This window comes from Mauremys mutica, chromosome 1 (assembly GCF_020497125.1).
Source record: "Mauremys mutica isolate MM-2020 ecotype Southern chromosome 1, ASM2049712v1, whole genome shotgun sequence".
Classification (NCBI taxonomy): domain Eukaryota; kingdom Metazoa; phylum Chordata; order Testudines; family Geoemydidae; genus Mauremys; species Mauremys mutica.
The window spans coordinates 224100744-224172832 of NC_059072.1; the positions used below are offsets into that span (position 1 = coordinate 224100744).

The 72089-nt window shown below is 43.1% G+C and overlaps 1 long non-coding RNA gene across 2 annotated transcripts; it reads right to left on the reverse strand.

The window, feature by feature from the left end:
* Positions 1-17216: 17216 nt before the first annotated feature.
* LOC123349815 lies at positions 17217-42422 on the reverse strand. Of its 2 annotated transcripts, none has more exons than XR_006573658.1 (3): positions 42383-42422; positions 24361-24483; positions 17217-19896 (listed from the first exon to the last, which is right to left on the reverse strand). It is a non-coding gene; the product is annotated as an uncharacterized LOC123349815 (long non-coding RNA). The 2 variants fall into 2 exon arrangements; XR_006573657.1 differs by lacking the exon at positions 42383-42422 and adding an exon at positions 26408-26474.
* Between the last annotated feature and the right edge of the window lie 29667 nt (positions 42423-72089).

Genomic DNA, 72089 nt, shown 5'->3' on the forward strand with positions numbered 1-72089 from the left:
GATAACTGTGATGTCAGCACATAAGTCAATTTTAAAGTCAATAGTCTTTCCATGAACATTCAATTTCACTCTCCGGGCAGGCTCTGTGTCATCACACAATAGATCCCAGAAACAATGGCTCTTGATTGTCTATAACATGTTAACTCCCTGACTGCTTTCATGCAGCAAATAGCTGCCCAATGTCTAAATTTTGTGCTTCGATTAAGCTTGTGCCTTTGGCAAAATATATATCTTTTGGGCTATGACTTTTTTTCCACACCATGTGCATGTAGAAGCAGCAAAGAATCCTGTGGCACCTTATAGACTAACAGACGTTTTGCAGCATGAGCTTTCGTGGGTGAATACCCACTTCTTCGGATGCAAGTCCGAAGAAGTGGGTATTCACCCACGAAAGCTCATGCTGCAAAACGTCTGTTAGTCTATAAGGTGCCACAGGATTCTTTGCTGCTTCTACAGAACCAGACTAACACGGCTACCCCTCTGATACTTGACATGTGCATGTAGGTTGATTTTGCCTGGAGTTTGCCCCTCTTAGACTCAGAGGTCTTACGATAATTACTTTTAGCCTTCATGCTGTTTACAGCTTCTAAGCTAGTTTCAGGTTTAAGTTGTTTCTACCTTTTGTTCTGCAGTCTAACTAGCTCAGACTTCTTTGCTATCTGTATAGCTGTGTGTAGGGTTAAATCTGTTTTGAATTGTAGTTGCTGTGAAATATTTTTATCTATTAATCCAATAAGCAGCCTGTCTCTGAAATGTTCATGTTTTTCGGTTATCAAATCACAGTTTTCAACTAATGCATGCATAGCTCTTATAAAACATTCAACATTTTCCCTTTCTTCTTGAAAACATGCTCCTTCATAAACCATACTTCTCTGAGTTATAAAGTATGCATCAAAAATAACCAGAACACTTTCATAGTCATCTTTGTGACTGTCTTCAGTAAAGTCAAAGGATTTAAAGATATTATGTGTCTGCTTCCCCATACGCTAAAGTAATATACCTGAATATCTCCAGTTTGCTGGTGGAGCTTTGTTGCTATTCAAAATTTTGCAAAATACTGCTTCCAATCTATCCATCATGTTTGTCAAAGCTGAAGTTCCCTGGGACACTGAAGAGTGTCATGTTGATGAGATCCTGCAGTCTTTGTCTCTGTACCTCCTGTTTGCAACCTTTGTTGCTGTTTTCCTTCTGTTTTTGTACTTCTCTGGTACTAGTTTACTTCTGACACCATGTAAAAACATAAGAACAGCCATACTGGGTCAGATCAATGGTCCATCTAGCCCAGTATCCTGTCTGCCGACAGTGGCCAATACCAAGGGCTTCAGACGCAATGAACAGAACAGGTAATCATCCAATGATCCATCCCCTGTCACCCATTCCCAGCTTCTGGCAAACCGAGGCTAAGGACACCATCCCTGCCCATCCTGGTTAATAGCCATTGATGGACCTATCCCCCATGAACTTATCTAGTTCTTTTTTGAACACTGTTAAATTCTTGGTCTTCACAACATCCTCAAGCAAAGAGTTCCATGGGTTGACTGTGCATTGTGTGAAGAAATACTTCCTTTTGTTTGTTTTAAACCTGCTATCTATTAATTTCATTTGGTGACCCCTAGTTCTTGTGTTTTGAGAAGGAATAAATAACACTTTCTTATTCACTTTCTCCACATCATTCATAATTTTATTGACCTCTATCATATCCCCCCTTAGTCATCTCTTTTCCAAGCTGAAAAGTCCTAGTCTTATTAATCTCTCCTCATATAGAAGCTGTTCCATACTCCTGATCATTTTTGTTCCCTTTTTCTGTACCTTTTCTAATTCCAATATATCTTTTTTGAAATGGGGCAACAGCTCGGCATGCCGAATTTAAGATATGGGCATACCATGGATTTATATAGAGGCAATATGATATTTTCTGTCTTATTATCTATCCCTTTCCTAATGATTCCCAACATTCTCTTAGCTTTTTTGAGTGCCTCTGCACATTGAATGGATGTATTCAGAAAACTATCCACAATGACTTGAGATTATGTTTTCCAATGCGCATTACTTTGCATTTATCAACATTGAATTTCATCTGCCATTTTGTTGCCCAGTTATCTAGTTTTGTGAGACTCTTTTGTAACTCTTTGCAGTCAGCATTGGACTTAACTATCTTGAGTAGTTTTGTATCATCTGCAAATTTTGTCACCTCACTGTTTACCCCTTTTTCCAGATCTTTGATGGATATGTTGAACAGTACTGGTCCCAATACAGACCCTTGGGGAACACCACTATTTACATCTCTCTATTCTGAAAACTGACCCTTTATTCCTACGCTTTGTTTCCTATCTTTTAACCACTTACTGATCCATGAGAGGACTTTCCCTCTTATCCCATGATAGCTTACTTCAGAGGTCAGCAACCTTTCAGAAGTGGTGTGCCGAGTCTTCATTTATTCACTCTAATTTAAGGTTTTGCGTGCCAGAATACATTTTAAGGGTTTTAGAAGGTCTCTTTCTATAAGTCTATAATATATAACTAAACTATTGTTGTATGTAAAGCAAATAAGGTTTTTAAAATGTTTAAGAAGCTTCATTTAAAATTAAATTAAAATGCAGAGCCCCCCGGATCAGTGGCCAGGACCCTGGCAGTGTGAGTGCCACTGAAAATCAGCTTGTGTGCCACCTTCGGTACGCGTGCCATAGGTTGCCTACCCCTGGTACTTTGTTTAAAAGCCTTTGATGAGGGACCTTGTCAAAGGCTTTCTGAAAATATAAGTACACTAAATCCACTGAATCCCCCTTGTCCACATGCTTGTTGACCCCCTCACAGAATTCTAGTAGATTCGTGAGGCATGATTTCCCTTTACAAAAGCCATGTTGACTCTTCTCCCCAACAAATTATGTTCATCTATGTGTCTGAAAATTCTGTTCTTTACTATAGTTTCAACTAATTTGCCTGGTACTGAAGTTAGGCTTACCAACCTGTAATTGCCAGGATTGCCTCTGGAGCCTTTTTTAAAAAATGGCATCACATTAGCTATCCTCCAGTCATCTGGTACAGAAGCTGATTTAAATGATAGGTTACATATTACAGTTAGTAGTTCTGCAATTTCACATTTGAGCTACTTCAGAACTTTTGGTTGAATGCCATCTGGTCCTGGTGACTTATTACTCTTTAGTTTACCAATTTGTTCCAAAACCTCCCATAATGGCACCTCAATCTGGGACAGTTCCTCAGATTTTCATGTAAAAAGAATGGCTCTGGGAATCTCCCTCACATCCTCAGCCATGAAGATTGATACAAAGAATTCATTTAGTTTCTCCTCAATGGCCTTATCATCCTTGAGTGCTCCTTTAGCACCTCAATGGTCCAGTGGTCCCACTGGTTGTTTAGCAGGCTTCCTGATTCTGATGTTCTTAAAAAACAATTTGCTGTTACTTTTTGAGTCTTTGGCTAGCTGTTCTTCAATTCTTTTTTGGCTTTCTTAATTATATTTTTACACTTCACTTGCCAGAGTTTATGCGCCTTTTTATTTTCCTCAATAGGATTTAACTTCCACTTTTTAAAGGATACCTTATTCCCCACGTTTTTTCTGCTTCTTTAACATTTTTGTTTAGCCATGGTGGCACTTTTTTGGTCCTCTTACTATGTTTTTTTTAATTTGGGGTATACATTTAAATTGAGCCTCTATTATGATGTCTTTAAAAAGTTTCCATGCAGCTTGTAGGGATTTCACTTTTGGCACTGTATGGTTTAATTTATATTTAATTAACATGTCATGCTCCTGTACCAAATATGGACTGGCTACAGAGCTTCCTTCTGAGCTAGATAACACACCTGAGGTAGTCAGTCTAAGATCCTTTAATGCTCTTCCCCTATGGCTGAGGTTATCTTAAATATAGTATGTTACACACAGCACCACCTAGTGGCTGAATAGTATAATACAGTTTCGTATTCCATTACACATCATCTTTACTTCTGGTGCAAACATTCTTCCCTGAATAACTGCAGGTGGGGGAGACTTACACCCTATGACAGGGCAGAGTGGCCCCGCACTGGTACCTCTGGGGTTAACCCTTCCTTTCTAGCAGAGGAAGCCATGCCCCGAAAGCGCTGCTTGGCATGCTCCAACTGGAGAACAGGTATAAAAGCTTGCAGAGCTGCTCAGTCTGGGCTGACCACCAGAGGGGAAGGAGGCATGCCGCCAGCTCCCGAGAAGGGATTGGGACAGCTATCTCAGCTGTCTCCACATGGACACTGTGCAGGAATTGCTCGTGGATTCGGATGCTCCTCAACCTAACCACCTCCTCCTGTAGCTCCCCCACCTGCTGCCTGAGAGATTTCACCAGCAGGCAACTTTCACATTGGATGGTCCCCCCAGCCTGGATGTCAGTAAGTGGGAATTGCAAGTTACAGCCCCTGCAAAACCACACCAGGATCTGGGTAAAAGCATTCATGCTCAGGCGCTCTGTCTAACTACAGGCGCAGGTGGAGGAGACAGAAGCCATGCTGGCACAGGTGTTGCGGGTCTTCCTAACCACTGTAGGCCACCCTCTGTCGAACTCCCTCTCAAACTCCCCTGTCTCCAGCCCTCTGGTTGCGCTGCCTCTGGCTTTTAAAGCCTGCTTGCCTAGGTCAGTCCCACCCCCTTTGTGTCACACTGGAGAAGGCCAATCAAAGGCGATCAAGGGAACATGGTCAGGCACTCAGTCCCAACTGCCACAGCAGCTGTAACTGAAACTGAAGTAACCTGAAATCAGAATCAAAATTAAAATACAAACAGTCAAGCAAACTCACTCACACCAACAGCTAGTACTCTCACTCTCACCTGGTAGCCTGTTCAGCGGCGGGATCTCTTGGTTTCCCCCCCATGTCTCAACAAGAAGTTACTGATGTCTGGACAAAGAGTTAACTGGACACTGTATACTAATCTGAAATATATTCATGCATTGTTTTTCATTAACTGTAAACATTTAAATATACTAAAGGATAGGTGGGTATTGATTGGACCTGACATGTGGCAGAACAGCTCTGACTGTAGAAGGCTGAAATCTCCCCCAATCCAATCAGTTTCAGTTTTCCCATTCTGAGGTAATTAGCCATCTCCCATATGCCTGACAGAGCTGACTTTCAGACCCCAGGCTGAGGTGGAATGCACCCACACTATTGTATCCCATGGGAGGTACAGCTGGAAAAAAGGAGGGTCTTCAAGACCCCTTAAAAGAAGCGTTCTCCACTTTACATGTGAAGTTAGATGTTCCATTAAAATCTGTATCCTTAATGGAGGAAAATGTTGAGTGTGTCAGGAAAATTGTCAGTTCTCAACTCAAGTGGCTGATGCTGAACAGCACCCAAACCACACAGACCAGGAGATTAAAAATAAAAAAGAAAGAGCAGGAGAAACATCTAAACTTACAAAATTCTAAATTAAAAATCATTCTTAAATGACAAAATTACTGGAAAACTAGGTAATCTGCTGACAATGGGTTTCTGCCTCAGGACAAAGCTTCAAAGGGCTGGGTCCAGAGGTAAGACATTGCCTTCTGCAGCTCCTGAGTATTTTCCAATAATTCCACTTAACTTTGTTTGTCTAGCGCATTGTTTCAAAGAGTCCTTTGAAGCGCATAACACTTCCCAAGGTTTACATTAGTTATGCCTCCTAAAGGAGATACATACAAACCCACAATAATGCATACACATTTGCATTTTGAATACAATGAGCTCCTAAAACACAAACTTAAGTCAATAAGATTTGTCCAGGATATTGCTGGAAATTGCCCTGTCCATCACAAGACCCATCCCAGAGTAGGCTGTAATAGCCAAGGACTACCAAAATGCAGCATGTTACAACCAAGCCCCATCCTGCTCCTAAGCCAATGGCATCTTTGACAGGGTCAGTTTACCTCATCCTAGGACCCAAACCTGTCAAGCCAATAAGAGACCACCTCTATCAAACAGAAAGCAAACAAAGTGGTTCTTCTGCTCTCCAAAGCTAAGCAGTTCCTTCCCATTTGATTAAAGGGACTTTCACCACTATCTCTCAGTGGCATCTGAGGAAAGGCTAGGTCCTCCTATTCCAGGCTGCAGCCCAAGGACACTAACCATGCAGTGGCAAGACACTATGCTCAATCCACTGCCTCACTTCTCCCTGGGACAATTCCTACACAGGCCTTCTCCCTGGCTCTCTCAGGCTCGTTTCAGATATTCCATTCTATGTGCCTTCTCCAGATTTCCCCTGGCCACTCCATTACCCTTATCCCAGCCCCTTTTAAGACTTTGTCCCCAAAACACCATGAATTTATTCCCTGAATCTCCCACTGTACTGAGCAATAGGCAGCTCTTTCATAGTCTGTTCCTTTTCTCCAGCAGGCTTTATTGTAGGTTGTAGTCACATGATCCTTCTGGTGAACTAAAAGTCTCAGAATGCCATTCCTTAAAGGATCGTAACTTGGATCAGGGAAAGGCTGGACCCAGGTCTGTCCTTAAAGGCACACCTGTCCATTTTCAGCTGTTCATATAGGCAATCTTTAAGATGCTTTTATGCTGCTAGAGTAGTGCAATGAGGCCTGACTGTAGGCCAAGACTTGGCCCAGTCAATATTCAGAACAGGGTGAAGATACCTGTTTACAAATGGTATGACATTTTATATAGCCATTCACTGCTTCCTACATTATTCCAGCTACAGAATACACTGCTGCCACCACCTTTGCTCTCACAAGAGTTTGCCAGGGGTTCACTTCATTCTGAGGGCTTTCCCTGCTCTCTAAATTATCTTCCCATTTTTATTGCATCATTGTATGTATTCCTTATAAAGAACAAGTTTTGTCTGGATAGTTATACCTCAGCTTCATGTCCTCATTCCCCACCCTCTCCATCTCATCCCCCTCATTGGTTTACGTGGTAATCAATACTCACACATGACAGGGATTCACTCATAGCTGTCAGACTGCTCTCTTCTTGAATTAATGATAAAAGCTCCATTTCAGAAAACACCATGTTTGCACAACAGTCCATCAGAGTAGCTAATATAATCTTGAGACACTAGGAAGTAAGTTACCTAACAGATCTGTTTTACACCCGATAATATAGGGGGAAATCACTGTTTTCAAGAAACTCAAAGTTCTTCTGCAGTCTAAATTGTTGCACAAGGGTGCAAATGTCTGGGGAGTAACATGTTCTGCACATCTTCCTGCAGAGTTAATGTGATCCAGTTAATAACCTTGAGCAATCGGAATTCTCAACCAAAAAAAATTATAAAAAGTTTTTTTTCTTTCCTTTGTTTTCAGAATAGTATCCTACCCCTAGCTTATGTCATTTGATGGATAAGGTCAGAGATTACCTACACAAGGATTTGGTACATGGCCCAGACCCCGTTAACCAATTATTTACATGTGGTGCCACTCCTAGAAATGAAAAAGAACTTTTGGCTTCCCTTGGTAGAAAAGAATGGCCTTGGAGAGGTGATAGGGGCTTGAGTCTGGACCCTCTCCAATTAAAACGTCTGTTTTTTTCATTTACACATGTCTTGTCATATGTTTTTAAACCTCTACATCAGCTTTTTCATGCATGTGGCGCTGTTTCTTTATTATTTGTAGCTGTGGTACTACTTACCAGTTGTTGCTTTAGAGATTCTGGGCCAATCGAATTGGTTTCCCTGTACAGGTGAGGAGGGTCTTGGGGAGGTAAAATGTGCTTTGTTAGGCCTCTCTCTAATTATTCATGTGGGAAAACACATTGGGACGTTTTAATTAACACTTAGATTTACAAACATCCCTTTCTTCCTCCTTTGCTCATAATTTTAAAATCTCTTTCTTGTGATATTTTAGCTTTTTTCATTATTTTAGCTGCAGTTCTTTTTCATTCCTAGTGGTGGTGCTACATACAAATAATTGGTTTAGTGTTGTAGGCCACATAGTAAATCCTATTGGCTTTCTTCTCTAGAGCTAGTAGGATATTGGTCAGGCCCCCCTGCAGTTAAAACACATTGGGTTGTGTAACAATGCCCCTCTTTCATCATATCAGGGCTCAGCATTTCTCCCTCTGGCATTGAGAGGGCTGTGGTAAATCAGTCCCACTCTGAAGGTTTAATACTTCACATTGGTTTCTTTGCAGGGTAGGCTTTAGTGGTGGCCAGAGGGCTTCTTTAAACAAAAACAAAAAAAAATTCCTAATGCCGACAGGAGTAGTGCTTCTTCTTAGCTGGCTACCAATCACCAGCTACCCTCTCTAACCTACTGATGGGAACCAAGACCCCCCTCTCCAATCACAAATAAACACAAGATTTACCCTTGTAGGGAAAAACTGCTCTTTACCTATGGGAAGCCTTTCCCCTTCCCTGCACACAGGGCCGGCTCTATCATTTTTGCTGTCCCAAGCAAAAAAAGAGAAAAAAAAAGCTGCCCGGACTGTGCCGCCCCAAGAATGGACGGAATGCCGCCCCTTAGCATGTGCCACCCCAGGCACGTGCTTCCTCCGCTGTTCACATATCTGGGCAGAGCTCCTCTGGGCGGCATCCGCTGGTTCCCTTGACACTTTCGAGGAGCAGTGGGTGCTGTCCGGGATTCTCTGCTTGGTGTCCCCTTCAGGCTCTCTCTTTTTGACCCTATGACCTTCACACCCGCCCTTGTTTTCTTTTTTGTTGCCCCCCTTAATCAGTTGAGTTCCCGGGCTCAGTGGATCCTCCCCAAAGGCTTGGGGAGGGTCGTTTAGCCGTGGGCAGGCTAATGCCCAGACACTTTCCCTGGAATTTTCAATAGGACCAGCCTTCCTGTTCGCAGAGCAATGGGTGCTGTCTGGAGTTCTCTGTTTGGTGTCTCTTTCCACTTCCCTACTTCTGACCCTTTGACCTTCACACCTTGCCTTATTATTTTTTCTGTTGTAGCCTGTAATTATTTGAGTCCCAGGCTCAGTGGATCCTCCCCATAGGCTGGGGGAGGGTCCTTTAGCTGTGGGTGGGCTTGCGCCCACCCACCTCCTCAAAACCCATTTGGACCATCATTTCCAATGACATTACTGCTGCTGCTGTCATCCTCCTTCTCTTATCTCTCCATCAATCTCTTATCTCATCTACCATCTTATCTCATCTATTTTTGACATGATACTACTCTGAACTATTCTTCAGTTCAGGCAGTTGAAACAAACTGGTGCTGAATAGGGCTATATATTTGAAGCATTCTCCATGATTGAACTCTTCGTTTTGTTTTGTACGTGCTACGAGCTTTCTTTAGTAAAGACCAGGTCAAAGAAGTGTGCGCTTCACTTACAGTGCAAAGCAGTGAGGTTTCAGGTAGTTCTTAGTATGTAAAGGAGTTTGTTCCATAATTTTAGATCTGCCCCTGAGGATGCTCAGCCCCACGCACAACCAAGCTTCACCCTTGCAGGGAATCATTCACTTGTGCCACAGAAATGGAGTTAATGACCACAATCTTCATCCAAATGTGTGAGGTTTGTTTGAGATCCTGGATTAAAAGTATTAAGGGCCTTGAAGATAAAGACTGAAATTTTTGACCTTTATGCAATATTTCTTGGAGAGTCAATAGAGTGATGACAGGATGGGTTTATTGTAGGGCTGTCAAGCGATTAAAAAAAATTAATCATGATTAATCGTGGGATTAAAAAAAATAAGCATGATTAAGCTATTAAACAATAATAGAATACTATTCATATAAATATTTTTGGATATTTTCCACATTTTCAAATATATTGATTTCAATTACAACACAGAATACAAAGTGTACAGTGCTCAGTTTATATTTACTTTTGATCATAAATATTTGCACTGTAAAAATAAAATAAATAGTATTTTTCAATTCACTTAATACAAGTACTGTAGTGAAATCTCTTTATTACGAAAGTTAAACTAACAAATGTAGAATTATGTACAAAAAATAACTGCATTCAAAAATAAAACAATGTAAAACTTTAGAGCCTACAAGTCCATTTAGTCCTACTTCTTGTTCAGCCAATCGCTAAGACAAACAAGTTTGTTTACATTTGCAGAAGATAATGCTGCCCGCTTCTTGTTCACAATGTCACCTGAAAGTGAGAACAGGTGTTTGCATGGCACTGTTGTAGCCAGCATTGTAAGATATTTACATGCCAGGTGCGCTAAAGATTCATATGTCCCTTCATGCTTCAACCACCATTCCAGAGGACATGCATTCATGCTGATGATGGGTCCTGCTCGATAATGATCCAAAGCAGTGCAGACCAATGCATGTTCATTTTCATCATCTGAGTCAGTTGCCACCAGCAGAAGATTGATTTTCTTTTTTGGTGGTTCGGGTTCTGTAGTTTCCGCATTGCAGTGTTGCGCTTTTAAGACTTCTGAAAGCATGCTCCACACCCAGTCCATCTCAGATTTTGGAAGGCACTTCAGATTCTTAAATCTTGTGTCATGTGCTGTAGCTATCATTAGAAATTTCACATTGGTACCTTATTTGCATTTTGTCAAATCTGCAGTGAAAGTGTTCTTAAAATGAACAACATGCTGGGTCATCATCCAAGACTGCTATAACATGAAATATATGGCAGAATGTGGGTAAAACACAGAGCAGGAGACACACATTTCTCCCCAAAGGAGTCCAGTCACAAATTTAATTAACACATTTTTTTAACAAGCATCATCAGCATAGAAGCATGTCCTCTGAAATGGTGGCCAAATCATGAACGGGGATATGTATGTTTAGCATATCTGGCACGCAAATACCTTGCAATGCCAACTATAAAAGTGCCATGTGAACATCTGTTCTCACTTTCATGTGACATTGTAAATAAGAAGCAAGCAGAATTATCTCCTGTAAATGTAAACAAACTTCTTAGAGCGATTGGTGGAACAAGAAGTAGGACTGAGTGGACTTGTAAGCTCCAAAGTCTTAGGTTGTTTTGTTTTTGAGTGCAGTAATGTAACAAAAAAATCTACATTTGTAAGTTGCGCTTTCATGATAAAGAGATTGCACTACGGTACTTGTATGAAGTGAATTGAAAATACTAGTTCTTTTGTTTATAATTTTTACAGTGCAAATATTTGTAATAAAAATAATATAAGCTGAGTACTGTATACTTTGTATTCTGTGTTGTAATTTAAATCAATATATTTGAAAATGTAGAAAAACTTCCAAAATATTTAATAAATTGGTATTCTATTGTTTAACAGTGTGATTAATCACAATTAATTTTTTGAGTTAACTGTGATTAATCAACAGCCCTAGTTTATTGTAACCTGTGTTGCTGAGTGATTTGTCCAATGTTACAGAGGAATTCAGTGACAGATGCAGGAATAAAACTCAGGTATCCTGACTTGTACTTTGGTGCCCAGTTCAACATGCAGTCTCCTTGATTTACAAAAAGGTGCTTATCCATACACTCCAGGCACACTTGATATAAATTTTAAAATGCAACATAATTAGAACTGAGGAAAAAACTGATTTTTTGGTTTGGTGGCCAAACCAAAAAATCCAGCAAAAGAGTTGGTTTATTTCAGGGATTGGCAACCTATGGCACGTGTGCCAAAGACGGCACACGAGCTGATTTTTAATGGCACGCTGCTGCCTGCCGGGGTCCCGCTCACCCCACTGCCGAACCCTGGCAGCAGGCTGAGCTGGACCCCAGCAGGCAGCAGCATGCCATTAAAAATGCTGCCAGACCCAGCCCGCTCTTCTCCGCCCCCCGCCTACCGCTCTCTCTGGTGGGGGCAGGGGGCAGACGCAAACTTGGTCCTGCCGGCTGCGGCTGTAGGGCAGGCTCTGCCAGCAGCCAAGCTTCCCCCTCCCCCGCCTCTTCCCCCAACGTGCTGCGTCGAGCCCCGCCTCCTCTCCCTCCCTGCCGCCAATGGCCCTTGCGAGGGAGGGGAGAAGAGCAGCCCCAGCGCCCTTGCTGCTCAGACCGCTAAGGAGGCGGGGAAGGGAGGCAGGAGCGGAGCCTTGGGGAAGGGAGGCAGGAGTGGGGTGTAGCCCTCCAGCCCCCTGCCATGAGCCACTCAGGGCAGGGGGCTGGGAGCAACCCCTGATCCCAACCCACCCACCTCCCAGCCCTCTGCCCTGACCCCTGCACCCCCTTGCACCCTAGCCCCCTGCATCCCCCCCACAACCCCATCCCTGATTCCTGCACCCTCCACACATACCCAGCCCCCTCACACCCCATGCCCTGTCTCCTGCACCCCCCTCACATGCCACCAGCCCTCTGCCCTGACCCCTGCACCCCTCTTGTACCCCAGCTCCCTGCATCCCCCTCACGACCCCATCCCTGACTCCTGCACCCTCCACACATACCCAGCCCCCCCACACCCTCTGCCCTGACTTCTGCACCCTCCACATATACCCAGCCCCCCCACCCTCTGCCCTGATTCCTGCACCCTTCACACATACCCAGCCCCCCCACACACTCCCTGCCCTGACTCCTGCACTCCCCACACATACCCAGCACCCCCACACTCATGCCCTGACTCTTGCACCCCCCCACCCTGAGCACCAAATGGGAGCTCCTCCACCCCCCTCCCACATTCCCACCTGCACCCCTTGCACCAAATGGGAGCTGCCCAGGTAAGCGCTCCACATCCAAACCTCCTTCCCCAACCCTGAGCCCCCTCCCTCATTCTAGCTCCTGGCCAGACCCTGCACCCCAGCCTGCTCCTTCACCTCCAGCTCTGTGCTCAGTGCAGCCCCACCCACAGCTCAGTGCAGCGAGAGGAAGAGAATGGGCCAGAACCAGGGAGAAGGTAGATACTGACTCTATGTGGGCAGGGCCGGGACCCCAGACTGGCAGTAGGCTGAGCGGGGCCGGCAGCTGGGACCCTGGCTGGCAGGAGCCAGCGGACAGAACCCCAGACTGGCAGTGGGCTGAGCAGCTCGACCTGCTGCTGGTCTGGAGTGCCAGCCCCGCTCAGCCCACCACCGGTCTGAGGTTCTGGCTGCCGGTCCCTTGCCAGTTGGGGTCCCAGCCGCCCTGCTCAGCCTGCTGCCAACCTGGGGTTCCGGTCACAGGCCCCGCTCAGCCTGCTGCCGGCCTAGGTGAACAGAACCTCAGGCCGGGAGCAGGCTGAGTGGGCCGGCGGCTTAAGATCAGCATTTTAATTTAATTTTAAATGAAGTTTCTTAAACATTTTGAAAACTTTGTTTACTTTACCTACAACAGTAGTTTAGTTATATTATATATAGACTTATAGAGAGAAACCTAAAAAAACATTAAAATGTATTACCGGCACACAAAACCTTAAATTAAAGAGAATAAATGAAGGCTTGGCACACCACTTCTGAAAGGTTGCCAACCCCGGTTTATTTTGAACTTAAACTGATTTTTTGTTTTTTTCATGTCAAAATGAAAAGCTAAAGATCAAACAAAACATTTCAAACCAACTTTTGTTTTTTTTGAAAATGTCATTTTGAATTGACATTTTGTTTGGAATATGTGGATTTGAAAGAAAATGTCCAAATGAACTGTTTCAATGTTTTCCAAAAGAAAATTTCAAGGAGTGGGGGGAGAGAGTTGGCCAAAATTATCCACCAAATGTGACCTGAATTTCCTAGAAATAACCCGAAATACCGTATTGTTCCGAGTATAGTCCGCTCCTGATTATAAGCCGCACCCTTAAAGTTTGGTGCTATTTTAAAAAAATTAAATTTTTAACTTTTTTTAACTTAAAGAAAATATACACATTAGTAGAACAGTAAAACAGTATTTTATTTAATGAATAGGAAGACATGTACCAGTATTTTTAACACTTTTAACACTTTTGGTAGTCCTGCTTTTGACGGCATATGTTATATACTCAGAAATATTGAAAACTATTTTGTAGTTATACTGTAAATAAAGAAGGGAAAAGGAATGGACAACGAGGAGACTGATGGGAACAGTTCTCACCCTCTCCCCCGCACAACAATCAAAACATTAGCAAATGTTCTTAGGGTTAGGAATCATGGCCCCCCCCCGAACTCCTGCCCCATCCAACCCCCCGCGTTCCTTGACACCTCCCCCCACCCCAGGGACCCCTGCCCCATCCAACCACCCCTTCTCTCTGTCCCCTGACAGCCCCTGGAACCCTTGCCCCTGACTGCCTCCCACCGACCCATCCATCCCCTGATCCTTTCTAACTGCCCCACCAGGACCCTTGCCCCTATTCAATCCCCCTGTTCCCTGCCCTCTGACCCCCCCAACTCCTATCCACCCCCCACCCCGAACTCCCCTGCCCTCTCTCCAACACCCCCTCCCTGCCCCGTTACTGCGCTGCCTGGATGTGGCTGGCGGCACTACAGTCCGGCCGTGGCTGGAGCCAGGAGCCCCGGGATGCGGGGCCGGAGCCGGGCGGCGGGGGACGCGGGGATGGGGACGGGCGGCGGGGGACGCGCGGCCGGGGGACGCGCGGCCAGGCAGGGCCGCCCAGAGAATTCCAGGGGCCCGGGGTCTTCGGCGGGGGGGGCCCCTTCCATTCTGGGACCTGCCGCCGAAGTGTCCCGAAGACCCGCCGCGGGGCGCCCCCACCGCTGAATTACCGCCAAAGCGGGACCCGCCGCTGAAGTGCAGCCCGGTCTTCGGTGGTAATTCGGTGGCGGGAGGCCCCGCCACGAGTCTTCGGGGCACTTCGGCGGCGGGTCCTGGAACAGAAGGGCCCCCCGCCGCCGAACTACCGCTGAAGACCGGGCTGCACTTCGGCAGCGGGTCCCGCTTGGGCGGTAACTTGGGCGGGCAGCCCAGAGCACTCTGATTCCCGGCCGCGGCTGGGATTTAAAGCTCTCTGGGCTCCCCGCCGCGGCGGGCAGCCCAGAGCGCTCTGATTCCCGGCCGCGGCTGGGATTTGAAGTATTTTTATTGTTGGTTTTTTTCAAGATCCCGATTATAGGCCGCACCCCTAATTTAAAGACTTAAATTAGGGGGAAAAAGTGCGGCCTATACTCGGGACAATACGGTAACTTCATCCATCTTTATAAGTAATGCCCTAAATAAAGCAGTACCATTTAATATAACCCACCACTTCCAGTAATCCACACAATTTAAAAACTCAAATTTCCCTCCCCTTCCAAAATCCCACCCCCCTTTTATAGGTCTCAACTCCCCTTCCCCATTTTCAAATGCCTGGGGGGAAAGATTAACTTTTCAACTTTCTCCTTTATTTTGTTTCATGGACTTTTAGAGATTTTGGGGCTTTTCTTTTAATTTTGCCACAGTAAATAATAATAATTGTTAGCATTTATATACTGCTTTTTGTCCATAGATCACAACGTGTTTTACAAAGGTGAGTACATATATATTGCAATCTCAATTGTACAGACAGGTAAATTAAGGCTGCTAAATTTATGTTCCTTAATTTTTTAGAGCTAAGCTTTAGACAAAAGAGTAAAATCCTGGCTCCATTGAAGTCAATGACAAAACTCCCATTGCTTCATTGGGGCCAGTATTTCACCCCTAGGGCCTGATTTTCAGAGGTGCTGAGACTCTCAACTTCAAATGAAATCAATGGGACCCTATGTGCTCAGCATATCTGAAAATCAGGATCCATCTGTAGGTGTCCCAAGTTGGGTGCCCAAAATCCGAGGCACCTAATTTAGGTGTGAAATAAAAGCCAGAAGTTTCAGTCTCATCACTTTAACTGTGCACAACTGCACAACTGTACTATTCAGTGCTGCATTGCTGGATACAGCTTTATCCTCCTCAGGCCACTGGAGGGAGAGAAGGAGATGTGACAGGGATCAATAAAGTTGTTTGGACAAGACGGGGAAGGCAGGAGTCTGTCTGCTCTGATAGCTCACTTTAGTTTACCAACAAATATAATGAGCTTTGACATTTTGCCAACTTTGCCATCTAGTCTGATTTGGCCGTTTATATTTATTTACTTAAATAGATAGGCTGGACACTGAGCAAACTTGGAAAGAATGAGGCAGAGGAGGCACTGCACTACCTTTCCACCTGTCCTTGCCCTGGGGACCACCAGAAGCTGTTCAGCTCCCAGTACAAATGAGAACATTCACAGAGCTACTCTAATTCATGCTGACTGGAATAGACCTGGAATGTCAGAGCGTGGTGTGCTCCACCCACAGCCCTCCTGTCCTTGACTGTTCACCTACACCTAAGGCAGGGGAAGTAGATGGCATGGAAATGGCTATGTCAGCAATGCCACAGGGTGATTCCTCTATGACAGGAAAATGCCATCGGCCCCTTTAGAGAAGCTTTAAATCCTATCTTTGCACCATCCTTAGCCTGGGATGTGGGACTGGCCCATAATGTTTAGCTTGCAGGCTAAATCAGAATCCATTCAAACTTGAATCTAATTCAAGACCCAAAAGGCATTGCATGATTCTATGGCATCCCTCCATGTAACCTCTCTTTTGAGGTAGTACTTCCTTAAATGGTCAGAGGTAGGTTATATAATAGTCAAAATATTCAATCTCTTTGGAGCCTGCCAATACTAGCCTATAATCAGAGGTCCCCAAAGACTAGAAATAAAGTGCAAAGTTTTAAGTGAGAGTAATTACTCACTGGAACAACTTACCTAGGGATGTGGTGGATTTTCCATCACTTGAAGTCTTTAAATCAAGACTGGATATCTTTCTAAACAATACGTTTTACTTCAAACAGAAATTAAGGGCTTGATGCACAGATTACTGGCTGAGGATCTATGGCCAGTGTTATGCAGGAGGTCAGAATAGATTATCATAATGGTCCTTTGGCCTTAACAAAATCTATTAATCGCGTGGACAATCCTGGTCACTAAAGTCCTCTGTTTATCCAAAGATGTGGCACAGTATGGGCAGCATGTGTGCAACATTCCTTGTACTGCCCCGTTAATGTTACTTACTCCTAATCTGAACTCCTTTTCGGAGTCAGATTGCATTTCAGCCACCCCACCATTTAATTCATGGTTCCTCAGAGGTATTTGTTAACTAGAAACAATACTACCAAATTCATTTCACACATGCTGCTGCACAGCCATTAGAGTCTATAAATTTTATTCATTACTGACACAACCCAGATTTGAACTGGTGATCTAGAGGGGAAAGGCTCTGTGAGGCATGACCAGCCCTGTGGCATCCAGTAAACCTAGTTGTGTTCTTACGGTTATTTTAACTTTTACTTTTGATAGTATACTTCCCCAAATACACATCCATTTCCCCCTCAGAGATAATCCTAAAGCTGTGCAACCTCTGCAGTGCCATATCCTGTCCCTTTTTGATAAGTCATGTGTTTCACTTAATAGAACACTGGCTGTTGATAGGCACTAGTGGGGATGAAAATGTCCATGCTTCTTCTTTCACTTGACATCAGCAGAAACAAGCGAGAAGCATCTCAGTAAGTGGAGACTGCAGGCAATGGTCACTCTCTATGCCTCATCTTTTATCTGATTTCCTGACTTTCCATCACCAGCATAGGTGGTTAAATGTTGCTGTGCTTGCTTTTGAAGGGAGAGACTCAGCAGCGAACTGAAGAAGGAAGACCACCCAGGGATGTCTTCTCTGGCCATGAAGCTTTTAGAGCAAAGATTCCGCTGTCTAGTAACGCTGCATGCTTCATACATTGCTACCTTCCTGAGTGAACAGGAATCAAAAAGACACCATTTTTGAATGGATTGCAATGAAAACACCATTTCATCCACAGAAGAAGGAACAAAGAGATAAAAGTGCTAGTAATGGATCAAGAATTCCCTCTCTTCCTTACACTGAACAAACTTCAGAGCCTGCCTTCTACAGAAGAGGTGGTGGTTGGGATAGCCAGAAGGATGAGCCTGGATGAGGTGGGGGCATGGATGATACAACCAGAGAGATGTTAAGAGACACAGATGATGTGTTTGAGGTACAAGAAGAAGAGAGTTTTTCATTGTGCCAGGTTAGTTTGACAACCACAGGCTATATGTGAGGGAGATTGAAAAGTAGGAAGGAATGGACAGGACAGAATTCAGTAAGAAATCAGAAGGGAAGGAAAAGGCTAGATAAGGAGACAGGTTTACTCAAAAATGTAAATATGAGAGATTAGGAAGCCGCCTGGCTGTTGAGAAGATGGGGCATAGCTGCTAGATTCAGTGTCTTTATACACAAGAGAGAACTTCCCTTATGTGGTTAGAAATTCACGTGTGTTTGTAGCTTCCTGGTTTTGATGGATCTGGGCCTTGTTTTCCTGTAATCTACCCCTCCAGCAGGGGTGGGAATTGATGATGGAGTAGGAGCCGCAACAGGAGAGAGGCCGCTGCTGCACTGGCATTCCCTCTCCTCTCTGTGTCCCAAGTGATTCTTGCATTTCCTCTGAACATTTGGAAGCCTGACTTTGTGTCTTCTACTGTGTTATACAAGTCGCGCATTTGGAAAATGTCCTGTCATCCAGACAAGGAAGCAATACCAGTTACTACTTAGCAATTTAAATACATTTGAAAAAAAAAGTAACTCAGATACTTTGGCTGGGAAATATTGACTGGTTTGATATTTTTTACATATGCTTCCACCTCCATTTCTTTGAAGAGAGCTATTGAATATTTATACTCTCCTCTATTCTTACACCTTTACAATTACTTAAAATGCATCCCTCTTTTTACCTCTGTTTTTCATTGTGTTTCCTCTTTTGGTGCAAAAACAATTACTCTTCTGGATTCAAGATTTTTTCCCCCTGAGTGTCCTTTTTTAATAACGAGGTCCTGTTAGCAAATATGTATAAATAAATATTTACTGTATTGATATGCACAACTAAATTGGATTATTGCAATGTACTTGGCACAACCCTTGGTGAGCACTTGGAAGTTATGGCTGCAGATTGCAGATGACTGCCAATTATATAGCATTAGCAGCAGGAAACATACTATGCCAGTTCCCTAGGATTTCAAAAGGCTTCTTTTGGCTTTGGGGCACATTTCAAGAAGTTACTGATCTACAGAGACCTCACTTAGGGCCTGGCTACTTGGGAGACCACTTCTATATTTACTGTCGCTGCATATTAGGCCCAGTGAGGCACTCCAACTAAGAGAATTTATTTTGTGTGTTGACAGCTGATGTCAAAGCACTCTCAGTGGAAGCCTTCCCCCAACTCTGGAATTCAGTTCCCTGCTTGGTACAACAAAGCACTGTTCAAAGTCTGATGACCTTTCAGCCACTGTGCATGGCCCATCTCTTTTCTCAAGTGTTTCTTTGAAAGTATGTGTAGGTGGGTTGAATCATTGTTTGTTTGTAGGGCAATATCCCTTTTTTCTGCTCCTTGTAATAGCAGCAAAAATATACAATACTATATTTTCAATTCTGCTATACTCTGTGAGATAATTCTGATAGGGAGCATTTAAAGTACAACATATTTAGTCAGACATTTAGTTCAAGGACTTTTTTCCAGGGAACAAAGGAAAAAAATCACATAACACAACACCTTATATCCCTGTATATTTAGCAAGACTCCTGTAATTGGAGAGCCACAGCTAAATTTGTCCCTGCTGTAGCTCTGTGAACTTCAGTGGTGCATGCCAAAGGCGAATATGAGTGAGTAAGTACATGGAGAGTACACATTCACCGCAGGTGAGATTCTTGACTTGGATGTCTTTAGCCTAGCTAATGAGTCTCCCACCATTACAGTGTTTTTCTTCTATTGCCTGTACAGTGTTTGAGGTAGGTGTACATGTCTGCCCATATAAACTCAAATCAGCTTATTTATTTGAGCTCAGGCATGTTTGCTTGCCACTACCTTCCCTATTTATGACTACCCACTTACATTTTTTCTTCTTTTTCTGTAAAGTATATAACCTTACAGAGGCAGCTTGTCTGTTCTGACAGCCAGCGTTAGCTGAGAAACGTTGCAGTCCTGCTGAATTCTTCTGCGTCTCCCCACTCCACACACACTCATTTATCATTTTGCTACCAGTTCTGCAGCAGCAGCAGCAGCAGCAGCAGCAAGGTGAGGCCGTGATCTCTGGTTTTGCATACTGGCTTACAGCTGCTTTCAGTGAAGTGTAACAGCCTAGAAGAGAGAGGAGACAGTGCTCTTGTCAGTGCAGGAACAGTAATTTTGATTTGTTTCCCACTGAAAAGTGAGCTTTGATAAAATTATGCTGTTTTGATGCTTTGATGATCCAGAACAACCTGTCTATTTTCTGTTCAACTGTTTCCTGAGTTTCAGCCAGGCACAGACATAGTACAATGGGACAGTTATTCAGAGCATTGTGAGATAATGAAACATGTAAATATTCAAAGAGTATTTGTAGCATTCATATAGGGCATTGATGTTTTTTAACAGAAGCAGGGTCTGTTTCTCATTAACACTAACTCCCTTTTTAAGTCACTCTAGCAGGGTAAGGGGTCATTAAAGTGTATGATTATTACTATGTATTCATAATACTGGTACACCTAGGAGCCATGTAAAGGTAATTAAACTGACTTGTACAGCACGTCAAAAATTTCCAAACTTTCCACTTCCTTTCTCCCATTATATTTTAAAACCAGCTAATGTAAGGTTAATTAGCAGTACTAATATCAAGTCACTCCTTCAGCAGTAGCCGGTTTCAAGGAAAAACAGCAGATACCAAATTCAAAAGGTTAAAGCAAACCTACTGGGACTGAAAGTCTGCTTGCGAAGAGATAATGTAACAAAGACAACCATAACATAAATTTATATATGATGTGAGGAGTGGTTTTTTTATGGGCCAGGATCTAAAAGGTTCTCAAGAAATATACTTGGACTGCACACTTCTTTGGAGTGTATAAGCAATACACAGTAAGGGCTACATTTTCCAAAGGGCATCCCAAATGTGTGCCCAGAAAGGTTACAGGCACCCCCTTTTTCAATGCATAAAACCCACGTGTGTTCTTGCAAATCAGGCAACTGCAACTATAATTATATATGCCCCTTTTGTATCAAAAAGAGCATTGTCCATATATCCATTTGAGCATTATATAAGTGCTAACTATCGACAACTGAATTTTTATTTAAAGTAATCATTATATAATAGCATTTCACATGCAGTAGTAGTTTCAGACACCGCAGCTACTCACTGCACTTATTTTGCACACTAGAAAATCCACAGAACAATGGAGGATAACAGTGTAAGTACAAAATCTTTGATAATTTAATACTTTGCATATGCCATAGTCACAAAGTGTCCTACAAAGATGTGATATAGCGAGGTCTGTGTTGGAATTGTAAGCTATCGCTTTACGAGAGGGAGGTATTTCCTAGTCTTGCTTAGAGGCTAGGGGGCCTTGTAGCAAAGCATGTGAAGGGAAGCATACCAAAAAGAGCTAGGCTTGTGCAAGGAGGGGTGAGTTGTTCCTCACTGCTTTAGGGAGCAGCCTGTTTTCTCTTTGTCTGTTATTGAGGTCTTGTGTGAATTATCATTCTGAATTCTAAGAAATAAAATAGTTTTACATGGAAGCCTTGCAACAAAAGCATTTATGTTTTTAATCTAACTTCTCTGTGTGTATCCTGAGAATGTAACAAATGATGGGCCAGATATTATCCTTATTTTACAGAGGAAAAACTGAAACAGAAGCTATGTCTACACGATAAGCTAGGGGAGTGAGTCTCCTGCTCATGTTCACATACTTGTTCTATCTCTCATCACACTAGCATGAGTATAAATAGGAGTGCAGCCACGGTAGCACCAGTAGCAGCAGCAGAGGCACAGCTGAACCATGCCCAGTACAAATCTGCCTGAAACCAGTGGGTACATACCGGTTAGAGCTAGTGCAAGTGTGTGTACACAAACAGGAGACTGATACCCCTAGCTCATAGTGTAGACCAGGGATCGGCAACCTTTGGCACGCGGCTCGGCAGGGTAAGCCCCCTGGCAGGCCGGGCCAGTTTATTTACCTGCCGCCTCCACAGGTTTGTCCAATTGCGGCTCCCACTGACCGCGGTTCGCCATCCCAGGCCAATGGGGGCGGTGGGAAGCCATGGCCAGCGCATCCCTCGGCCCACACCGCTTCCCGCCGCCCCTTTTGGCCTGGGATGGCGAACCACGGCCAGTGGGGGCCACGATCGGCCATACCTGCAGAAGCGGCAGGTAAACAAACTGGCCTGGCCTGGCCTGCCAGGGGGCTTACTCTGGCAAGTTGCATGCCAAAGGTTGCTGATCACTGGTGTAGACATAACCAGAGTTTAACTGATTTAACCAAGGGCACAGAGAGATGACTCAGAATTAGGCCTAAAATAGAGGGCTGGGTCCCATTCTGAATGTCCAAAACACTTTACCACGTTGGTACTTTATCTATGAAAGATCTGGATCAAAATTAAGACACAAAAATGGAACATACACACTGAAGGTAAGAGAGGTGAAATGTTTTAAGCTAGAAAATCTAATTTGTGACTTTATTACAGTTGGGCAGATTGAGACTATAGCACCTAGTGCAGCTGACACAGAGAGATCCCCATCTTCAGTTCTTTGAGATTTACTTATTTATTTATTTTGCAATTCTGCTATGCTAAGCAATTTCAGAGATTACACCAACCATTCATAAGTGAATTTTTGGAATGCTGACCTCTCCCCTGATTTAATTCATTGTTTTTTGGAGATGGTAAAGAGTAGTACCCCAACAAAATAAAATGGTATGAGAAACTAGTCATGATCTCCTTGAGACAGCTATCGCTAGCACTGAATGAGTGCACCTATTCTACCCTGATGATGCAGCCACTTCCACAGCTGCAGTTGGAGAGGTCTGAGCAACAGGATCAACCGAAAGCACCTTTCTATGCCTGTTGCTTGATGTGTTGAACTGCAATGTGTCCGGGGATTGCTGTGACACACCTTTCAAGTCTGTGCATTTCAGCAGGAATGTTGTGGTCTCCCACATGCAATTTTGACACTAATTGAGTAAGGGGAGGCTTAGCTGAATGCCCTGGCAAGCTATGGGGAGAAGAGGGCTCATGTGCTGCAACTGCTCCTCTGAGAGTCAGTCTCACTGTTCTGATCAGAGCAGCTGCATGTTTACAGAGCAGCATTGATCTCAGCCACAAGCCAGTCAAAAAAAGCCTTTTGGTTTTGATAGGCAACAGCATGATCCAGTGGATCCTTGAACAAGAGTCAGGAGAATTCAGTTCTGTCCCAGACTACTGAGCTACCACCAAGCTACTGTCTGAGATTATGCATGTCACTTCATCTCTTCAGGTCGCAGTGTCCCCATCTGTAGAACAGGGATAATGGTATTTATTTCCCTTTGTAAAGTGCTTTGAAATGTATGGATTAATAGTGTACAAAGGTGAAATATTGCCAAGTGTTAGGAGTTTTTTAAATAAAAGAAGAGATGGATGAAGGTGATCCCTGCCTTCCAAAGAGAGTCTGAATACTGGGGATGCATTAAATTAATCGTATTTATTGGACTTCTTCAGCCGTGGCACAAACTTGCCTTTTAATTAAGAATGTCGTCATGAGGAGGAGCATTTGAATTTCAGTGGCATTGTGACATCACAGTTTACATGTATTGAATCCATAATCTTACAACATGGCCTGTTAACTGAGCACTGGGGCAACAAGAATATGTGAATGCATTTTGGGTAGAATATTTGAATCATGTGATGGACCCCTAAAAAACTATATTGCTTGAATATATATGTTATCTGCTGCAAAATACCCTCAGAAGATACTCTGCTTATGGCAGCAAAGAGAATCATTGCAGAGCTTCAAATGAGATTATCCCAATTAAAAAAAAAGTATATACCGGTGTATATATATATATATCCCTCTCATAGGTGCTGGAATTAGTGGTGCTGGGGGTGATACCACACCCCCTGGCTTGAAGTGGTTTTCATCAAGTACAGGATTTACAGTTTGGTTCAGTAGCTTTTAATAACCCCACTATACAAATTGGTCCAGCACCCCTGCTCCCTCCTTTCAGCACATAAATCCTAAAGACCTACTTTTATTTAACCTTTTATGTTAAACGTCAGAGACAAAGAGATGGAAAATGACTATGCGTGTGTTTTTGATTTAACGGTTGATGTTACTAAGTGGTAATGTACCACTTAACTCTACCCAAGCATATTTTTCAATGATCTATAGCTTCTTATAAGACAAATATACACCACAATATATTATTAAACAAAGTATATTGCCATGAAAACATTTCCCTGCCTCATAATGCAATTGCTGCAAGGGTCAGCTTTTGTAAATCATTATACATTGACATGGATTTAACTGAAAAGAAAACTTTCAGATCATTTTCTGGGCCGTGAACCACTGACTTCTATAATTTCACATATGTCCCATTAAAAAAAAACTATAGTTCCTATTAATGATGTAATAGTGTAACTGTTTGTTTTTAACAGCTATTGAAAATCAGTCTATTAAATGTTGGAGGGTTGTTCACAATGTTACCCCGATCCTCTTAAAAACAGTGAATTTGTCAGTGGCCTGTTCCATATAAAATTTTTTCCTTCAAACCAAAGAGTATCAGGACATTGGAGCTAATGTAACAGGAGTCTTGTACTTACACTTCTGGCCTGTGCAGTTACTCAAACGCTGTCGTTGTTGAGCAACAATCATTAATTAGGACTCTGTGGGAATAGCTCCAAGTCTATTGTGCACTGAAGGATCCCAAGGCACCACTGCTGTACCTACAAACACATTGCTTAACTTTTATTAACCATTAAAACAAAAATTCAAAAAGCCGAAGATAAAGTTCCGTTCTTACCTAATAAGAAGTCAGCTCCCTTCTTATTAAGAGTTCTGCAATTGCTTGTCTGACTCCAGAGATTGATTTTTCTTGAAGGTGCAGGGCAGAACATTAGTTGCAGTGCTAGATATACCTTTCTATTCCTAGAAACCCCAAAATATAGTAGAACCTCAGAGTTACGAACACCTTGGGAATGGAGGTTGTTCATAATTCTGAAATGTTTTTAGCTCTGAACAAAATGTTATGGCTGGTCTTTCCAAATTTTACAACTGAACAGTGACTTAATACAGCTTTGAAATTTTACTTTGCAGAAGAAAAATGCTATTTTTCCATTCATTTTTTAGTAGTTTACATTTAACACAGTATTGTACTTATTTGGGTTTTTTGTTTGTTTTTTGTCTCCTACTGCGCGATGGTGTACTTCCAGTTCCAAATGAGGTGTGTGGTTTACTGGTCAGTTCGTAACTCTGATGTTCATAACTCAGAGGTTCTACTGTACACATGCGGGGAGCAACTGCCCTGTACTTGGTGTAGTCATTTATACCAGTGCAGAGGGAGCACAAAAATGGATGTAGAATGCTAAATCACAATGTGAACTAGGTCCTATGACTCCATCTTAGCCTATAACCATACACTGATATGACATGTACCAGATAAACCTGGTATAAAAAGCATATCTAACTATATATCATATACTCCTGTTTATCCAAAACCCTATTATCCAAACCGCCGCATTATCTGAATCTCTTTCCTATCCCCCAGCATGAGATACATGAGATCCATGCTGCAGAGGGATTCAGATAATGCAAAGGTTTGAATAATAAAGCAGAATCCCCCAGTCAGGACTGTGAAGAAGAGGAGGACCACAAGTCCCTAGCCACAGGGGAGGCCACCCTACTGCTGAATGGCTCCTCCTTCTTGCTTATCTGAATTCCTAATTATCCAAATAAAATCCATGTCCTCCATTCTATTCGAGTAATTGGGATTGTACTGTATTAGTGAGAATTTATTGTAATTTAGACATGTTTTTTCCCCAAGATGAATTAACAGTAAGGACATGAAATTCCAGAGTGAGAATTGCAAGAAATCTGACACAAAACAAAGTCAAGTATTTATGTTCAGTTCAATTGACCAAGAGACCTGTAACCTCTATTCTTTTTTACTAAGGCCTTATCTACACTAAAGGGAAAAGTCGATCTAAACTCAAATCGATGTAGTTTAGATCTACTTACCACAGGGTCCACACTAAGCGACGTCGATGGGGGACTCTCCTTACTTTTCTCGATCAAGTGAAATACAGGAGTCGATGAGAGAGCAATTGGCAGTTGATTTAGCGGGTCTTCACTAGACCCGCTAAATCAACCACTGATGCACTGATTGCTGCAGTGTCGTTCCTCCGGTAAGTGGAGACAAGTCCTAACAGTGGCTATAGACTTCTCTCCAGCAGCTTGTGATCATTATGACATTGCAGTCCTCAGGGCACCATCTGTCGCTTACTCATGTCAAAGTTCCTTTGTTCAAGAGTTCCTGCCTGAAGATCTGAGCTTGCAAGCAGAGCTCCTGAACTTAGTTAAACTTGTTTACACATTTCTCCAGAGTGGGGGGGCCAGAGACAATCTCCCAACGTTGCTCAAATCCACTGAATTAGAAGCATTGCTGGACTCCTGGAGAGACCTCTAGCTGGAATTAACCCTTAAGGTTTCATACAGCCACCCACACCACAATACCCACCACATCCACATAAACATATATATAACATTCATAAAATTAATACATATACAGAGCTCTATCATATTCTTCATAGCTATTCATTATGTAGTGATAATATTACACTGAAGCTATTATAATACAGTGTCAGTACATACGGTCATTTGAGGAGTAATAGACTGAGCCACAAAATAATCATGGCAATCTCCTCTTCATGGCAGGTTGAGTATTACTGGTCTGTATTCTACAGTAGAACTATGTACAGTTCTATGTACAGTATGTACAGTAACTGCTAAAAATATGTGCCTGCTCTGTGACATACAGTACTAGATGCAGCTACAGCCTAAGCAAACTCATTAGTGAGGCCCCACCAAATTCATGGTCTATTTTGATCAATTTCATGATTGTAGGATTTTTTTAAATCATCAATTTCATATTTATATCTGAAATTTCAGGGTGTTATAACCATGGGGGCCCTAACCCAAAAGAGGGTTGTGGGGGGATCATAAGGTTATTATAGAGGAGGAGTCATAGAATCATAGAATATCAGGGTTGGAAGGGACCTCAGAAGGTCATCTAGTCCAACCCCCTGCTCAAAGCAGGACCAATCCCCAGCTAAATCATCCCAGCCAGGATGTATCCTATCCCTACCCTCCAGCATATCTACCACTCCTCCCAGTTTAGTGTCATTTGCAAACTTGCTGAGAGTGCAGTCCACCCCGTCCTCCAGATCATTAATAAAGATATTGAACAAAACCGGCCCCAGGACCAACCCTCGGGGCACTCCGCTTGATACCGGCTGCCAACTAGACATGGAGCTATTAATCACTACCCGTTGAGCCCGACGATCTAGCCAGCTTTCTATCCACCTTATAGTCCATTCATCCAGCCCGAACTTCTTTAACTTGCCATGGTATTGACCCCCTTAATTCTGTGCTACTGATGACAGAGGTGCTGCCTTCAGAGCTGGGCAGCCAGAGAGCGGTAGGCAGTGCAGAAGTAAGGGTTGCATGGTGGGGGGGAGGTGTTCCTCACTTTTGTTGGGGGCAGGACTGGCCTTATGAGTGGGTGATAGCCCAGGACCCTGTGGTCAGGGGGGTGCTGTGGTCCCCCCCCCCCCCCACACACACACACACAGCCAGCCCAAGGCCCCTTTAACTCCCAAGTGCAGGGCCTGGAGCTGGGGAGGGGCAGGGCTGGGGGCAAGAGCACCAGAACCATTGTAGAAGTGGGGGCACCACCAGCACCAGAACCAGGGGGGCACGAGCCATGCCCCCCACTTTTTAGCATAGACATAGTTTGAGAGATGGGGGCAGCATTGCCCCCCCAAACTGCAAGCTTCAGGCCAGCGCAGCTGCTCCCTGTACAGTGACTCCTCCTCCTGCAGCTGGGTAGCGATGGGGAAAGGAAGCAAGGTGGGTGTTCAGAGCTTCCTGCAATCGGTGGAGGTTCCCAGAGGTGGGTCTGACCTGGTTCCAGGAGCAGACCCTGCAAGAGAAAAGGAAGTCTTGGCCCCCTCCAGTGCCGCCAGGACTAGCAGCTGGAGCCCGGCACATGATAGGAGTCCCCAAGCAGGGGCACTCCCAGCCCTACTCCTCGCCAGCAGATTTCACAGGAGAGATCAGATTTCACGCTCTGTGATGCGTTTTTCATGGCAGTGAATTTGGTAGGGCCCTACTCATTAGTTATGGTAGCGCTCTGCTGTGATTTTTTCGCACAAAACTTGTGGAAAAGACTGGTAAGTAAGTGGGGGAAAGCCAAAAACAGAGAGTTTGTTTCTAGTTTCTAAATTATGCAAGTTTTCTTGAGAATCTTGATAAAATTTTGCTCACTAAGAATTTGGGGACTCTGAACTAGAGTTATCTTCAGACAGGGACAGATTACAGGGAGAGAATGACTGAAAATGTTTTCAGCAGAGTGAATGGCAATTTAGCAACTCAGCTCACTGTGGCATTTAGATATGCACCAGAATACCCAGCCCCTCCTAGCTAACTTTATCAGATCTTGGCTAAAAAGGCTGGTCTCTTATTCCATTTTTTTCAGTTCTGATGTCAGTGTGAGGGAGGAATTACTCCTATGACTGTGGAAGGAAGGTCCCAATGACCAGTGGCTAGATAAATGGAAGGAGGCAGGAAGTAAATGTAAGGGGACTGTTGACCCCTTACTAAAAGCCAGTAGGGGTGTTTTGGTTGGCTAGCTCCCAGTACCAAAAGAAAGGCAAAGAGTTGATGGGAAATCAGGACCCCGAGACTGACAGTCCCCAGGAACAATGGGGAGAGGCCGATGCTCCAGGTCAGCCTGATTGACAGGGCAGGCAGACTAATCAGGGAGTCAGAAAGCCAGGGGGGTCCCATCTTCCATGTGATCTGGAATTGCCTGCGTCAGACAGAGTGGGGCAAGCTAAGGAGAAAGCAGGGGCCCAAGCTGAGCTGGGGAGCGGAGCCGTGCCAGATCCAGAGGGGCCAGAAAAGTATCCAGGAAGCAGGTCAGTGCTGGGAGCAGAGCCACAGAAGCAGCCCAGAGAGCAGACCTGTGCTGGGGGGAGAAATGTAGCAACCAGAGCCAGAGTGGCCAGAGAAGCAGCCCAAGGAGCTGGACGCAGAGCAGCAGCTGCGCTGAGGCAGGGTGGAGCTGGAGCTGGGGCTGGAGCAGTCTGGAGCTGAGTGCGGTGAGCAGCTGGGGAGAGTGAGGGGGACCCTGGGCAGCGGACCCAGCGCAGGGAGATGTCCCTGGCCAAGAGGCCATGCAGGCCAGACTTGGAGGGGGATTGTAACCCTGACAGGGCGGGGGCAATGCTGAGAAGAAGGGTTCTGCCCCCTAGAGCCTGAGGGCATGTGGCCACCTCCAGAGCAAGTGTCCAACCTGCAGCATCCCTGCAGCCAGCCAGGGCCTGGGCAGGAGGCCTGGGATGTGTGAGGGACAGACTGTGAACTTCCCTGACATTCCAGAAACACTGGTTGTGACATCCCCGTGCCACAGAGCAGGGTGATGTGCTTTCCTTTAACTTTTCCCATTTTTTCCTTTTTTTTTTTAATTGACTGCTGTTTAATAAATTGTATTTGCTTTGAACTATATGTAATGATCAGTAAGTCGGGGAAGCATCCAGTGACCACCACAAGGTTGGGGGTTGAGCCTGCCAGGAATCCTGGGCTCAGCCTTGTTGGGTTTACAAGGACTCTGCCACACAGGAGAGTGGAAGGGGAGCCCTTGAGGTCAGGCAGGCCTCTGGGTAAAGGAAGTGGGAGATCCTTCAGATCCTTTCGCCAGCCCATTTCACCACGGTAGTGTATAAGCCAGGAAAGTTCCCCACAATAGCAGGACCATTCCCCCACTAACATAAAGGTGCTAACAAAACAACATGAAAGTACTAAAGGATGCGTGGGCATTACTCATGAAGGTCTGAATAACACATTTTGATGTCTATGTCATTTCACATTAGCCCAAGACATTGCACGTATACACTCATGATTTTGAAGATAGAAACAGTGAGTCAAGGAAAAGCTTGAGTCAAAGTGAACGTGAACTAAGTAGAAAGAAATAATTACAGTCACGAATTCATGTCATGGAAGGTGGTAAGACAGGGCAGGGTGAGCAACAGAAGCAGACGAGGGACCTAAGGGGCAAGTGGGTAAAATTGTGAAGACCTGGTGACAAATAAAATGAAGGTTATTTGTATTATCTTTAGCAGCTACATCTAGTCTTCACAGAAGCTCCCATGAGAGTTTATTTAAATCTGCTGAGCACTGTCTGTTGATATTATTCTGTAAGAACCTATGCATTATGTATGAGATAGCTGCACCTTGACTTAAAAAGGTAAAATGCAAATGTTCCCCCATGACTGTGTATGAAACTGGTAGCACTGGTCTTATAGATCTTGTAAGTGGAAGTCAGACATAAAAGAGAGAGTTTGAATTAAAACACAGAAGTCACAATACTAGCAGGACAAACTCTCAATAGGGTTGCTAGATGTCTGGTTTTCGACTGGAACGCCCTGTCGAAAAGGGACTCTGGCGGCTCCGATCAGCACCACTGACCAGGCCGTTAAAAGTCAGGTCGGCAGAGCAGCAGGGCTAAGGCAGGCTCCCTGCCTGCTGTGGCTCTATGTGCCACATTGCTCCTGTAAGCAGTGGTATCCCCTCTCCAGCTCCTATGTGAAGGGGCAGCCAGGGGACTCTGTGCGCTGCCTCCACCCCAAGGGCCAGCTCTGCAGCTTTCTTTGGCCAGGAACTGTGGCCAATGGGGGCTGTTGGGACAGCACCTGCAGATGGGGCAGTGCACAGAGCCACCTCGCCACAGCTCCACATAGAAGCCGAAGTGGGAACATGCCACTGCTTCCAGGAGCTGCTTGAGATAAGTGCCATTGGGAGCCTGCACCTCTGACCCACCCTCCCGTGCCTCAACCCCCTGCCCCAGCCTGAAGCCCCCTCCTGCACCTCTCATTTTTAGCCCCACCCTACAATCCACACAGCCCTAGCCAAATCCCATACCCACTCCCACGCCCTAACCCCCTGCCTAAGTCCAGAGCCCCCTCCTACACTCTGAACCCCTTGGCTTCACCCCCAAGCCTGGAGCTCCCTCCTGCACCCCAAGCCCCTCATCCCTGGCCCCGCCCCAGAGCCTGCACCCCCAACCAGAACGGTCACCCCCTCCTACTCTCCAACCCCCTGCCCCAGCCCCATGAAAAGGAGCGAGTGAGTGAGTGAGGATTGGGAGAGCAAGTGATAGAAGGAGGGGGGATGGCGTGAGCAGGGGTGTGGCCTCAGAAGTGGGGTAGGGACAGGGCCTCGGAGGAGGGGAAGGCAGAGAGTGGGGCAGGGGTGTTTGATTTTGTGCGAGTAGAAAGTTTGAACCTCTTGTGAGTTAGGGTTGCCGAGAAGCATCCAGAAATTGGAACCTGCATGCTAGAAATCTGGGCTAAAAAAACCTCAGAAGTTGCTTTCTTGAAAAATGTTCAGGTTCTTGTGGTGTTGGCTGAATCATAAATACCATGTGAATAGACTTTTATACAATATTTCAGTGTTTCCATTTCTGATCCTGACCCACGACAAGGTAATGCAGAGGTATAAGGAAATGCTAAAAAGAAATGAACTTTTTCATCACTCACTTCAGTTTATGCTTTGAAGAAAAATTTGGGTCAGTACTTGTTTTATTGAGTTTGTCTCTCAATCTTAGCCCAAGAGACTGGTGCATAAATCAAATAGAGAAGAAAATCTAGGATCCTTAAAATTAAAGAAGAGCTAGATATGTGCTGAAGAAAGTCTGTTACCTGTATTTGTCTCTGAGCACTATTAGTTTTACATAGTGGAAAAATATCACCCAAGCATTTGTCCAAGTAGCGGAAGGTCTTCTCACTTCAGAGTGGGATTTTCTGTTAGTCTGCTTTTAGAGAAGAAATGTTATGAGCCAACATGTATCATGATGTGTCAGTAAATTTGGAATACTGTAAAGTTCAGAGATGCTTGAGTCATACATTTTGGTTCAGGCCCATCTCTAGTGAGAAAGGCAGTCTTTTTCTGGTACTTCTCTGGTTACCAAAAGCAGTAACTCCAGAAATCTAGAGCCAAGAACCTGTCATCATGAAGTTCAGCCCAGTTTTACTCGTCCAAAAAAATGTCCATGATCCGAAGTGTTGATTGCTTCTCTGAACTGACCTCCTGACCCTTTTAAGGTTTGCCAGTCACTACATAAAATTTTTATACCAGAGTCAGCTACTTCCCATGCATATCCTAATAGCCAGAGTGACTCTGCAGCATCCTGCCGCAGTTTCCCTCTTCAGGACTTCTTAAATAAACCCCAACAGTCCAACCCCAACACATTCCCCTTCTGGACCTCATCTAGTTGTATAGAATTCAAAACAAACTCAGTTCTGGGGCTTCTGCCCTTTTCCCAGGAGAGGATCCAAGCATTCCAGCTTCACTCTCTGGCTGGAGTCTTGTAGGCCTGAAGCCTCAAACTTATCTACAGCCTTCTGCTCTCTTTAGCATCACTCTGCTACAGCTTCTTATTATTATTACCTGTCCCTCTCTGGCTCTTTTTAGAGACCAGAAACCCTCCATGGGTATATTTACACAGCCCAGGGCAGCAAGCCTCAGTCAACAGACTGAGGGACACTCTAAAAATAGCTTTATAGACAGCTCTTTGAAGTTGTGGCTCAGACCTGAATCTCCACCCTTCTTCCCAGGCTTCAGAGCCTGAGCCACAACATCTACACAACTATTTTTAGCACAGTACATAAACCCTGCTAGAACAAGTCACTCGACCCAGACGGGGAGGCTTACTGGGCTGTGTAGACATACGTTAACAGGACCCATCAAGAGGCTGTTAATGAAGTGCAGGTGGACTGGACCAATGCCTCTTAAAGGGCTAAGTGCACAAAGTGACACAGAGCACTATTACATGCAAAGGCATTCAAGTCACTTTTAACTTAATTGGTCAAGTCAGTTCCACAATTCACCAATGAGCTGTTCCATAGCTATGCTAAGATATGAAATAAGATCCCAGCCCTGCAAACACATGCTTGCTTAATTTTTAGCACATGAAAAGTCCCATTGACATCACTGACACTACTCACACCCTGCAGGATAAGCATGTAAGTGTTTGCAGGATTGCAGCCTTTGGACAAATCTAAATTGTTTCTCTTGCAATAACAAACCTCTAAAAAAGGGAATTAATTTTGTTTAAAAAGTATGCTGGAGGTTAAAAGGACCCTCTGTATGAATATAATGAAAAATTATCTTTCCACATCACAGAATCTGCTGGCAGAACTGGACACTAATTGGAACACTTGTTGACAACCTCAGCAGAGGCACCATGGATTGCATGAACATGAACCTGCCTCCTATTCTTAAAATGGATCCCTGCATGTTAGGGGTCCGGTACATAGGCTAGGTAGTATGAGGAATGTGCCCTGCTGCTGCCTATGCTGTGTGTGAAGTTTCTTTTCCCCAGAGAATGCAGAAATTAATTCACTTTTCAGCATTGACCTTTTGGAAATTTTTTACAAGTACAAGTTTCACTTTAAAGAACATTTGCTAGTGTTAATCCAGGGAGAAATCAAACACTCACAAATCGGGAATTAGCAATTTATGTCTGTGTGACCCCATCCCTTATTTACCACACACTATTCAAACTCTGCCTGAATATGGAAATATCCATTTCCTCATTTGTGTGGTGGTCATCACTCTCATATCTGAGTGCTTCACAGACATTAGTGAATGTATCTTCCCAACACCCCAGTGAGATATTGAGGTTTTTCCATATTCCAGTTTAGCTTGGAAAAAGGGATCCATATTTAACATGCAAGCATGTTTTCTTTACCAAACTCTGCATTGATTTGCTTTGAGATCCATGAAGAATCTATTAAGGTTTTGGGCATTATTCACAATTATCAAGCTGACTGCAAAGTCTAGAACAAAAATAAAAGATTACTTAGCTTCAGGATATTTCTTTGTCATAACTGTCCCTGGACTCACTACAAAACTATCAGCTAAATGCTGCATATGGTATGCTGTAAAAAAAGCATGATGACAGTTTTCTTCCAGTAGTAGGACCAATGACTAATGCAGCTCTGCTGTATTTTGTCTCCCTTTGCTTTGATGAGTCACAAGGACTAGGTAATGGTGAACTCAGATCCTTTTCAATCAGAGATTGATTTGAGTACATTTAAGGGCCATATCCACTATAATCCGGATATTACATATTAAAGGAGGCGTACAAAATTACTGCTTTTAACAGTCTTTCCATTTGAAAAATAAATTTAGTGATGATAAGATGAAATCATTTCTTTTTTCAGAAAAATAGGAGGAGCTTATATATATAAACTGCCCTCAATGACTTCAATAGGAATGTGGAGACTGAGTAATAGACAGAAAGGATTTATCATTCAGAGACAAATCTGCTCAGTACCGAGTATCTGGGTTGATGATCTCTGTGGAGGCAGAGGCAAGAACAGGTCATGCACTGGCAGCAGATCTGATTCTCAGGGCTTTGTCTACATTACCTGCTGGATCGACGGGCAGCAATCGATCCAGCGGGGGTGAATTTATCATGTCTAGTCTAGACGTGATAAATCGACTGCCGAGTGCTCTCCTGTCGACTCCTGTACTCCACCACTGTGAGAGGCGCAGCGGAGTCGACAGGAGAGTGTCAGCCACCGACTTACCGCAGTGAAGACACTATGGTAAGTAGATCTAAGTACGTTGACTTCGGCTATGTTATTTACATAGCTGAAGTTGCTTAACTTAGATCGATCCCCCACCCCGGTGTAGACCAGGCCTCAGCTGCTTCTATCTTCATAGCCAAAGTAGCCTCCACGATCTTTGCACCTCCACTCTTGATGATGAATCTGTATAGCATTACACCTAAACTAACCATGATCCCCACCCAACTCAAACACCTGACTTACATGATTGCATTGACTGCCTCTTTGAAACTAGGCTATTGAGCTGTCTTATCTATCCCGCTCCCCCATACTCTGGTTTACCACATAGTATCTCAAAGCCTCACAAGCTTTAATGTATCTGTGCAACACACCTGTCAGAAGGTAAAGTGCTGTTATCCCCATTTTTCAGAAGGAGAACTGAGGCACAGAAAGACTAAATGGCTTGTCTAAGGTCACACAAGTCTGTAACAGAGCAGGGAATTGAACCCAGGTCCCCATCTAGCATCCTAACCACTGGATCATCCTTCTTTGCACCCCTCCTGAAATCCAGCACTCATAAGCATTGTGCCATGATTTTATAGTCTCTGGAGTAATCTGAGTTCATAAACCAATGAACGGGTTACACCCATCCATGAAGGTAGTTTTCCAGCTATATCTATCTTACCCTTAGTAAGTATTCCAAGTTTATTTCAATACAAGCTACTCCTAGAAATTTGAAATAGTCTCCTTTCTACATAACTGTTTCAGAAGATCACATGAGACAGACCCACTTGAATAGTATTGTTTATATACAACAGGAGAGTTTTTCTAATGAGTTCAGTTGTCACAGTCTCTGCGTAGGCTGCCCTTTCTGAGTCCTTTTGCAGTCCCCGAGTGTACTCCTTTCAGGTGGCAGGCCCATGTCTCCAGTTTTTTGGGTTGGACAACGTGGTCCAGTTGCTCTCCATGTGTGTCTTGGGTTACAGCCCCCTGATTGTCAACCAGGTTATTTAGCAGGCCCAAAAGGCTTGATACCTTCCAGACATTATCTTTGGAAGCCTGTGGACAGTTACAGCATGCAGTGACACAAAAGCAGCTTCTGTATTTTCCCAAAAGATACATAGCACTTAGAGAAGTGAATTTAAAACAACAGGGACCTTCATGTATGTTGTCTCACCCATGCTTGGCATTCCCCTCTGGCTCTTGGCTTGGGCTGACTTGGTCCCCAGGAAGAATGAGGAGCACCAGGGCTAAGTTACAGCCTGTTTGCTGTAAGCCTGCATCAGTCTGTAGCCACTGACAACTTCCTCCTCCCTGTGTAAAGGGCAGATCCTTTACAAAATCACTGTTGTTTGATCCCTGGATTCTTGGATTTGGCAAACAGGCCTGTCACCAATATTGGGGTTGAGGAGTCCCCCTTCACGGCTATAATCCTGGCTATTGTGTTTGAGGGGAAGGTCTTTATCTAAAGCATAGTTTTACCTTTACTGCCAGGTTTCTTTAACAACCTCTTTTGAGCTAATGATGCATTCAGGCAAAATAATATCACACGGGTAACTATCAAAATGAATAAAAATGAATGAATTTTTAAAAATGAATATTTCCCAGTTCCCCAAATTTCCTCTGAAAAGCCAGCTTACATCATCTTAGAAAATGCTTCTGAAGAGTCCATGAACATTAATTTCCCAAGGAAAGACGTATTAATATATTTTATAAGAGTCTGCACACGCATGCCTTTACTTTTTCTGGTAACCTGATGCCTTCCTAATTTAGAAAGTAAAATAATTGGGGCAGGGACTATGTCTTCTGAGCACACTGACTGTGTTTACTAGGTAGTGCAGACAACGAGGTTAATTTGTAATAGTTTCATGAATGTGACCTATCAAGGTACTCCAGACATTGCCATATTGGGTTATTACAATGTGGAAATGGACTGGTGCTATTTCACTGGGAGCTGTTGAGAAACAAGCAGGAAATGAAACAGTGACAGAGAGAAGATATCTCAGAAGAAAATAACAAGGTTCTTTAAAAAGAACAGGAGTACTTGTGACACCTTAAAGACTAACAAATTTATTTTAGCATGAGCTTTCGTGAGCTGCAGCTCACTTCTTTGGATGCATAGAATGGAACACACAGACAGGAGATATTTATACATACAGAGAACATGAACAGAGAACAAGGTGGAAGTATGCATACCAACAGGAAGAGTCTAATCAATTGAGATGAGCTATCGTCAGCAGGAGGGAAAAAAACTTTTTGAAGTGATAATTAAGATGGCCCATAGAAGGTGTGAGGAGAACTTAACATAGGGAAATAGATTCAATTAGTGTAATGACCCAACCATTAATGTGTGGCCTATTAATTAGAAAGTGCCTACCTGAATCCAGGTTAACAGGCTTTGTTCCAGGTCTGATGCCTGAGATCAAAGGACACTAAACTGTTCAAAACCACTGCTGAGAGAGAGAGGGGAGGGATGAGTAGTCAGCAGTTGCTCACGGGGCAACATTGCAGGAGCGACACCAAAAGAGAGAGGCGAAACTGAAGCAGGGCCAGCTGTTCGTCTCGGTCCATAAATAGAGGTTCCTGGGCTGTCTGGAGCTTATCAAAAACTAACAAGGAAAGGATAAGGTTTAGGTAAGACCTAGACATGTAGGCCTTTTGTTGCTTTCACCCTTTTCTTTGCTTGTTATGTACCTTTGGGTGAATAAATGTACCCGTGTGGGTGCCTCAAAGTAAAGCTGTGACTGAAGTAGACTGCACAGTGGTACCTCTGCACTTACCATGAAGGAATATTCCAGTAGCACTAGGTAATCCAGCATGCAGGGAGCTCAAAAGTCTGCAGTGCAGGGGTATTATAGCACCAGTAGAAGCCAGTTCAGCCTGGATAAGCAGCAGGGTGGTGGTAAAGAAGCCACCAGCCAAATTGCACATCTGCATAGCCCCAAAGCCACTGAACCAAGCACTGAAAAGAGGCACTGCCAACAACTGATAATATCTGGCCACAACTTTACAAAGCCAGAATCTTTATAGTCCATAATGTGAGGAATAGCTTTTAACGCATAAGCCTAAATAAATTGTCCAGCATGCTGACAACCGTTGCAACACCATTTGGTTGCTACAGATGGCTGTGCATGCTGATGGGCATAAGTCCAGCACCAGAGGTGTTCCAGAGAAGACTCACCCAAGTGCTGGAAGGACTGCTTGGGGTGAAAATAATTGAAGATGATATCCTCATGTAGGTAAAGGGAGTAAAGATACAGAAGCTTGACAAGTCCATGACAGAGAACTACAATTTTTTCTACAGCGATGCAAGGACAAGACCATGAAATTCAACCCAGGAAAAATGCAATTTAAACAGAGTGAGCTGACATACATTGGACATCTGCTCAGAGCAGAGGAATTAAAAAACAGATCCCAACAAGATCAGGGCAGAGACACATCAGATCCAGTGGATGTAAAAGGGTTACAGTGCTTCATACGAATGATAAATTTTCTGGCCAAATTCTGTCCACACCTGGTGCAGTAGCAGAACCCATACAAGGCAGGATATTGAGTGGGATTGGGCAGGTCCCCAAGAGCAAGCACCTAACACAATGAAACTAATGATAACAGATGCCCCGTCCTGAAGTATTACCAGCCGAGAGAGCCACTAACACTCGAGTGTGATACACTAGAGAAAGAATTAGATGTGTCTCTTTTGCAGGAGCAGCTGGTCACTTATGCCAGCAGGATCATGTCAGAGACTGAACAGGGGAATGTCCAAATAGAAAAAGAACTTCTGGTTCTGGTATTTAGAGTGGAGCAATTCCATCAGTACAACTATGGCCCCCCAATAATAGCACAATCAGACCACATACCCCTGGAGATAATCATAGCAAAGCCCCTTTTTAGTGTGCCAAAGAGATTGTAGCACACGTTGATGCACCTCCAGTGCTACCAGGTAGAGAGATCAGATTTTGTCCATGAGGATTACTGGCATTTGCTGACACCCTGAGCAGGGCATATATACCCAGAATCAACTAGTTTGGGGAAAGAGGATCAGGATAGCAAATCCATTAACATACTGCACTATCTCCATTTCAACAGCACAACTAATGGATATCAAAGAGGCTACAGAAAAGGACAGGAATCAAGAGAGAGATACTAGCAAGGTGGCCAGAAGACAAAAAAAAATGTCCAGTAGGAGCAGAACCATATTATCAAATTAAAGATGAACTGAGCATCTATGATGCAATCATATTTCAAGGAGAGAGAATTATTTTTCTCTTCCACATTACACAAGTATGTCATGAAAAAAATGCATGCCTCACACCCAGGCATTGACCGCTGTTTTAGATGGGCTTCAGAGTGTGTTTACTGGACAGGAATGAATACACAACTCTGCTCCTTGACAGAAGGGTGACACACCTACCAGTCATGTGATAATTGCCGTCAGAAAGACTTTTATCATACAAGCTGCCCACCCGATGATAGGAAAAGTTGGCAGCAGACTTATTTACCTCCAATGAAAAGTAGTACTTGATTACAGTGGACTACTATTCAAATTTCTGGGAAGTCAATGCCCTGCATAATACAAGAAGAAATTCAGTCATTGGCAAACTGATGGTCCACTTTGCAAGATATGACAGTCCGATATTCACTGACAACATACCCTAATTTATCTCAGAAGAATTAAAGGAATTTGCATACAACTGGGAGTTTGACCACCACACCTCCTCCCCAGCATACCCACACAGTAATGATAAAATAGAATTAGCTGCAAAAACAGCTAAGTGACTGTTACGCAAGGAAGTTTCTTCTGGTTCAGACCCCTTTTTAGCAGGGGTGGCTCTAGTAATTGCGGCGCCCCAAGCAGGACGGTACGCTGCGGGGGGGCGCTCTGCCGGTCGCCAGTCCCGCGGCTCCGGTGGACCTCCTGCAGAAGTGCCTGCGGAGGGTCCGCTGGTCCCGCAGCTCCAGTGGAGCATCCACAGGCACGCCTGCGGGAGGTCCACCGGAGCCGCCTGCCGCCCTCCCGGCTTGACGCGCTGGGGTCTAGAGCCAGCCCTGCTTTTTAGCATCTTTGGCACACAGGAATGTGTCATTACAGGCATGCCAAAACACTCCAGTTCAGGCACTGATGGGACAAAGGTTCAAAATCCTGCTCCAATGAGAGTAAATCTGTGCAGCCAAAAGGATGGAGATGCCGCTGAAGGATGACCAACAATCAGAGAAAGCAGTTACTTGAGAACAACTCGTCAGCTAAGGACCTACCAGTCTTGGATACAGGCACTCGTGTGATGATCCAGCATTAGAGAGACACCATTATGCATGAACTAAAGGAATCGTGAGGAATGCAGTGGTAACCAAGTCATATGAGGTGATGCAAAAGGAAGAGAAGACACTTAGAAGCCAGCAGACACTACTCTAGAGAAAGCCTACAGAGATAAAGAGATCATCCACGATCTCTTTCTCCACAAAGAGAAAGTTTGCTAGAGTTAAAGATAGGTGATGGTGAAACAGATAGATCTCTCCCAGGACGGGCATCTGTGAGGAGACTAAACTATCTCAGACTATGTAGCCTGCTGAGTCTGTAACAAAGATGAGACTCCACCTCAGCTAAGTGCTAACAACCTCTGGCTGAAGAGACACAGGGCATCACTTATTTGTTATAATGTAAATGTTAACATGTTTTTAAAATAGGGGAGTTGTATCATGATAAGTGGAACTAGAGTCAGATGACCCATGTTCCCTGGAGGGACTGTTATTGAGAGGACACCAGGAAAACAAGTAATATGGGGAGTTATGCTGGAAGCAACTAGCCATAAAGACAGAGCAGTCCACTGGATTTAATAAAATTTTACTTGTTGTGAATAAAACATCCTACCCCCTACCCCCACCCCCAGGTTGTACAGGCTAAGCCGCCAGTCCATAATCTGGCCCTTAAGAAGCCTGTGGTTAATTGTTGACAAGGAACAGCTCTGTCTTGATGAATAGGGCAGTCAGAGGAGGGTAGATTGCTGGCAATTCACATTTTTGTTTGGGGGAGGGTTGATTTTATAAAGTAAATGTGTATGTGCTTAGGATTTTTCCCTTAATTTGTATACTAAATGTTTACAAAAGCACCTTCACCCCATGAGGGTGGGAGAAGCATTATAGCCCTGCAGCAGAGTCCAAATAACTGCCCTTTTCCTCAGGGCAGTATGGCCCAGTGGCCAGAGTCAGTGGGTTTGCTCTTAGCCTTAGGGCAATATGGCCTAATCACCAGAGTCAATAAGACTGTCCTTCACTGGGGTTCCAGCCGGAACATGCTGACTCGGTTCCCAGTTCCGCAACCAGATGAATGTTTGGTTCCCCCGGGGTACTTCCCACCCTGTCTTCCGTCTCTGTAGGCCGCAGGTCCTCTGGGTCTCCAGGGTAGTCGGCAGGTGAAGCTCCCAATGACTCCTTCTCCTCACAGGCTTCCACAGCCTGGGTTTCGCCTCTTTTGTCTGGCTCTCAGTATGGCTGGCCTCCGTGGTCTGGGGCTCCGACAGCTCCTGGCTGGGAGCCTGCAATACATGTCCTCTGTCCTCTGCAGTCAGAACAGACTGAACTGGGTTGCTCACTGTTATACTCACCGTATGGGTTCAGCTCACCGTATGGGGTTAAGCCCTTTCTGTCCAGTGCGGGGAAGGCGTACCCCATCACACAGTGCAATAGATGAGTCTCAACAAATAGAAAACAGACCACACAGGCATCCTGATGGTGATATCTACAATGCATAGTTATAGTTTAAAAATACAACTTAGTGCTATCCGTTACTGGATCTGAATAACAAGGATCAAGAGAAGCCCTTAGCCAAAAACATTTTTCAAGTTTGTAAAGTGAACATTTTCATACCACAGGTAAAATGGTCTTCTGCTGAATGGTGAGAAGAATGAGCAAACTAAATGGCCTTTTTACCCTTGATCAAGACAAGAATTTTCATTCTGTTTCTATGTGACCCCTGAAGCTGTGAAAAAAATGCCTCATCTGCATCATTTAGGTTAACGTCAGGAGAAATTAATCATTAAAAAGCTGTGACTGCAATAACTATGCCATCTATGTCGGGAAAGAAATTAAGGTATTCCCTCTGTCCAACGGTCACTCTCAGTGCACAAAGTGACTAGATGTATTTAGTGGAAATAGATCTTTCCTGATATGGTAAGGCTGGAGGAGATAAAGAAATTCAGAACTCTGTTTTCTCTCTCATATGTATTAAGAGGAAGAAATTAGATGCAGTTGCCTGCTAAAAGCTACTGCATACATTATAGTACTATATTAATACCTGTCTATTAAATGCAGCAATAAGTACTTGCAAGAGTAACTGTTAGTTATTTTTAAAGGTTCATTTTTCCCCTTTGTGCTGACACTGCCACTAGCAGAGTAAGTGTAGAGAGAACATCCCCTCAGGAAAGGAGTAGTTTTAAATTAACTCAAATGCACTATGGCTTCAATAGACCTATTAAAGGAAAATTTATTTTCCACCTTCAGCTTCATGAATTGCTAACTCACTTCAGACTCTGATATCAAAATGCAACATATATAAATAGAAAGATGTGAAATAACCTTTTTGCACCTCAGTATTAGAAATCTCTTTCTTTATACTCCACTTGTTACCATTTTAAAGGAGTGTCTTACAACATTAAAAAACAAAGGTGTATGACTTTGTGGCTTAACTTTCTCTCCCTCCCTCTCCCCATTAAATCCCCATTCAGCAAAACCTTATGCATATGCTTAAGGGCTTTGCTGAAATTGAGTGTGATATGCTCATGTGCTCCTTAGGGCCACCTGAGACCTATCAATAGCACTGTCAGAACTAGGAAACAGGGTAGGCAATAGAGTTTCCCACAGTGCAACACATTTGTAAGGCTAGAGTGTCAACACTGGAGTGGGGGGAGCGATTAGGCACTCTGGGCTGGGATGACTTGGGTCTGTGCACTGCAGTGTGGATACCAGAACATTAGATTCAAGCACAGATTCAAGGACTCACCACTGAGGTGCCTCCTACTGGCTGTCTGGAGAATTAGCTCTGTACCCTCTTCCGGTGGTGTCTCGCCCACCATCACCTCTGCTCCTGGACCCATGTCACTCCCAGGACCGCAGTGTCCTCTTCATAACACTGCCCTCCAGCTGTGTCACACTCTGTGTTCTCCTGTTCCTGGGGACCTGCAATCTTCGCCCAACCACTTCCCTCAGTAGCAACTGCAGTCCATTGCCCCAGGGCCGCTTCTCATGCAGCTCCAGCACCTTCTTCTGCCCTTACCTCAGGGGCTCAGCCTGCAGGCCCTAGCAGCCAGCCAGGAGCTCTCACTAGCTCCCTGGTCCCCACTTGCAGCACTGAATTGTGCTGGGGGCTTCTTCCCTCTGCTAGGAGCCTGGGCTTCTCCCCTCAGTCTTCAGTCAGCTACTGAACTCTGCTCTGCCTTGCAGCCCTTCTTATATGAGCCTGCCAGGCTATGATTGGCTGCTCCTCTCAGTCCCTTTCTAATTGGCTGACTCCTTAGTGCTGCTTTTAACCCCTTTTCTGCCAGTGAGGGGCAGCCACCCAATCACAGGGCCATAAAGCCAGTGCTTTTAATTAAGGTTTTTAAGAGGGCTGTCAATTAATCGCAGTTAACTCACGTGATTAACTCAAAAAAATTAATCGCGATTAAAAAATTGTATCACCATTAATCACAGTTTTAATTGCTCTATTAAACAATAGAATACCAATTGAAATGTATTAAATATTGTGGATGTTTTTCTACAGTTTCATATATATTGTATTCTGTATTATAATTGAAATCAAAGTGTATATTATTTTAATTACAAATATATGCACTGTAAAAACAATAAATAAAATAAATAGTATTTTTCAGTTCAGCTCAATTTCACCGTAGTGCAATTTCTTTGTCATGAAAGTGCAACTTACAAATGTAGATTTTTTTTTGTTTGTTACATAACTGCACTCAAAAACAAAACAATGGACTGAGTGGACGTGTAGGCTCTAAAGTTTTACACTGTTTTATTTTTGAAAGCAGTTATTTTTTGTACATAATTCTACATTTGTAAGTTAAACTTTCATGATAAAGAGATTTCACTACAGTACTTGCATTAAGTAAATTGAAAAATACTATTTATTTTATTTTTACAGTGCAAATATTTATAATAAAAAATAAATATAAAGTGAGCACTGTACACTTTGAATTCTGTCTTGTAACTGAAATCAATATATTTGAAAATGTGGAAAACATCCAAAAATATTGATATAAATAGTATTCTATTATTGTTTAACAGCGTGATTAATCACGCTTAATTTTTTTAATCCCACAATTAATCACAATTAATTGTTTTAATCACTTGACATCCCTACAATAAACCCATTCTGTCATCACTCTATTGACTCTCCATAGAATGTTGCATAAAGTTCAAAAATGTCCGTCTTTATCTTCAAGACCCTTAATAGTTTTAATCCAGGATCTCAAACAAACCTTACACATTTGGATGAAGATTGTGGTCATTAACGCCATTTCTGTGGCACAATTCAATGATTCCCTGCAAGGATGAAGCTTGGTTGTGCGTGAGGCTGAGCATCCTCGGAGCAGATCTAAGATTCTGGAACAAACTCCTTTACATACTAAGAACTACCTGAAACCTCATTGCTTTACACTGTAAGTGAAGTGCACACTTCTTTGACCTGGTCTTCACTAAAGAAAGCTTATAGCACATACAAAACAAACTGAAGAGTTCGGTCATGGAGAATGCTTCAAACATATAGCCCTATTCAGCACCAGTTTGTTTCAACTACCTGAACTGAAGAGTAGTTCAGAGTGGTATCATGTCAAAAAGAGATTGGCTTTTGCAGCAGCACACTCTGGCCTTTTTTTTTTGCTTGGGGTGGCAAAAACCTGGACCCGGCCCTGACGCTTGCCCACTGAAGAATAGGCCTAATCTCTTCTGCCTCTGAACCCCAACTGGAACACCCACCTTATCTACAGAGGAAAGTCAATAGGATTTGATGTTTGATCCAGAACCTCTAAATCAGTGACTGATAGTGCCACCCCTAGAAATGGTAAAGAAATACCGTACAGCTAAAAACATGAAAAAAGCTAAAATGTCAAAAGAGAAGAGAGATTTAAAAAACACATGTAAAGAGATCCGTAAAGGAAAAACATGTTTGTAAATCTACATGTTATCTAAAGAATCTGTGATCAAGTCAGATCTGAAAGCTCTGGAAGGGTGGTCCTATTGGGTTTCAGGGAGGTGGACCCTCCCCCAGCCTATGGGGAGGATCCACTGAGCCTGGGACTCAAATAATTACGGGGGACAACAGAAAAAATAATAAAGACAGATATGAAGGTCAAAGGGTCAAAAGTAGGGAAACGGAAAGGGACACCAAGCAGAGAACCCCAGACAGCGTCCACTGCACCTCGAACTGGAAGGGTGGCAATGTTTGCTAGAGGTAGCGGTGGTATGTCTGATACTCTGTACACAACTCATTTTAAATTATGTAAATTTCCAGTCATTCAATCTGCCAAAGAAATCAATTCTCTCCAGAAAGCAATTAGTTTTATAAAAATATTTCTGAATCATATATAAACTATATGCCATAACATTAAATATAGAAAGCCCTCTAACATTACATTTATGACCCAAAAAAACTGACTAAAGAAAATATATTAAATTAAAATATATCTTAACCTGGAATTTAAACCCAAACAAATCAACTAACTGGGTGAAGCAGAGAGGTAACTACTGAAAAGCTGGTGCTAGTTATGCTTTTATATAAAAATCTTACTTTTATGGTGAAAAACTGCAGATAAAACAGAACACAGAAGAGGATCCTTGTAAAAATATCCCTTGCAACAGAAAATGAGCTGATGCTTGCTTGGACCTTTCTTTGATACAACATTCATAAGGTAAATCCTGTTTGTTTGGGAGCACGCATTCACACTGGCTCACTCCTTCCATAATTCCATAATTCACATAGGAACTGATTTTTAAAGGTATTTAGGTGACAATAGGTGCTTAGCAGGATTTTCAAAAGCACCTAACTGCCTAATTCCCATGCAAGCTTTTGAAAATATGGAATTTTTCATTAAAATCCTATGTTATACCAGAGGACTGGAGTATAGCAATATGGTACTTATCTTTACAAAAAGCTCTAGGTATGATCCTGCAAATTATAAACCAATGAGACTTACTTCAGTACCAGGAAAACTAGTAAAATGAATAATCAAAAACAGGTTACATAAACATCTAGATGATCCTAGTATGATATAGACAAATGAGCACAATTTCTGTAAATGCAAATAATGCTTCTCTGATCTAACTCTCTGAGCATATCAACAAAATAATGGATATACAATAATCATGATATAATATATTTGGACTTTCTAAAGCCTTTAGCAGACTCCCTCATAAGAGGCTATTAATTAAGGCTGGTCCAAAAAAAATTAAAATTGTATGAAAAAAGTTTGACATTTCTAAGCTGTTTCTCAGGGTTTGGAACAGACTCATTTTTTGGAATTTCAAATATTTTTCCCAACTTTTTAAAATAAAAAATATTGTTGAAATGTTTCCATTATGGAAAACTGAGTTTTAGCTAAATGAAAATTTCAGTAACTATTGTGATGATAGTTTTGATAGCATCTTCGATAAAAATGTTAATGCAAAATTTCACCAGGGTTTTGGTTTTGTGGAAAATTGGTCCACCTTCTATGGGGAGAGGAGGCTGTATTTTTTGGATGCCCTCCACCTCAGTAGAAGGGGGATCAATTTCCTTGGGGACAGGCTGGATAGACTACTTAGGAGGGGGTGAAACTAATAACAAAAGAGGAGGGTAAAAAGAGGGAAGATATGAGCACTCAGCAGAAAATTGAGATGTTGAGAACAAAATTAATCAAGGGAACAAAGGATATGAAGAGAAGCAATTCCTGAGTTGCCTATAAACCAGTGCTAGAAGCCTGGGTAACAATCAAAAGGAAATGGAATTGATTCATTTCTGAGCATAAATTCTATCTAGTTGGTATTACTGAAACCTGGTGGGATGATTCACAAAAATGGAGTGTTAAAATCAATGGTTATAACCTATTTAGGAAGGATAGAACAGGCAAAAAGGGAGGGGGAGTGGCACTGTGTGTCAACAATGCAATTTCCTATTTCCAAGTCACTTATAACTCAAAAGAAAATGATCTTAAATGTTTATGGACCAATGTCCTATAAAGCAAAAGATGGGTACTAGTTGGTATCTGCTACAGACCACCAAATCACACTAGGAAACAGGATAACCCCCTCCTTTAGCACCTATGTAACATGTAGCAAAAACACCTGTGCGATCATGGAAGACTTCAATTTGAGTGACATATTCTGGAGGTCTCACGCTGCCTGTACTAAAACATCCTTAGAATTTCTAAATATTATAGATGACAATATCCTAACTGAAGAAGTGTGCAGCCAACACAGGGGAACTCTTTATTAAACCTTGTCCTAAAGATAAAGAGGAATTGACCACAGATCTAAAAAACAATGGTAGCTTAGGTACAAGTGATCATGACTTGACCATATTTATAATATGCAACCAGAAGAAAGCCCAGACCAGTAATATATGTACTTGGTACTTTAATAGGGTCAATTTCACAAAGCTGAAAACAATTATTAACCACATCAGTGGAGTAGAAGAATTGAATCAGAAAAATGTGAATGATAATTGGGAATCATTTAAGAACACCTTACTACATTCCCAAAAAGCCACAATTCCAGAACTGAAGAAGAAGGCTGTGCTGGTTAAAAAACTGACCTGGTTTAGAGGCAAAGTGAAGGTGTGTATATATATATATATATATATATATATATATATATATATATAAAACCATATGTGTATATATGTATATATATATGTGTGTGTGTGTGTGTGTGTGTGTGTGTGTATATAAAACAAATGGAGATATATATAACAAATGGAAGAAAGGGGAAGTGAATAGTAATGAATATAAATCAGAAGTAAGGAATTGTAGAAAATTGATAGGGAAAGCAAAGGGACAAAAGGCAAAATCTATGATCCAGCAGAGTTAATGACAATAAGAAGAAGGTTTTTTAATACATTAGGAACAAAAAGAATCCTGACAGTGGTAGAATTATCAATAATAATGCAGAAAAGATAGAAGTGTTCAATAAATATTTCTGTTCTGTATTTGGAAATAAAAACCAAAAGATATAGCCTCATCATATGTTGATGATAACACATGTTCCAATCCATTAGTATGTCTGGAGGATGTTAAACAAAAGCTATGAAAGTCAGACATTTTTAAATCAGCAGGTCCAGATAACTTGCATCCAGGAGTTTTTAAAGAGCTGGCTGAGAAGCTCACTACCATTAATGTTGAGCAATGTGGAAGCTCCAGAAAACTGGAAGAAAGCTAATGTTGTACCAATTTCTAAAAAGGATAAATGGGATGTCATCCTGATATTGATCCCAGGCAAGATAATGGAGTAGCTGATATAGGATTCAATAAACAAAGAAATAAAGGAGGGTAATGTAATTAATGCAAATCAACATGTGTTCATGGAAAATGGAGTCCGTCAAATTAACTTGATTTTTTTTATGAGATTACAAGTTTGGTTGATAAAAGTAATAGTGTTGTCTTAACATACTTAGACTTCTGTAAGTCATTTAACTTGGTACTGCACAACATTTTGATTTAAAAAACTAGCATGATATAAAAGTAATATGGCAGACATTAAATGAATTAAAAATTGGCTAACTGATATGTAACTGCAAAACAATGTAACTGTAAACAATGAATCATCATTGAGTGAGTGTGTTTACAGTGTGGTCCTTAAGGGTCGGTTCTTGGCCCTATATTATTTAACATTTTTATCAATGACCTGGAAGAAAACATAAAATCATCACTGATAAAGTTTGAAGATGACACAAAAATTGGGGGAGTGTAAATAATGAAGAGGATAGGTCACTGATTCAGAGTGATCTGAATTGTTTGGTAAACTGGGAGCAAGCAGACAATATGCATTTTAATACATCTAAATGCAAAAGTCTATATCTAAGAAATCACAACAATGGGTATACTTACAGAATGGGGCACTCTATTGTGGGAAGCACTGACACTGAAAAATTATTTGGGGGTCATGGTGGACAATGGCAGATGCAATTCACTGTTGATGCATGCAAAGAAGCATAGGTTGCAAGGAATAATTTGTGCCACTCAGCCACCTTACTGGATTCTAAATTAATTGTAACCACTCAGAAAAAAACCTGGGTATTAATGTGAACAGCTCAATAAAACAATCTGTAGCATTGTTCAATACAGAAAATGTATGGATGTATAAGGAATGGAAAATAAATATGTATAATGGCATTATAATATTTTCACATCAATGGCATTTCCTCACCTTTTGTTCCGTGTTCAGATTTGATCACCCTAATTCAGAGATATAGCAAAGAGAGGAAGGGCCCAGAGATTACAAAAATGATTAGAGGCAAGGAAAAAGTTCCACATTAGGAGATATTGAAAAGATTGCGACTGCTTACTTTGCACAAGAGCTAAAGACGAGGGGACATAACAGAAGTATATGAAGTAAAGAATGGTATAAAAAGGGTAAATGGGCACTCCTCTGTTCACTTTTACATAATATAATTTTTCAACTTTTCAGTACAAAACAATTGTAACTTTTACCCACTCTATCTCTGGCCCTTTCACAAGCTTCTGTTCACAGCCCTTCCCACGCTTTTTCACCAGCTCCTTCTCAGCTGGGAGCACCACCTCAGGTCTTGCCCAGTATACTCCTACTTCTTTCCCAGCATGCCTCACTATCAGACCTATTGTTCCTTTCAGCCCTGAGAACTAAAATTTCCAGAATTCCTTTGTTCTGGGGTGGACCAGGAACAGGACCAGACTAGGCCAATAGCCTGCCTTGAATAGCCCAGTGACAAAAGACATTACAAACGTTGCATTCTTCTGATCTGACCACCACCTCATGCAGCTGAAGATCCCAGCTTTGCTTCTCTCTCACCTAATGAAGCAGCCAAGCTGCTTTCCAACAAAGATTTCCTAATCCTTTTTGGTTTTAGTTTGTTCCAGGAGAGCAAGCCGCCACCCAGCTGCAGGGCCTAGATGTCAATGAGTTGGTAAAACAACAGTGTGAGCAGTGGTGCATGGAAACTGGTTAAAGTCAGTAGCCATGACCACCTCACCACAAGTGAGGAGGCAAGTGATGTAGGTGCTCCAACTATTAGAATCCCATACTTGTCTAACACCCAGTAGCTCACCCAAAAAGGACACACACACACACGCAAGGGTCACAAAATAAATAAAGAGCTTTACTCCCCATTTAGGTGGGATAATATAGAGGAATTCAATAAAGTAACAACAAACAACCAAATAATGCCTGATTCATAAGAGAGACCCTTTTATATTGGCAAGAATCCCAATCGACCCCTGTGCACCTCTGCAGAATACTCAGTCCAAGACAAACTCCTTCACAGCCGTCTAGGACTGAGGCCTCCCGCCAGTCCATTGAAAGCCCAAACCTCTTCAACTACTGCCAGGGGTGGCTCTAGACATTTTGCCGCCCCAAGCACGGAGGGTCCTGCGGTCCTGCGGCTTCAGCCTGCGGGAGGTCCTCCGAAGCTGCGGGACCAGCGGACCCTCTGCAGGAACGCCGCCAAAGGCACCCTGCCTGCCGCCTTCGTGGCGACCAGCAGAGCGCCCCCCCGCGGCTTGCCGCCCCAGGCACACGCTTGGAGCTCTGGTGCCTGGAGCCGCCCCTGACTATTGCTCAGCTTCCAGCCTTCCATTGCCAGGCAAAAGCAAGGAGCAAATAAAGACAACTAAGTTCCAGCAAACATTATCCTCTGCCAACATCCTCTTCCAAATTATTTGAAAGGCTGAGAAAACATTGTAGCAAGATATTTGATTCCTGCGATCACACTTACACACATAGCACTTGATGCATTGGATCCTACCAACATCCAACATATCCAATAAACCCTTATGCTTCAAGATGTATATCCCTTTAAAATTTCCTAGCCTATGTATAAATAGTGCTCACTCATATTCCCAGCTCCCTCCTCTTCGCCCTTCCTATCTCCAGCCTTCCTATCATGTCAAATTCTTAGCAAGTTTCTGGGAGAAAGACAAAAATGTGTCTATATTTTAAAAAACGGGTTGATGAACCACACTCATGAATATTAGGAGCAGCAGTGACAGAAAGATGAGTTTATCATGCTCGTAGGAGACTAATCAAACACAGTGAAGGTCTCTGATGAGCTGTAGAAAATGTCCCTACTATACAGTTACCAGCTGAGGACCTGTCACATTACAGGATGTAATCAATAAATCAAATGCCACTTGTGATTATCCTGCATGTCAAGTCATAGTTCCCTTTCCAATGTCCAGAATGTTACAAAGTGCTTGTATGGGTTTTTGTGATTGTTGTTGTACCTTTCCATCTCCACAGATGCTATTTCAGAGGAGCTATTTTTCACCCATAGCAATTGTAAGAGAATTACAAATTAGCATTGTCTCCACCAAAAGAAGAGAATGGCACAAGGAAATCTCTCTTTTGTGTCTTAGCCCTGGTCTACACACAGCCCCGGGGTCGAACTAGGGTACGCGAATTCAGCTACGTGAATAACGTAGCTGAATTCGAACTACCCTAGTTCGAATGACTTACCCGTCCAGATGCCGCGGAAGCGAACTCCGCGGCTCCAAGGTCAACTCCGCCAACTCCTCCTGCCGCGGTGGAGTACCGGAGTCGACCGCGGCGCTTCCGGAGTTCGAACTATCGCGTCTAGATCAGACGCGATAGTTCGAACTCTGAGAAGTCGAACTCGCCGCGTCGACCCGCGCGGTAAGTATAAACGTACCCTGAGAGACAGAACCTGTGCTGGCCTAGCTATCCTGCTATCCCTATGCCATCATAGCCCCCTAGTGTAGACACAGCGTAAGTCAACAGTTTTCTGTTGGTGCAGAAACACCATTTCCCCATACGATGTTAGCTGCATCAACAAAAACACTCTTCTATAAACACTGCTGCATCTACACTGGGGGTTTCATCAGCATAGCCATGCCAGCCAGGAGTGTTATTAAGAATTATGTGCCATATGCATGTCTAGTATAATACCAGTTACACCAGGGATTAATTTGGCCCAATAATCATACTGATACGTAGTAGCTTCTTTTCTGGTTCAGTATAATGTCTGACAGCCTGTATAATGTGTTGCACAAAGTACTCAAGAGTCAGGATGGTTGCGAAGAAGACACTACAGTTTTGGCGCATGCATCCAACGTATTCACCCATGAAAGCTCATGCTCTAAAATGTCTGTTAGTCTATAAGGTGCCACAGGATTCTTTGCTGCTACTACAGTTTTATTAACTTGATGAGAACACATCTGAGCCAGACTGTCTCAGAGTTCTGGAAACATCAGTGATGAAATCTTGGCCCTCACTGAAGTCAATGGCAACACTCTTCCTTCAATGGAGCTAGGATTTTAACCCAGGTTTAGGCTGGTCATGTTCAGAGTCTTAAAAGAGATATCACCATAGCCACATCCACACTAGCATTGCATCATCTCATTACCACAGTCACACCCTTACTAACATGATACTTGCTTGTTTATATTCATGAGATTTTTGAGGGGGTTGGGGTTTTTTTGTTTGTTCTTTTTAGATCTGATGAGAAATATTGCAGGCACAGTTTTTAACAAGACTTAGTACCTGTGTCTCTGTGGTGTAAAATAATTCCAATCCCACAAGAAAGTGTGTTTTCTCTTTCAGCCCCCATCTCTCATTTAATGGCTTCACAAGGTAAATGGTTCGTGTATCTCAGAAGAGTGTTTCAGATGGCCTTTCAGTTTATTTTAGAGCTTTGTGCATCACAGTTATTACTCAGCCAATTCATTGTTAATGCTGAAGTGGAGACAAGGCTATAAAAGTAAAACATGCTTTGCAAATTGTATTTGATTATTGTTTTTGTACGTGAAACTGCTTGGATTGTGGGAACATTGACGGCCTCTAAAAGGGTAATTTAATTTCTGTAAGCTCAGCTGAAACGGCTGCTGTTTTTAGGCAGTTGCCAACTTCATTTTCCTGTAGCATACAGAAAACAAATTCTGTTCTCAATAATGAGCCAATTCCAATTAGGGTAATTACCATGGGATAATTGTAGAATATCTATGGGTAATTAGGGCTCCATTGTTTGTTTATAACATACCAGGAGAGTAAATATTTTATGATAAAATAATGCATGAATCTGCAGTTACCACTTCATTTAATATTGTTACATCATTGTGTTCCTTTGCTGCTCTGAGTATAAGATAAAATTAATAAATATTATCTCTGGTGCCACACTGGACTCTTTTCCCTGCCAGTAAATTGAGGTAAACAGATACTTCCAATGTTGTCATTTTCCTGGCGGACTCCCCTCTCATGGCAAATTTAAGTGCATTCATCAGGAAAAATGAGTCCAAAGAATACATCCGAATTTGAGCCTCTGAGCTTGATGATGAATCTAAATGCAAGGGTGAATGCAGTAGAGATACTAAAAATAGGCCTTTGGGCCAAGTTCTGCCTTTGCTGTGCAACTGCATTGGGATTGCACAGGTGTAACAGAGCACAGTATTTTGGCCCTTCATGTTCAGCATGAGATCACTTTTGGTGCTTTTCTCCAGACCATGGGTTTTGTCCCTGGCGTTGATGAGGTAGGAGCTGAACTTAGGGTGACCTGTCTTGTATTTTGTAGACTGTCCCTTATTTGGTGTCTAATATCCTACGATAAAGACTTACTAAGAAGCAATGGATCAAAAAGGATGTTGTCAAGCAACAATGTATAAATAATCATGAAAGCCTATGATTTGTACTAGGAATAAAGTGTTGTGGGATAGTGTCCTTGGAAATAAGTTTGGTTCTGTATTTTGCATACAGTTGTCTTATATTTCCTAGCTGAACTGGAGCTGATTTAGTGACATCATGGAGAGAGAGAACGAGAGAGAGAGAGAGAGAGTGTTGTTGGAGGGGATGCACAGACCTAGTTCAGAACTGTAAGGAGCAGTTTAGAAGATAAGGCAGGTCAGGAAGTCAGTAGAGGTGGTATGAAGTAAAAGAAAAATATGCAAATAAAAACTGTCTCCACGGTATTGACTTTAGACACAACACAAATAGGTAACCTAATATGCAGGAAAAAAACTATACCTAATTAATAGGGCCCAAACTGGTATTTAAGGGTACAAAATGAGTCAATATGTCCTAAAGCATATTCAAATGTGAGATTTGCACAAGCAATTTAATTAGGCACTTCTGAATTTTAGCTCTTATAGTCTCACTATACCAGACCAAAAAAAAACATCCTTTCAGCCCTCTCTTCAGGCAGAAAAGCCCAAAACCTCCTCTTCTCTCCGTCTCTTTTTCCACTGTGGTTTCTTTCACTGAAACCTCTTTCTTTCACTATACAAAGAGGAAACAAACCTACAAAATCCTCAATATCTAGTTTTATGTCAACATCCACCATTTTTATCAACATTTGTTGGTAAAATGATCCCATTCCTCTCAACTGTGGACTAAACAAGTCAAGTTCTTCCAGTCTCCTCTCATAAGAGAGGATCTCTATTTCTCTGATCATCCTAGTAGCTCTTCTCTGCACCTGTTCAAGAAAGATGAATTTAAACTGGAACATGGTGACCAGAATTGTACATAGTATTCCAAATTAGGACTTACCAGTGCCTTTTACAAAGGCATTAATAATTCTCTCTCTCTACTGGAAATGCCTCTCCTGATACATTCTAAGATCACATTTGCCTTTTTCAAAGCCATGTGACATGGTCAATCAAGGGACGACTTAGTCCACCAAAATGAAGGCTTGGAGATGATATGATTGTGCTCTATAAATACATTAAAGGGGTAAATACCCTGGCTGGAAATTAGAAGGTTTCTAACCCTCAGAGGGTGAGGTTTTGGAACAGCCTCTCAACAGAAGTTATAGGGGCTTATGAAAGTGCTGAACAAATTTATGAGAGGGATTGCATGTTGTGAATGTGCTGGCAGTGGGCAGGACTGAGCAGCCTGGGGGGTCTCTTCCAGTTCATGTCTTATGTTTCTAAAATTTCATACTTCAGGGCTTCAGCTGGTAACCTGCAGGCATCAGAAAAGGATTTTCCCCCCGATGTATTTTGGGGGAAGGGGTGTCTTCAGTCTCTGATGCATCAAAAGGTGGGACAGAGTGGGCCAGTGTTCTGAGGTAATATGAACATTCTCTCTCTCAGGTGAGTGGGTGGCTAATTCTTGCTCACATGCTCACATGCTAACTGATTGCCATAATTGGGCCAGGAAAGAATTGGGGGCCAGGAAAGAATTTTCCCACAGGTCAGATTGGCAGTGATTTTGGTTGGAGTTTCCTCTGTACATGGAGTGTGGTTCAGTTGCTGGGATCAGCTAGGTATATCTCACCTAATTCGCTACCACTCCAGCAGCCTCAAGCATTGGTGTTCACCGGTCCTTTCTATTATCTGCCTGTAGCACACAATAGTCTTATCTCTTGGGGGCTGTAATACTTTGGTCTAATTTCAGTTGTTGGGTTAGGTGTGCAGGTGGCTGAGTGGCGCTGGTAGCCTGTGATGCACCGGAGGTCAAACCAGATGACCTGGTGGTCCTTCTGGCTTTAAACTCTGATTTTCATTATGAAGTATCTACATACACTCCCCTTCAAGAAAGGGTCAAAGCTTCAGTTGACGTTTCAACCTATTATAATGGTGCTCTCCATCTAAGTTGGAGTCCAGACTTTACCTTCCTGGTATTTCTAAGTGGGATGGGGACAGGGGTGGGTGGAGAAATCCATGTTTGGAAATTAAACTTTGAAGCCATCTTTATACATCACACCAGATCAGTAAAGGTCACAAGCAAAGAAAACATTTCTCTTGCTGATCTTCCTTCATTTTCTTTTAGTCAGAGCAATACATAAGACATACTATTCTATTAGTTAAGTCCATAAGACATAAGTCAGCACTTAAATGTAATGATGCACTGTGGTCAGATGTTTGGCTGCATGTGTGTTCTTTCAGCGTGCTGTCCCAGCTCTGCGCAGATAGCGGAGATAGCAGACTTTGATTGAACTGCCCAATAAATCCACAGACTCCGTTTTCAGCAAAGGAACTTGGTCAGATTTATTGCCAACAAAGCACGGTATTGGTGCTCTATACTTGCTACAAGTACACTCAATGCATGTATGCCTGTGGCAATGGACCGGCTCAGTGAATGGTGGGACTTTCCATTCTCCCCTCAGCCAGACAAAGACTCTCCCTCTGAGATACATCTTTATACTCCAATACAAACAAGTTACATGCTTCCCCCGGACGTAGTTAGGTGCCACCCTCTGATATAGTTAGTTACTACCCCCTCTGACGTAGCTAACCACCACCCATTACCTTGTACCTGTTGGTTCGATCAAAACATTTCAATCATGCTCTCATCCTGACCTCATCTTAAGATGGGTCAGTGTGTTCCTTCTCTGGGGAATGTGTTAGTATTGAGGTGTTCTGGTACCATCTTTCTGGAATGTGTTTGCGTATATATTTTTGTGCCTAGCACTACTTGGGAATGTGTGTTTCTGCAGTATCAGCTCTGTTCTTACCAGATTCTGTGAGCAGGGCCTGCATCTAGCTCACAGCCTGATTTTGTTTTATATCAGCAAAGTTTTGACACTACTTTAGCCCTGGCCTCCAATACAAGAGCTTATGTTTCAGGCCCCCCTGCCTAGTACAGACACTATATGCAAAAGAAAACTCCTAAGAATTATATGGCCTTATTTTCAGAAGATTAGATAGTCTACAACACCCATTGATTTCAGTGTGTTGCTTAGTGCCTGTTGAAATAACGCCACACTCAAAGCATATCCTACACCAGAGGTTATTGTCACTCATAGCATTGGCTGTATTTATGCCAAGGATTTTCTCGTTTCCTTCCTCCCTCACTCCATTCCACTTTTGAGACCATCACAAGCATAAGTAATTCTTCTCTGTTGGTGGTATGGAAGCAGGGCTACATGTATTCCATGATTCTGTGCCCATGGAACTCGTCCCTTGTCCCTGGGTCAGTGGCGGCAGCGCTTCAGCAGCAGCTCAATCAGCCTGCTTGAGTCTTCGGTGGCAATTCCTTCACTCCCTGGCTTCCTCTTCGGCGGCACTTAGGCTGCAGCTCGATTGGGTTTTTTTCTTTTTTTTTCGCCGCTTGGGGCAGCAAAAAAGCTGTAGCCAGCCCTGCTTGGGGCAGCAAATTTTTTGTTGGGGCAGCAAAAAACTTAGAGCTGGCCCTGACACTAGGACATATAAGCATAGGGAACTCAAAAGGCATTAGATGCAGTCTCTATTTGTTTCCTCATTAATTCCCACATCTTGAAGGAAACATGGATATCTTGGACATCTAAAGCTATTTTCTAAATCAGCATTTCTTGTCTGTAAACTGTAGCAAGTAATCTAGCTGTGTTGTGTTTTATTTTCAATGACAAGACAATTGAATAGAGGCATTAAATGCTTACAGCTTCATTTTGGAGAGTAAGATTAAGCAGAGTTACCTGGCATCCAATCTGTCCTTCATTTCCACTCCTCATTAAAATTTCAGCATTAGTTCACTTCCAAAAGTAAAGTCCTGCTTAAATATGCAAGAGATAAAACTAATAATCCTTAAAAGAAAATTTTAAACATGCTACCTGGAAGCCTATTCAATAAAGATAAATCCATCCAATCTAATCACATTTCACTTTCTTGAACTTGTCCTAATCTTTAACTGCCTAAATCAGCTCAGGAGAAAACCAGATCAATCCATGCAGTATCAGAGCAAACTAGAGTTATTTTTAGTTTGCACTTTGTGGCTAGAAGTCTAAGACCGCAGTTCACTCCAAGAAAGCACTTTGTTATATGGCATTGTGGAATCTCATCTCAATTGGGTTGTGACTTTAATCCGTCAATAGATCATATTTGATCAAGAATAGGAATAATAATGATAAAATTAAACTTCTGAAAAATACAAGCCATGCCTCTTTAAAACAATTGGTGTTAGAGTAACTCCTTAAATCCTTACACTAGACATGTAAAAGGAGGTTAATAGTAACCTAAAAAGAGATCTTCAAAACACAGGCAATCGCCTTGCAGGTGGGGGAATAAGAAGGAAGGGGGTAAAGGAATAACAATTATATGGATACACTTTCAAAAGAACTTTAAGAAATAAATTGCACAAGGAATACAGGGGAAAGAGAACCCCAAATATTTATCCAAAGCAATGTAATCCTGAATCGATTTAGGAAACAGACTATAACCATTACATTAGAGATGGGCTGTTATAGCCCCTCAGAGGACATACCTGTAATAATACCTTTGGGGAAGAGGATCAAAATAACCTGAAATGTATAACATAGCAGTTGAGACATGGATACCACAGAGAATTACATCTACCTGGAGACTGCAGTTTGTGGGCCTGATTGTTTCTTATTCCATCTCTGCACTCAGAGCAAGACTAGAGTAGGGATGGAGGGAGCAAAGATGGCTTTAAGGTGGATTTTCTTTAGTTTTAAAAGGTGGCTTAAAAAAAAAAGAAAAAAGGATAAAAATAGCAAAAACAGAGCATGCAAAAAAAAACAACCAAAAAACCACAACCCCACAACCAAAAGCAAATACCAAGCCCTATCTTCTGATTTACTTTAAGTTTTATACCTTTCCAGTCCATGGAAAGCTAAGCAATCTGTTACAACAGTGCATTCTCATGTTTTCCTGCAGTTATGTTACTCAAAGCAAACTTTGAGCTTAAGAATGCTGCAGTCACGATGCAGCTTCAGGATATGCCAACAAGAGTCCAGTTCTCCAAACTAAGTTCTCTTTTGCAACAAGTCCTCTTTAGCATGACTTTAGGCCTTGTTGAGTCCAAGAATTACCATTCTTTATTCTACAGGTCTTAAACTTCATCCAACTTCTTTCCTTTGGAGAAGCCAGGTCTATCAGTCTAATTGTGACAACAGACAGTTGAGAGAGAACTGAATGAATGAGATATTGAGGCTGGCATATTTGGCAGAGTGATGCAGTAACAGAGGAGGACTTTATGCAAAAGGAGGTGAGAAATCCACTTTTCACGCACACAATCTCTCTCTCTCTCATACACAAATTTCTGTATATATAGATATATCAGATACAGGGGTGGCTCCAGGCCTCAGCATGCAAAGCATGTGCTTGGGGCGGCATGCCGTGGGGGGCACTATGCCGGCCGCCGGGAGGGCGGCAGGCGGCTCCGGTGGACCTCCTGCAGGCGTCCCAGCGGACCACAGGACCAGCGGACCCTCCACATGCACGCCTGCTGGAGGTCCACCAGAGCCGCCGGCCGCCCTCCCGGCGGCCGGCAGAGCGCCCCCCGCAGCATGCCGCCGTGCTTGGGGCGGCGAAATGTCTAGAGCCGCCCCTGATTCAGATACTTGAGGAATAGCGTATTTTCTACACTTTCAATCGTTTACACTGCTCCACTTGACTTACACATTCACATCTATTGTTTCTCAGAGGTTTCTGGCTCAAAGTCATAGCTGAGTTTGCCCAAACTGAAAGTGAACTTCCCCCGGCTCTCCCAGCCCTCAAGTTTAATGCTCTGACTAGCTCATCAGTTTAAGTGAAACAGTTTCTGCTCCTTTAAACTACACCCTTTTAGCACCTGCCTATTTACATGTCCTTCTGGATTAAGAGCGTCACTTCATTAATTCACAATTACACATAAGAGGTTTCTGAAAGTGTTTGGGTAACTATTATAAGCATCATTTTAAAAATGGCTGTATTTGTCAAATTATATACTGCGCTGTCATAGACAACAGCACGATAAAGTCTTTTTCCTCCTCTCAAGGCAAATTTATAATAAAGCTAATTTCACAGGAGGTTACATATCTCTTGTGCTGTCTAGGGGAAACAACACAACCTGCAAGTAACTCCCTGCTTCAATTTGTTTACAACTCCAAGAGTCCTTTCAGATTTGCTCACAGAGTCAAGAATTTTGCTGCATCCCCTCTCCTCTTTTCTTACTCCTGCTCATTCTTGCCTTCTTGCCTGGCTGTTGAGAGAGCTACTCAGCAAAAACCTTGTCCTCCTATAACTTTCCCTCCCCGCAGTCAGGTGACCTCCCTGGCCATCCTCAAACTCCTATCAGGTGATTAGAGTTCCCACCAGGTGATTTGTTCCTTCATTTCCAGCCTAGCTAGGAGAACAGGTTTCCCCAGGCAATAGCCCACTGTTTGTCCAACAGTGCTTCCGCATGAATGGAAAGTCATCAAGGTTTAATGACCCTCCATTATTAGGTCTTGGCTTGCTACAAGCGTTTTTCCTGACACAACATGAGCTCAAATACGGAGGCCATAGAGCCAATGTGAAGGCACAGGATCATTTTACTATCAAAATGGCCTTCACAAAACAATGTGGTGTTTACAGATTGATACAGATGCATGCAGACATCTACTAATCTGTCATACCATTGAAGTCAATGGAAAGACTCCCATTGATTTTAAAGAGGCCTTGGATCAAACTCTTCATGGGCAGGGTGGAGAGGGATGATAATATCTACACAATTTTACACTTCTATAGTAGCTTCCATCAGAGGATCTCAACGTGATTTACAAGCATTTGTCCTTACAATTTGCCACTGTGAGGTAGCCAATTGCCCTCATTTTACAGATGAGGAAACTGAGATATAGTAAAGATGTGGTCAAAACTTTCAAATGTAGGTGCCTAAAGTTAGGTATCCAAATCTAACTGTCCTGATTTTTCAGTTGTGTTGAGTGAGCATGCACAGCTTCCATTGACTATAATCAGCATTTTTGAGAATTAGGTTATTTAATATTTAAGGTTCCTTAATAAAGAGCCTAACTTTAGGCACTCGGGCCAAAATTTTCCAACTCAAGTGACCTGCCCAGGTTGCATAAATTCCATGGCAAAGCAAGGAGTGCTCTGTCCTGTGCTGTAACCACTGGGCCATCCTGCCCCTCGACTAGACTTCTGCAACTGTGGATTGAAGAGGATAAGCAGGAAGGAGAATGGGGGCAAAATAAATGAGGGCCTGAAGGAAGAAAATGTAATATGGAAAGTTCTCTTTGGAAAAGGGCAGAAGTAGCAGCAAAATTTCTGAGGTTCATTATGCAAAAATCAGGGGCGGCTCCAGGCACCAGCGCAGCAAGCGAGTCCCTGGGGCGGCAAGCCACAGGAGGCAGCCTGCCGGTCACTGTGAGGGCGGCAGTCGGCAGCGGCACACCTGCGGGAGGTCCGCCAGTCCCATGGCTTCAGCAGCAATTCGGCGGCAGGTATGTCTAAGGCGCGGGACCGGCAGATCACCAGCAGAACCGCTGCCAAATCTGCATGACTGGCGGACCTCCCGCAGAAACACCGCCGAAGGCCGCCTGACTGCCGTGTTTGGGGCGGCAAAAAACATAGAGCCACCCCTGGCAAAAACTATTGGGGCAATAATACAATTATTGGTATCATGATTGCTTCTGCTACTGCCATTAAATTGTCACATGTTCAATACTTCTCAGTGCTGCGTCTAGAGTACTTTTGTTGTTCCAGGCTACTGTGAGACCCTATCTTTGCATTTTTGAACACGTCACAATGATCATTTTGATGGGGCCATCAATTTGAGAAGCAGTATCTATAATGAAGGTAAAGTGGTGATATAAAACATCCATCTGGTTTTTTAAATCCTCCACCTGCAAGGCTTTAAAACATCAATTGTTGCAATTAAAGTACAAAATAGTCATCTGCTATTATAAAGGCCAGGTCAGGATGTGCCACCTGTTTAAATGGCACTGATACCTAGTACTGGCTAGCTGACAGCACAAGGAGGGAAGAAGGAGATGGATATTGCTGTGGTTTTTAATCTTCTTTTTGCATTAATTCCAAATTCATTTTGCACTCACTTCAGCTGTTCTTTCCCAATTCCCTGTATATGATTAAAGTAACCAGAGTCTGGCTGAAAAATTGATAATATTCACAGACAAAGACATTAATGTTTGAATCGAGAAACCTGACGGATTAAGCAAAAGCTACACAATTAAATGTTAAGGTTAACACTCAGTTCTCAACTCAAAGGCAAAAAAGGAACCACGGGGTTCTACAGTTGCCAGGACCTAGTGTTTTAACATATCATGCAAATGGTGCAGAGGCACTGGAAATAGCTCATTTTTATCCATTGATCTCAAATAATTGATCACTGCTTGTGTCGATTATGCATGCTGTCTTTTCGATATTAGCATGAATACCGAAGAGCTTAAATGGCAATTACTGTCAGATGAAAAGCATGTATCCCAGATGGTACGGAGCATTTCTTTTTCAATGGTAGAGCACACACATAAATTTCTGCAAAATGTAGTTTGTCACATTTATGGCTTTCATATGAGTATTAAAAGCCCAGAGCAAAAAGGCACACAGACAATATTGGGCTGTGCACCAATCAGCTAATTGGTCTAGTCATTTGTCTTGGAAATATTATTTGTCGCTTGATGTCAGGCTCTTACAAAATATGAAAACCATACCATAGTGTGCTATAAAAAAATACAGTACTCTAGAGACATTTAATAGAGCCTGAGAAATTAGCGATGAGCAAGACCTATTACCTCATCCTGTTCACCTCCCTATCAGTGAAAGATTGCTCCATACATTATTCATTTTAGATTACTGTCCAGTCTAGTTCAATATATCTTAAACAACAGGCTTTTGGAAAATGATTGCATAGACAAACAGATCTCTTTGTTAGGAAGTTTTCCCTGAAATTTAGTTTAAATTTTCCTTTTCTTAATAGAATACTGTCATTCCTAGCTATACCTCTATGTACTATCCAAAATAATTACTTTCCTTCTTTGGTATTTATACCTTTCAGGTATTTGTACACCCTCAGAATGCTTCTCTTTACTTTACTTTTCTTTTATTTAGTATATATTTAGCCTTTTTAATCTCTTCATAATTAAATCTGTTCATCTCCCTGGTCATTTTAGTTGTACTTCCCTGAAATCCCTCTAATTTATATATCTTTCTAGCAATGACGTGACCCAGCCCACAGCTCTGGCGGCCAGGCTGGGGCCGGCATTTAAAGGGCTCCTCCGGGTTCCCCGCCACGGCAGGAAGCCTGGAGGAGCCCTTTAAATCCCGCCTGCAGCTTTGGCAGCCAGGTTGGGGCTGACATTTAAAGGGCCCAGAGCTCCACGGCAGCTGGAGCCTCGGGCCCTTTAGTTTGCCTCGGGGGCTACCAGCCACCTCTGCAGCTGAGAGCCCTCTGGGTAATTTAAAGGCCCTGGGACTCCCAGCCACAGCTAGTTCCCCAGGGCCTTTAAATCTTGAGGCCCTGCCTCTTCCAGTTGAGGCCACGCCTCTTCCGGATGAGGCCACACACACACACACACACACACACACACACACACACACACCCTGCCAGGACTCCGGCCATACCGGTAAGTCCTGTGAGTTACTTTCACCCCTGACAAAAGGAGTGCAAAAGGCTACCATTTGCGTCAGAGTAGGCTACTCGAGGCACCATCAACCTACCAGAGCTTAGCTTTATAATGGGACTCTCATGTGAGGTACACAAGCAGGGTGGGAGATCTGCATTTGAGCTTGGCTACAAAAAAGTCACAGCAGGAGCAGGAACAGGGTACCTCCTTGCCTCATGCTGAACCTAATGGGAACCTTTGTCTTTTACTTTATCTCATGGACTATGACACGGCTGTTCACTTTTGCCATTACTTTTTATATTGGCCCTAGCAGCGGAGCTACTCTAAGCAAAACTGAGGTAAAATTATAAAAAAAGGTCAAATAGCACATGCTTGCAAGTGACGCCATATTACGTTGTGCTAAGTTTTCTAATCTATCATTTAGTCAACAGAATACCTCAATTTCAAAAGTATAATTGTCACGCTGTCTAGAGTGGCTCACGACTGTGAGTGCGTACCTCCAGGCACACTGTCAAAAGCGGGGAAAACACCCCAAACTGGTGGTGTGATCTATAATTAGATTTCACCAAGCCAGTAACAAATGTGAACTCCTGGATCACGATAGCAGTCTTACCATGGAGACACAGACAGTTCCATTAGACCAGTGGTGGGCAACCTGAGGCCCATCAGGATAATCCACTGGCAGGCTGCAGGACAGTTTGTTTACATTGACCGTCTGCAGGCATGGCCACCCACAGCTCCCAGTGGCCATGGTTTGCCGTTCCCAGCCAATGGGAGCTGCGGGAAAGCGGCGTGGGCTACAGGGACATGCTGGCCGCCATGTCCCACAGCTCCCATTGCCCAGGAATGGCGAACCGCGGCCACTGGGAGCTGCAGGCAGCCGTGCCTGCGGACAGTCAATGTAAACAGTCTCGCAGCCCACCAGCAGATTACCCTGACAGGCCTCGTGCAGCCCGCAGGCTGTAGGTTTCCCACCACTGCCTTAGACTCTCCAGCATATCTTGCCACCCACACAAACTGGATTTAGTGATAAATGGTCACTTCCATCAAAAATCACATGACATGCAGGTCCCAAGAGACCAGTCACTTACCCCGGATCAACTGGTACCCTAGATCTTACACCTGTAGCCAGGGCCAGCTCCAGCTTTTTTGCTGCCTCAAGCAGCAAAGCAAAAAAAAAAAAAAAAAGATAAAGCCACAATCGGTGGCACTTCAGCGGGAGCTCTATCGCGTTGCTTCATTCTTCAGTGGCAATTCGGCAGCAGGTCCTTCACTCTGAGAGGGACTGAGGGACCCACTGCTGAATTGCTGCCGAAGACCCAGCCGTGCGGCCCCCTTCCCAATGGCCGCCCGAAGCACCTGCTTCCTTCGCTGGTGCCTGGAGCCAGCCCTGCATGCCAATCCTATAATAAACTAGCTAAAGATTTATTACTAGGAAAAAGGAATAAGAGAGTCATGTATAGGTTAAAGCAAACAAACCTATACACTCAAATGAGTTACCATCTAAATCCTAAAGAGTGACAAAGTTGTGGTGATCTGTCAATTCAAAGGGTCTTTCAGGGCAGACTTAGGAGGCAGCCCCTGGGGAATCTCTGGCTTCACTTTTGAGTCTCTGGCCCTTCAGAGTTCAAACAGCCAAAAAGATGGAAAATTTTCCTGTGTCTTTGTTTTGTTTCCTTCATTCAGTTTACAAGTCCACAGGAGGAGCTTCCTTGCATGTAGCATTTCCCAGGTGCAATAAGGCTATTAACCAATGCTTTGTATTGCTGTGTTCCTTGATAGCCCATCTGATTTTGATAGTCCTTCTGGATGGGCAGAGGGGGGTAGAATAATTCCCAGGTCTGAGTTCACAAGTTCAAAGCAGGTTTCAGAGTAGCAGCCGAGTTAGTCTGTATCTGCAAAAAGAACAGGAGTACTTGTGGCACCTTAGAGACTAACAAATTTATTTCAGCATGAGCTTTTGTGAGCTACAGCTCACTTCTTTGGATGCATAGAATGGAACACACAGACAGGAGATATTTATACATACAGAGAACATGAAAAGGTGGAAGTATGCATACCAACAGGAAGAGTTGGTATGCATACCAACTGATTAGACTCTTCCTGTTGGTATGCATACTTCCACCTTTTCATGTTCTCTGTATGTATAAATATCTCCTGTCTGTGTGTTCCATTCTATGCATCCAAAGAAGTGAGCTGTAGCTCACGAAAGCTCATGCTGAAATAAATTTGTTAGTCTCTAAAGTTCAAAGCAAACATTTTCAAAGTTATAAAGTAAAACTTACGAATTTTCTTATAGCACAGAATACAGACATAATAAGTGAGATTAATGCATGTAGCAACTTACAAGCATTTCATAGATTCTAAATACTAAATATATTCTTATAAGACTAAGGGCTTGGCTACACTTGCAAGTTGCAGCGCTGGTGGAGGCTTTCCAGCGCTGCAATTAGTAACTGTCCACACCTGCAAGGCACATCCAGCGCTGCAACTCCCTGGCTGCAGCGCTGGCTGAACACCTGGTCTGCTTGGGGAATAAGCATTGCGGCGCTGGTGATCCAGCGTTGCTCGTCAAGTGTGGCCACACACCAGCGCTTTAATTGGCCTCCAGAGTATTAGGAGATATCCCAGAATGCTTTTAACTAAATTACTCTCTTTGTTTTGTTATGCAGCCTCTCTTTGTTTTGTTGTGAACGAGCTCCGCGCGGAGCTCCGTTGCCGGTGCTGCTTATCTAAAAAACAAACAGAGCTCCTGTTTGCTGTGATCAATCTGTACCTGGCTGTAAACAATCAAATGAGAGGCAGGCAGGGAGTGAGTGAAACAGCGGGGAGTCATGTTGGATGCAGACTGTTTGCAATTAAGAGTTAAGACTAAGGGGTTGGAAACATTTTCTGATTTTTTCAAGGCAGGAAGCTAAACACACAGTGTTGGCTCCAAAAATCCACTCTCTCTCTCCCCCCGCTCCCTGTCACACTAGACCCCACTCCACCCCCCTCTTTTGAAAAGCACGTTGCTGCCACTTGAACGCTGGGATAGCTGCCCATAATGCATCACTCCCAACAGCGCTGCAAATGCGGCCACACACCAGCGCTGTTCCTGCACAGCTGCACGACCAGCGCTGTAACTCCCAGCGGTGCAACTTTCAAGTGTAGCCAAGCCCTAATGCCTATTTTGATCAAAACTAACATACAGGTGAACTGCTCTGGTCCCTACCTATAAGTTTGTCAGTTCTTAGCTAATGCCTGCAGTGTGGGCAAGAGCTGACACCTGCCCTGCTAGCATCACAATCCCTCCTTCAATGACTGCTACTCAGGCAGTGCATCTAACTTCTTATGTGTTTCAGGCTCCTAAGAGCAATGACTGTGCTCAGAATTTTATCACATCACGCGGTAACAGATGTCTGACTTATTGTAGTGAAGGAACCTATAAAACCATGCTTGAAACCTGAAATAACTGGCTCAGAGGCATCCTGCTTTGCCTTTGGTAGTATGAAACATCCACCTGACAATCACCCAGGGGAGATGTTGGAATAAGAAAACCATCAGTTAAATAAACCCAATCCATGACTTGCTCATCATTCCCTTTTGAACAGTCCATGTTTATGAACTGTTCAGATTATTAAACTGGGCAAGCTAGCAATCAAAAGCCTTAATACAGAGAGGGTTTATAACAAGCTGATTAGTCTGGGAACCTTTTCAGGGTAATTATGTGATATGTACAAAACCTTCAGGATTATCAGAGGGGAAGTACAATAAAATGAGGTTATTTTTGTCTAACATACTTTTGCTGGTTTCCTCAGTGACTTCACTACTTTCTAAAATCACGATTGCCTCATATGAGACACCTAAAACTTGTAGGATAGTATTTTTCCAAAATCTAGTTTAAACCATTTAAAAAGTAAATGGGAAGTGGTCAATATTTTCTGTTAAACCACGGAAAAGACGACCAATATTCCCTTGTGAATCCTTCAGCCAAACTCAGATTAGTACAGTTTTCATCACAATGGGGGAAACCCTGGCTGTGTTAACAGCAAAGCTCCCATTGACTTCAATAGAGCCAGCCTTTCACTCCCCTTGTTTTTATTTATAGCCAAGTTATTAAAAAGAGAATGGACTGAAGTTCAAAGATACTTCTGAGATGGGGTCCATAAAAAATCCTAAACAGGTAGACAAATAGGTGTAGTAATCAGTTGTAACAGTGAAAATATCTTAAAGTCATCTCTGAGGACTCTGTCTTTGTAGAGGCTAACTAGTGAAATTATAAATGCTTTGGGGTTTATAGTACCTCCTTCTCCAAGATGTGTTTTATTACCCAAGTTATGGGGAAAAAATTCTCAAAGGAATGGATCGTTGGAGTGGATAAGGCTCAAAAGGTATAGACTGCTGTTGCTGAAGTGTGTTTAATAAGCACATTCTGATTGGAAAATGGCAGAATCCTTTACCACCTGCTCCTCAGAACTGGTTTTCAGGCATGAATGAATGAAATTGTTTCATTGAGAAAGTTATTCATATGCTCTTCTTAAATCTATGGAAGTATGATAATTGAATAATAGCTACATGATTTAGCCACTAAAAGCCCTTATCCAGTGAAGCACCTCAACCCATGTATAACTTTAAATGTTTGAATAGTCCCTTTGACTATACACAACCTATCAGAAAAAGTATGAGATGTGGGTAGCCAGTTTAAGTCCTATCCAAAAATTGTATTGCTTATCTTTACCAGGTTTTGGGAGACCAGTGGCTTTTAAGATGCGCCAGATTTTTGGCAGTCTTCCTTCATTGGTGACCCTTGTGAAGAATTGAGCCAGCCAAGAATGATAGCGTTGGCTGAGATGTTTCAGGAACTCTGGAAGGATGTTGTCATAGCCAGTAGTGGTGCCAGATTTGATGTTATACAGCACTCTGTCCAGCTCTGAGATTGTGAAAGACTCAGGGCAAGCTCTGAATTTGTGCAGCCTGTGGAACACCCTCCACTTGCTCTGGACTCAACTCTTCACTTCTTTTTCCAGAAGTATCTTTCCCATGTGAAGTAGGTGAACTGGCTACTTGGTTAGCACTCACAGATGATTGGCTTGGTGTTGGTGGTTGCTTGGCTTCTCCAAGGCAACAAAGTAAGCTCCAGCATTTCCAGCTGGAATGAGTGAAGTCCAGGTTCTTGGTCTTTTCCTCCCATCTGGCTCAGCAAGCCCAGTTCAAAGCTTTGATTAAGTGGTCGGCCATGTCCAGGTCACCAGTTGACTTATACTCATGCTGCAGACTACACGCTCTGACATTCTCTGAGCTGGAGAAGACCCTGAGTGATAATGTTGCAAAGCTGACCAACTACTGCAAGACATGGTGCCTTCAGCCTAGCACCAGCAAGACAGTGTCTAGCACATTCCCCCTCCACCATGCCAATGCTAAGAGGGAATTAAACATCCTAATGAATGGCCAGAGACTGAAGCATGAAACATACCCAGTTTACTTAGGTGTGACCCTCAACAGAGCACTGAGAAACAAAAGCCCCCTGAGCAAGATAGCACCAAAGGTCAAGACATGCAACTACCTTCTCAGCACACTGGAAAGTTCCTCATGGTGAGTGGATGCTTCCTCAGCCCTTCTCATCTCATACTCAGCAGCAGACTACTGTGCGCCAGTATGGAGTCAATTGGCACACACCAAATGTGTTGACATGCAACTCAACTCAACAAAGCACATCATCCAGGCTGACATCTTCCATGGCTTCCAGTTCTGAGCCACATTGCTTCCCCTTATAGCAGGAGGGAGATTGCAGCTGGCAAGCTGCTTGAGAAGGTACATGCCAACCCAAGCTTGACCTTGTTCAACAATCTTTTTAGCCCACTGTGGTCAGGGCTGGCACACCAGAATGTGACTGCAGATTCTCTGTGGCAGGTAAACTGATGCTTAACATCAACCACCAATCAGTTCCTTATCACAGACCCTACTGCTCGCCTGCCCAGCTTCAATCTGCTATGTCATCAGTGGGCCCTTCTTAACCGATTCCAGATTGGACAAGGCCTCTGTGCAGCCAAATAGCACCGTTGGGGTCTTCAAGTCAATTCAAACTGCTGCTGCAGCACAGATCCAACAAAGATACACGTTGTCAAAGAGTGCCCGCTAACCAAATTCAGCAGTGGGCTCTGAGAACTCCACTTGGCTATTAAGACCACGCTATTGCTTGGCTCGGCGAATATGCAAATACTAAATAAATAAACTGTTCATCTGCAACTGGTGTGCTCTTATTTGATTCTGTTTAAATTCCAGCTAGCTCTCTGCAATTCCAATGAAAACTATTTCCAATCTAACAGAGCACTTAAGCATGTGTGTAACTTTAAGCATGCGTAGCCTATTGACTTTTATGCAAAGCCACACAAAATACTGGTAGATAACATTTCTCCTTCCAAACGAAATTTCCTGTTAACTTGATTGTTAGAAAAATAGGATAAAACTACCCTGAACTCTGGCAGAGCCTGGCAATTACTCTGTCCCGAGACAAGGCCATTGCCAGTAATAACTACTGCATAAATTCAGCTGATTAGGCAATCTCCTGACTCTCATTGAATGAGATCTGTGTTATGATGACCTAGAGAATGTGAAACAGACGTCAGTACAGAATCATTTAGTGTGAAAAGAAGCTGCCACATGGTCATTTACTGACATAAGTAACAGGGGACTCCATAGTGGAAAAGGTGCTTCATTCATCATGTTCCAGACCTGAGACTCTTGAACATACAGCTGATTCCTCTAAAGATGCCGTGGCACTGGCTAAAAGCTGAACGTCATGTTTCTGCTACATTACTCATCTTGGAGCAGAGTAAGTCCAAATAACTTGCACAATCTCTGTATATGTTTCAGAGTAGCAGCTGTGTTAGTCTGTATCCGCAAAAAGAACAGGAGTATTTGTGGCACCTTAGAGACTAACAAATTTATTTCAGCATGAGCTTTCGTGAGCTACAGCTCACTTCTTCGGATGCATAGAATGGAACACACAGACAGGAGATATTTATACATACAGAGAACATGAAAAGGTGGAAGTATGCATACCAACAGGAAGAGTCTAATCAATTGAGATGAGCTATCATCAGCAGGAGAAAAAAAACTTTTGAAGTGATAATTAAGATGACCCATAGAAGGTGTGAGGAGAACTTAACATAGGGAAATAGATTCAATTAGTGTAATGACCCAACCATTCCCAGTCTCTGTTTAGGCCTGAGTTAATTGTGTCTAATTTGCATATTAATTCAAGTTCAGCAGTCTCTCTTTGGAGTCTGTTTTTGAAGTTTTTTTGCTGCAAAATTGCCACCTTCAAGTCTGTCACTGAGGGGTTAGATAGGTTGAAGTGTTCTCCCACTGGTTTTTGAATGTTATGATTCCTGATGTCAGATTTGTGTCTATTTATTCTTTTGCGTAGAGACTGTCCGGTTTGGCCAATGTATATATTTTCTTGCTGGCTGCATCATACTATGTCATAGGGTGAAAACTTATTTAATCACCTCCCATTATCTTCCAGTATAGCATTTGCAGCCGACAACGTCCAGTTTCAGAGCTCAGCTGCTCCACATTCTGATCAAAATGACCCAAAACTCCTGGTATAACAAATTTTTTTTTATAATCCATAACTTCCACAATACTGTAGTTGCACTTGCACAGTGCCAACAATCCCTCTGATCTTCCTGCCATACTCAAATGAAGTTTTCTTGCACCCTGTTACTGACAACTTTCCCTCTTATAGTTTGCAGTTTTGTTTTGCATTTTTAAACTCCTGCCATATTTCCCTAAAACTTTGTGGCTCCCCACCCCCACCCTTGCTTTATGTGGATACATTTCTTTTCACTCCAGGGAGCTTCTCTCTCTCTTATTCCAGGGCCTGGGAGGCTTTGGAAATACACAGACTCCAGCAAAATAGATTGGTTTCACCAACCAGTTCCTCTTGCAACTAGAAAATTGGATCATTACACTGCAGTTTATTTTCTCTCTCTCTTTCTAAGCTACACAATCTTTCTTTGGTTCTTTTCTCCCTTATGGCAGTGTCCCGGTGGAGTGGTTGTCCCCATTACCACTGTATAAAGGTTCAGCCTTAACTATTGAAAAATACATGAGCTTTAAACCAACAACAACTCTTCTTTATTATGTTTCACTGCAGAGAAAACAGACCGAAATGGCTACTGTCATCCTATAACGTTTAAGATGGACTACTTATTCCCACACAAACTATCAATATGCAAAGAAGTGACATTGCATTTTTCTTGTTTTCCCTTTTCCCTTAATGTCTATGTCTGAATGAAGTGGTTCTAATACAACTCAACTTGATCATATTTTACAGGAGACTGAGTGACATCTTCTGACTCTGAGATCTTTCTTTGAGAAAAAGCTCCATTTCCAGTAGGGTTTTTTTATTAAAACATATTTATTGTATAAGCATTGCATTAAGTTAGTGCTGACAATCTCGTCTATCTTTGCTATGGGTAGAGCACCATGCACCAGAATATCTTAGGGTATGTCTACACTACAAAATTAGGTTGATTTTATAGAAGTCAATTTTTAGAAATCGATTTTATACAGTCGATTGCATATGTCCACACTAAGCGCATTAAGTTGGCGGAGTGCATCCTCACTACCATGGCTAGCATTGACTTACGGAGCAGTGCACAGTGGATAGCTATCCCACAGTTCCCTAAGTCTCCGCCACCCACTGAAATTCTGGGTTAAGCTCCCAATACCTGATGGGGCAAAAATGTTATTGCAGGTGATTTTGGGTACATGTTGTCAGTTGCCCCTCCCTCTGTGAAAGCAACAGCAGACAATTGTTTTGCACCAGAGTGATTAGAAGAGCACAGCAAGGTGTGCTGCACATCAGAGAGGCTTTGAAAACCAGTTTTATGACTGGCCAGGCTTTGATATGACAGTTGTGTGTGTTTCTCCTTGATGCAAACCCACCCCCTTGGTTGATTTTAATTCCTTGTAAGTCAACCACCCTCCCCCTTTGAAATCCCCAGACAGATTTTTGCCCCAGATCCTTAGGTGGCCCCCTCAATGATTGAACTCACAATGCTGGGTTTAGCAGGCCACTGCTCAAACCACTGAGCTATCCCTCTCCCCCACCCAAGGTTTCAGAGTAGCAGCCATATTAGTCTGTATCCATAAAAAGAACAGGAGTACTTGTGGCACCTTAGAGACTAACAAATTTATTTGAGCATAAGCTTTTGTGGACTACAGCTCAGTTCTTCGGATGCATAGATGGAACACACAGAAATAA